Raw genomic sequence first — 72,089 nt, 5'->3', positions numbered from 1 at the left:
TAAATTGTTGGAATAAAATTTAGATTTAATAAGAATTACTTAAACAATACAATTGTAATCAGAACGAAATTTAAAAATGAAGTTTATAAGGAGAACGGTGTGTTGGTACAATTTATCCACAAATATGCATACGTACAGAGGAAAATATTTAAAATCCAAAAAACGTAACCTTTTTAATATAAAGATACATTACTTACACGCGAAAGAATCATCAATTGGGTTATTAATCTATCACTGTGTGATGTATGTGTTTCTAAATTAACCTAAATGAACATTATTTTTAACAACACAATCTACGCAGTCGGTAGGTAATTATGATTTTTTTTATTAATATGATCATTTAATACAGTGTAACTTCTGAAAACTGGACACCTGTGAGACGAGCCAAAAAGTTCGGAATTCGGAAGTTTCCGGAATTCAGAAGTTCGGAATTATCTTAAAGTACAATTATTATACATCAACTATTATATAGAAAGACATGATTAAAAATATATGAAGCTGATTTAATTAATAATTAAAAAATTGCTGATAAAATAGCAAAATGTTAATTATCACAATTTATCCTTTATTATATTTCATATACATGTAGTACCTGCTACTTAACAGTATTTTTTTCATTTCATAACATTATTTTTCTCAATTTCTTAATTTTCACACTTGAAACAAGTGTTTGATATGCTTGACAGGTTGTAATTCTAATATGTGTCAGGTACTGGTAATTGGAAGATACTGACATTTTGAAGGTTTTTCAATAACAAGTATAATATTCCTTCAAACCTTTTTAATTTCCGGATTTTGGAAGTAAATTTTAATTGATAAAACCCAAATTTTACCAGAAAATCGTTCGGAATTCAGAATTTAGAAGTTCCGTAATTCAGAGGTTTTGATTACATAGAAAACAGAAGGAGAAATTTCGGGACCCTGAAAAATGTTCGGATTTCAGAAGTTTCAGGATTTTAGAAGTTCCGGAATTCAGAAGTTACACTTATTGAACGTCATAAACTGAGAGTATCCGATAAGTTCGATGTTTTGGCTGTGTCTTTTTTCATATCATATTTCAGATGTATGAGTAAAGTTATAATACCGTGAATTATTGGTGGTATCGTTATTTGTACAAATTTTTTACCTCAGTAAGTTTTTGTGTAAAGTGAACTCATTAAGTTCTTGTGTTAAATAAACTGTTCGCAAGGAAATATAATGAGATCTAAACGCAATGTAAATGCTTTGAGGGAGGAAGTATGTTTTAACAGAAATAACTTAGATAATCAATAAAAAATCCATTTTACTAGAAACTTAAAGAACAATCCTAAACAATTTACTAAAGTTCTACCCTCTACATTTTATCTAATAATTGACAAAAATTTACATTTACATTTTATTTTAGATTGACAAGAACTATCCTCTACATTCTATTTAGAATTCCAGATTTTAGAATAGAATAATTATATATTTTTTTATTCAGTTTCAAAAGAAGTCAACCTTATTTAAGACGGCCTTAGGCCAAGAAGCGTCCACACACACACAAAACAATCTACATCACGGCGTAATAAATAATTTTTGCAATTGTTCGAGAGTATTTAAGCCGATTTATACCGTGTGTTTTTAAGATCAGTCTTTTGTACCGCGTTCTTTACAAACAGTATTTTACAGAGTAGGAGCCTCATTCACAAAAGAATTATGGCCGGGAATCAGAAACCATTCATGAAAATTTCTCTTCCCATTTAAAAACAATATTTACATATTATTATGATTATTATACACAATAAGATGGTATGCTAGGTCAACCTTTAGAAAGACTAGTCCAAAAGGTTGTTTTGTCTAAGAATGAAGATAATCTATTTATTAAATACAAGTCAATTATAGCAAAAATTAGTACGATTCAATAATTTGAACTTCAAAGTAAATGTCATAAATGAGCCTAAATAAGCCGAAGTCAATTTTAGGTTCGCATTCATGAAGGTCTGATCCTAAAGAATGTTGGTTCTTAACATTAAAACATAAATTCTTGAGTAATACGTTACAGCCGGTTTAAACAAAGAAAAATCAATATTTTGAATTTCTTGTTCAAGGTCAATGTGAAGCAAGCTGGTAGGCAAGATAGAGAGATGTACAGATAGATTTATTTCGGTATACAATATATATTCTCGGATATTTAAAACAACACGTAGGGTATAAATGTTTTACATACGCGAGACAAAATATGCCATGACATGCACATCAGCACCAAACTAGAGAGACTCCTATTTCTATTGTGGTCCACTGATTGGGTGGCATGATATAGAGAGCGTTATACTGTGCCAATAATTACCTTAGTTTGACTGGAATGACATCATTGTTACCAATTATTATTAACCAAGTTAAAACGGAAAAACATATTCTATGAAGAAACGATAAAATTAAAAGTATCAGGTACTTTACCTTACGACAAACTATATTTAAACAAATTATCATTATATCACAGACAGAAACTGAAATCTACTGCTGCAAGATACTAAGACGCGACTATAAAAACGTAAAAATGATTAAATATGTAAAATGATAAACAAAATATGTAAAAACCATTTATTTACAGAAACAACTTGATGTTTGTTAAAAATAAAAAGGTATTTAACATTACAAACTGTCTATTAGTTACTTCTTAACAGATACTTTTAAAGAAGGTAAACGCCAATGCTAGATAATTCAGTTGGCAAACTAATCGACATACCCACACAGCATAAGACTTGGAACTAAACCATTTGACATTTGGGATTGCAAATGTACCCTTGTTCCTTAACCTGGTCTTGTAAGAATGAACATTCCCCCATGTAATCTTTGGACAGGCCATTTTTTACTTTAAAAAACATGAAAGATGATGACCTGATCTACACGTGTTTTGACTGATAACCAGTTGAGTCAGTAAAATTATTTGGACCAGTAAATGACCTGGCATCATATCAGGGACAAAGATAATTAGCTTATTTTGAGTTACTTAAGAATTATTCTTAAGGAACTGGGATAGACTGGGATACCATATTGAAAAGCAATTATCAAAATGACATTGGATTAATACATAACTACAAGTTTCTTAGCATGTTGAGTCAGTTAATCCTTGTTGCGATATAAATATTTTAAACGTGCATCAGCCAGCCTTCTGTAACACTTGCCTAGCCAAAACATATAAAAACACTTCAGCTCTCTTTATTTTGAAAAAAAATTAAAACTTGTTCATATTCCTTATTCAACTTATGAAATGTTTTGCAACCATGATTGTTAAACAAATGTTTTGCTCTTGCTTCTTTTTTAAAAAAGATTTAAACATAACTATCATTAGAGAGCTTGTCTTCTTAGGTAAAATGAACTACATGACATATACCGTAAACAAACACAGTTTGAAAACATGAGCTTATATTCCTATCCATCAGGGCTGGGAATCAAAACTGCGTCGTATCATTTAAAATGTAAACAAACGCCGCCATCTTGGAACGAAAAACGTATGTTTTTGATTATAACTATTTTTGTTGGAAATGACTGAAAACCAGATATATGTAATAACACGCTATACTATTTTCCGCTTCGTTCGGTATATGTTGCTTGCACAACTATTTTGTAAAACAAAAGTTACAGCAAAATTGCAACTCGAAGCGGAGCATAATTTTCGTGAAATTGTGTGGATATGACGCAGTTCATATTGCTTTATCTATCGTTTTTTCCTTCAAATCAATTGTATACTCGTTACAGGGTTCACCATAAACTTCAAAATATGTTTTTGCATCATTTACTAAAATTTAAAAAAAGAGATGTTTATTTTCCAAGAAAATAATGATTTTTACGAAAGGATACGACGCCGTTGAAAATAAAATATGATATAACTCAGTTGTATTTTCATTGCAGGCTGCATATTGGTTCAGCTATTAAATCATGCGCTAGGTATGCTATAACGTCCAACAACATTTCTTGTTTACAACTTAAGTCAAAAGCAGAGGTCACTCATTGGTTCCACTATCATGGAAAATGTAATAAAAATTCTATTAAGGTTTTTTTTTCATTCGCGTTTTAGTTCCTGTCATAAGCATCTACAAATTCCGGAAAGCTGTATCAAATGCTATGTACATTGAAACACGTGATCGCACACCTAAATGGCAACGTGTTCTAGAGTTGCCTTAGCATGCTTATAAACTGTCTTGTTCCCGTGAGTTCGAAATTGGGGTGGTTACATTTGCATTTACAGAATTTTGATACAAAATTAAATATTCCAGGGTAACCTCTCCTGGACCTTGTATCAATCAGGAATGACCTTTGTTTTTTTATAAAAAATAAAGAATTACAAATTGTGTAAAGGTCTCTTACTATCTGAAGAGAAGTATGCACAAAATGCATGCCTACCTTATTTATATTTAGCAACAATTTTCGTCAATTCCGTTATCATGTCTTTTACGTGCCGAATTTATTGTATTCATTTTGTTAATTATCGGAGAGAACAGATGAGCTTTATTATTTTAAACTGAACATTAAATGTTTTTAAAATAAATTATATTATAAATGGTTAAGCTACGATATATGTTTACAAGTATGGTATGCGTTCCGTTCAGTCATTTTATGATCATCATTTTATGATCAGCGCCGCGGAACGTTATCGCCGATTTGTCGTCTTGCATTTCTTTATCGACGATGAGAACAGGTCTACGGAATGTATTTTCTATGTTTGCACTACAGTATCATTCTTCTCCATTTAAAAAACCTTAAATTTTCAAAATCGAGTTACAAATGATAAAACTACTAATTATTTTGTAAAGAATGTGTCCGTTTGGCAAAGGTATTTTACGCTTTGCACAGATAAATTTGATACAGATGTATGCACGACAGGATGTTTCAATAGTATTGAGGAAGTTTCTACTATATTGAAGAGAAAATTTAGGTCACATAATCGCATCGAATTTTCCACAGACTAGAGACATGGCATCTAAACATACTTTCAAACCAAAGTGTAATTGATATTGAAAATGAATTGCCTGAAAAATTAAACATTTTTTTTTTCAAAAAATGACTTCAAAGAGGATTACCCCCTGTTAACATTGAAAATTTCTCTGCTATTCGCACCGAAATATCAAAGCAAAAATAATCTTAGAGATTATAAAAAATATTTCATTTCAATAAGAAAATTTAAATTTATTATACCACCAAAACGAAGTTAGTCACTCGGTGGTCGGTCGGTCTGTCGGTCCAGCCGTCCGTTGCATTTTTCTTGTCCGGGGCATAACTTGAAGACTAATGGTTGGAATTCAATACAACTTCATACAATGGTCAAGCACATTGAGAGAAAGTGCAGTGCACAAGAACCATAACTCCATCTTGACAAATTACAGAGTCACTGTCTTTTGTTACTTTCCCTTGTCCGGAGACTAACTTAAAATCTACTGGTTGGAATTCAAAACAATTTCATACAATGGTCAAGTACAATAAGGGGAAGTGCAATACATAAGAACCAAAACTCTATCTAAAGAAATTACAGAGTTATTGCCTTTTGTTACTTTTCCATTAATTTCTTTTGTCCGGACCATAACTTGAAGACTTATGGTTGGAATTCAATATAACTTCATACACTGGCCAAGCACATTAAGAGAAAGTGCAGTGCACAAGAACCATAACTCCATCTTTACTAATTACAGAGTTATTGCCCTTTGTAACTTTTCCTTGTCCGGAGCCTAACTTGCAAACTACTGGTTGGAATTCAAAACAACTTCATACAATGGTCAAGCACAATAAGGGGAAGTGCAATACATAATAACCAAAACTCTATCTAAAGAAATTACAGAGTTATTGCCTTTGTTTCTTTTCCATTAATTTCTTTTGTCCAGACCATAACTTGAAGACGTATGGTTGGAATTCAATATAACTTCATACAATGGTCAAGCACATTAAGAAAATGTGCAGTGCACAAGAACCATAACTTCATCTTTACTAATTACAGAGTTATTGCCCTTTGTTACTTTTCCTTGTCCGGAGCATAACTTGAAAACTACTAAATGCAGATTCAATACAACTTCATGTAATCATCAAGCACATTTAGAGGAAGTGCAGTGCATAAGAACAATAACACCATTTTGACAAATTACAGAGTTATTGCCCTTTGATACTTTTTCTTGTCCGGAGCATAACTTGTAAAGTACTGGTTGGAATTCAAAACAACTTCATACAATGGTCAAGCACAATAAGAGGAAGTGCAGTGCACAAGAACCAAAACTTTGTCCAGTGTAATTGTAGAGTTATTGCCCTTGTTACTTTTCCATATCTTTTTTCTTGTCCAGAGCATAACTTGAAAACTACTAGTTGGAATTCAATACAAGTTCATACAATGGTCAAGTTTATTGAGAAAAAGCACAGTGCACAGAAACCATTACTATTTCTTGACTCATTTAAGAGTTGTTGCCCTTTGTAACTTTTTATCGTCCAGTGCATAACTTGAAAATTAATGGTTGGAATCCAAAGAAACTTCATTCAATGGTCAAGGGCAGTAAAATGAAGTGCAGTGCACAAGAACCATTACTCTATTTGGATTAATTACAGTTATTGCCCTTTGTTACTTTTCTTGTTCAGTGCATATCTTGAACGTAGTTGAAATTCAATACAACTTCATACATGGTCAAGGTATTCTGTTACTAGTAATTTCCTCATTTCCGGAGCAGTCTTGCAGTGGTATTAATCACATTTAGTGATAGTTCTAGTTGTCTTTATAAAAAAAATATAATTCAAATAATTATAATCTTAAATTTTCACGCCAGAAGTTAATAAAACAAACTAAGACTACTTATTTGTACAGCTGACGTTAACAAATTGTTGAAAAAATCAGACAGGTGTTCGACCGAAGCCGAGCTGTTAATGTTAAATTACTGAATAAAAATCAGTTGCTGCTATGAATTCGAAAACTACCAGGGACTTTTGATTCTTACGTAATGAAACCTATCAAGCAACATGAATTTTCAAAATTTCGATGGCTTTCTGCAGGTGCAATATTTTGTCTGAAATAATGCACAATGGCGAACCTGAGGTCTTCGACCCCAGTAAAGCTAATGTGTAGAGTGAAAAAAACAGTCATTTCTCAAGACATGCAGAACCACAGTTTACTTACAGCGTAGCTAGCCAAAATAAATTCAGGTTCAAAGACTTCTATATTTTTTGCCAAACAAAGGGGAAATGTTGAACATACAGGAATATATAAGAAATTATTTAAAAAATTATGATAGATTAAGTAAAATGTTCATGTTTAACTGTAAAGTAGCAATGTAAACTTTAAAATTAAATGTTAAATTGGACATGACACAATGTATTCTTAATAATCAAAAGCAACTGAACATTGCTTTACACTGCAAATAATCTGGGGTTTTTTATCTAGCGCAAGTGATTATTCCATAAAATAGACATATATTGCCAAAATTATCCCTGTTGAAAAGAAGTTCAGCTTCCCATTTGTTTTCTTGATGATTGTTTGCTGTTGTTTTCTTTTGAATAGTCATAGTATAAATAAATTGGCAGGTTTTAATTTGCGGTTTTAATGTATCAATTAAGTGGTTATTTGCTTTGTATTGAATCCCTTCAGATTTTAGTTTTATTTTTCATTCTTTTGGTATGTATTTTATGAGTTGGTGATAGTTTAAAAAGTTTGATTGGGCTATGCCATAAAGGTTTTGAATTTCTAAAAGTTAAAGCTATAAAATTGTTTTTTCCTATAATCGTATACATGTTCGACAAAGATTACGCCTTTTTCCATCCATTCACAGAATACAAATGGTTTGTTACTTAGTTTTACATTCGTGTTTCTTTACCAAGACCAGTTATTTCTTTATTAAAGTTTGCATACGACCAAGCACTGAGTACGTCTTTTAAAAATGTAGATCTTATATCTAAATTTTCAATATCTTTTATGTTAAGATTACATTTAAATATGAATTGTTTCCATATCTATTTAACATATTTTCATAAACTTTAACCCATTTTGAATGTTGCTGCAATTTAATGCGTTTAACCCAGGAGCATTTTAAGGAATATATAAAACTTTCAATGTCTAACATGTTAAGCCCCCCCCCCCATGTTGGTAATCTTGAATAATCTTACCTCTTGATATGTTGTCTGGTTTGTTGTCCCACAGGAAGTTATCCATGAGCTTTTTTTTATCTTATTTATGATTTCTTGGTCTGTAAAACTGTGAGAGGATTAATAAGTTTGGGCATTGCAAATGTTTTAAGAACGGTTATTTTTCCAAAAAGACTTAGTTTCCATCGTTTCCATTTATGCAAACATTGATCGAATTCTTTCAGTTTAGGTGTTAAATTAGTACGGGTATTATGCATTTCGTCTATGTTATATTTGAAAGTTATACCGATCGTGCTAGCTTTTTCAGATGTCCAGTTAAAATTATTGTCATTGCAGAAATTGATTTGAGTATTTCTTAAACTTCCACGTTTTTAAATAGTACATTTGTCTTTATTCAATTTAAGGCCTGATATATTTGAAAAAGGTTTTAGTGTTAGAAACGATCTTTTTTCTCCATCAGTTATAAAACATGCATCATCGGCAAAAGTGTTTGTTTTTGTTCAATGTTTCCTATCTTAATGCCTTTAATATATCTTTATTTTTGGTAACTTCAATTGAGAGTATTTCTATACAAATAATAAATAGGTAAGAGGATAAAGGACACCCTTCTCTAACGTCTTTTTCTATTTTAAAGAAATTGGATAGATGACCATTATTATGTATACACGATTTAGCATCTTTGTAAAAACGTTCAACCCAATTTATAATATGATCAGGAAATTAAAATTTCAATAAGCATTTTTTTCATAAAGTTATGGTCAAGACTATCAAAAGTTTTATTAAAATCAGAAAAAAATATTGATAATATTTGGCAGTTTGGTTTTTATTTTATTTGTAATTGCTTTTGTCGCATTTTTCGTAATCATATTCATCATTTGTTCTAAAGTATTTATTTCATTGGCGAAAAAGATAGAATCTTGCAATCTTCTATGTGTAAGTCCTTTTATATAAACGTTCATAAAAATCTTTAATCTAAGTCAGAATTTTGTTTTGATTTGTTTAAATGTTATTTCTATTATCTTTTAGTTGGCTTAATTTTTTTATTCAGCTTTTTTCTTTTCAAGGTTTGCAAACTATTTTGTGTTTTTCTCTGACCCTTCCACCCATTTAGCTTTGCTTCTTAGCAGGATACCTTAAATTCTTTTGTCAATAAGATCATTAACTTTTTTTCTTTTTCAGATTTAAGATTTCCTATCAAAATATTATTACTTGTATTTAACTCAGTTACTTTTTCTAGATCCCTTATGTTAAAATTAATTTCATGCTCATTTTTAAGATCATTTTTCTTTTTATTGCTAGCGTATTTGACAGTTTCATCTCTAATTCTGCCCTTAATTGTTTCCTATAATACGTATGGATTGGCTTGGTCATTAAATGGCACTATTTCTTGTATTGATGATTTTATTTTATTTTGATAATCAGTATCTAAAAGCAACGAATTGTTAAGTTTAAAGTAACCTTGGCCCTTTTTACATTGAATGAACTTTAGATGCATAATCACAACAGAATGATCTGATTTATAACCAGTTTTTATTTGGAAGTCTGTAACTGAATTGAAAGCACAAGTGGAAAAAAAGAAAATAGTCGAGTCTGCTGAATATTGGTGGCTTATTATGAGAGTGACAAGTAAAAAGGTTTTCGTTCTGGATTAATTAGTCATTAGAAATTAAAGACATCACAAAAATCAAATGTATCAATTAGTTCATGAAACTTTTAAGAAGTTCGTTTATTTGTATCATTTTTACCGTTTAGTTTGTCTAAAGAATGATTAATAGCAGTATTTAAAATCACCGCCAACAATTAGTATTTCGTCACTAAATTTATCAAGATTGGTTTCTATTATATTGAAAAAATTGATATCGTCGTTATTTGGAGCATAAGCATAAACGTTGAATATATTTATCACCTTTTCCTCAAATTCTAGTTTAATTCGTTGCATTCTGCCCACAGTAATTTCTTGATATTCTAAAATTTTACAATTGCAAGACGTGTTAATAAAGATACAGACGCCTAAGCTGTTTGTACTATTTCTGCTTAAGTAAGATTTTCCATTCCATTTTCTGTATCATCAGTGTTTGAGTTATAATGAATTTCTTGCAATAACGCTATTGAAATCTTTTGTTGGTTAAGCCAACACAAAACTCGGTCACGTGTGTTTGTCGATGATAAACCTTTTACATTAAAAGTACATATTTTAGTTGAAGACATATTATATTGACTAAAGATTCATTTGTAATTTAGTGTTTACCGACTGGAGTCTATAATGTTCATTTTTTAATGATTTTATCATCAACATTTTATATATCATGCTTAGATGTATAAACAGCGGATAGAAATACATAAGTAAAGAGATTATATTGAAATACCGTTTGTTCTTTTACATGAATGGCATTAAAATCGACCTATGACTGAAATACATTTTTAGGTAAACAGTACCTGAACATCATGTCCTAAATTTAGCATACTCATGTATTATTGCCTATCATCGTATAAATTTAATTTCAATTCTACAACTAGCTATTGTGATCAACCCGTGAACCAGAAATAATTTATATGTGATGACATAGAATAATTCATATACAATTAAAATCTATTTTTTTTAAATGATATTTAAATCAATCGTATAACGATTGACAGACAGACACAATTTGCTAAGATTATTAAAATTAACGGCTTTTATAAAACGTATTATTTTTGATACCATTTGTGAATTAAAATTAAGAATTAAAAAAAAATCAAAAAAACCTTTCCATTTGAATGTCCATCGTCCTATCACAATTGCAGGGATACAAAATATTGACATGCGCGACCCTTTTATAGGCAATATCGAAAAGCGACTGGTATTTCCAGATATGTTTTTTAAGGTGGTTAACCCACTAGAATAATCAATCAAACTTTCAGTAACCGCTCTTAATTGTATAATGCAACTAAAAACATTTAAGAGGACCCCCTTGTCTAGAATTTTGTTATCTTACTATTGTAGCTATAGTATTTCACGCGCTATAATTTAAGTACCAAAAAGGCAGATTACGTTTTGTTTATTTCCAAACATGTACATGTTGTATTTTTTGTCGAAATTCGACAGAAATAACATATTGGCAAAGCTGCGTATAGTTAATTCGCATAGGTGTACGGTCTCAATAGTTTATTTATCAAAACTATCTCAAGCTATTTTATAAGTACATGTACTCAGCACTTTTGACATGCAAGACCCTAGTTGGTTCGAACCCGATATAAATGACCAACGACGTAAATGACACAAAACCAACAAAGTTTAATCCTGATAACCATACATTTTCGTCCTGTGGTACTCTACCTTAAATTGAATTAAAAATGACTCAACATTTATGGGGGGTATTAGAAACCTTCCCTGTGAAAAAGGAATGTAATATTATATATTGATATATTGATTTATATATATGACATTTTAGCCGCAAATTTTCAGATACCCGATTTTAACTTTTCCCTATAAAGTGTCAACATGCGGAGGTGTTAAATGCTTTATGTCTTCTTTAAAGTAAAAGCGAATTGTATCACTCAAATTGCAACAAAAGTATAAGAGAAGAAGTCCGAACAAAACGTTAATAAAAGATAGAAAATATCTAAGGGCATACTTTTCAGAGAAAATAATTAAACTGGAAAATGCTGACAATATTCAAAACTTAACTTGATACTGGTTATACCTGTAACATTTTTAACACAATATTTTTGAGGTGTAATTAGATCAGGTTTTGTTACGGACGGGCAAACATTCAGGCAAAAGGATAGACAAATAAGACCAATCAAGGACCATAACTCAGTCAAAATGTATTCAGCAAAAAAATCCGTGTAATATACGCAAGTGCTTCAAGTGTCATTTAAATTGCATTAGTGGTATACGAAATAGTCTGGACAAGCTTTAAAAATAAAATCATTACAGCCAATAGCTCTGACAGTTATCATTGAACCGGTAAATGCCAACGATATGCGGAAAAACGGACAAACAGACAGACGACAGAGAAATTATCCATCTTATGCTGCCTGTTACAGAGAAGCGCATAATATGTACTATCAATGGTTGCTTCTGATCAATTTTATTAGCACAGTATTAAAGCAGCACGCCTCCCTCCAGATTCTATATTATTTTAAAAACAAAATGAAATGAGGTAAAGGACGGTAACCAAAAAGGAAGCAATTTCAAAGATATGAATAATAATTAAAAGTCACGTTTGTAACCAAAATTAATTCAAAATATTAAAAGATAGCCTTTACTACGTTAGTAATACAGGAGAAATATGGTTATACTACAATCATCAGTTGCACATAATATGTTAATTATTAACTTGTATTTTAAATCGTTTTACTTTTCCTTAACTTTTTTTCAGTTTAAACCATATGCAACTTTGTTAAATGCTAGTCTAACTGTTTTTTTAAATTAATATAAATTCTGACTTAAATTAAATATTCTAAAGCCCTTACATAGTGAAATCCTTTTTAGAAATTAATATTGATTTAAATCAATTTTAATCAGTACAAATTACATAAAGTAGATCAAAAGTAAGAGCTTTTTCAAACCACTGTAGATGTTGCCATTCAAAACGCCTGACACTTTCTATGATTTGTTCATCTACATCTTATTCAAGGGGCTACTTATAATTCACAGAAAGTCCGCTATGGGCACATTTCTTAGCATCATTTAAGGTTAGAATATGAACTTTGTCTACACACGTTAGCGTAGGGATTTAAAGTAGCTTCATGAACCCGAGTATAACAAATTACAGAAAACTGCCTCACGGCGGGCAGCGTTGTATCAAAAGAGTTCGAGGCTCTAATTTACAAGGCTTTTGTGTCTTTCATTCGTTCAATACCATATATGACTGTACGTTTGGTTAGCAATCATAAATGCTTGTTTATTTTGTTAAAACGATTGATTTGTTGGCAACTGTTAATTTCATGAAAAATTTGCAACCTACTTATTCAAATACTTTTTTGTGTTCGAAGACATTGGATTTCTTAAATATTTAGTAAAAGTCATAATTGTTTGATTTAGATCGCGAAGGGCTATATGTCATTGAACAGATATTGTAGTCTTTCGTCCCATTTTTCCTTCTGTAATAGTCCTTCTAACAATGTTATAACACTTAACAAATTGTTTATATGAGTTCATGCACATTTCAAAACTTACCATTCCCTTCAGTTCGATAACGGGTCCCCTTCAACATGATTTTGAATAGTTTAAGTCTGTTGAATGACTTTATAAACGAATCTTATTATGATCAAAACAAGGTCTTATCGACTGTCTCTTGAAAAAAATTTTTATCTTAATCCTTGTCAATCAAAATGATATATTTATAGATAAATAATTTCGTAGTTTAACAGCAAAGTAAACATGATGTTCAGATTTATCTTTTTCATAAAATATTCAGGCATGGGGTAAATCCTACCTGACAGAATAAAAACAAAAATAACGTTACTATCATGCATCAAATAACAGTGGCAATCTTTAGGTAAAAGTTAGTTGGTCCTTTCGAAATGTAAATTTATTTAAAACAAGACTAGAACATTTATAGTTTACTTTCAGCAATTAAAATGTAGTTTGCAGAACTTTCACTTTTTAACTTTTGTTTTCATTGCTCTCGATAGTTCTTCTCTTTCATCATTACATTTATATTTCAAATTCAATTAAAAATCTTAATCTGAAAGCCATAACTTGAAATATTACGAGGAACACTAGAAATTTAAAATTTGTTCAAAGACATTAAGGTTATATATCATTAATCAATTCGGGCCATTGCCATTAGAGACCCAATAATGTTATCTATAACATTAAGAAAAGCAAAAATTTCAAGATATCGTTTTCAATTTCTATGCTATGTGCCTTTGAAGCAAGGCATGAATGATCAAAGTATATAAGCTAGGCAATGTTCATATTTGGGAAAAGAATATGTATGTGCTTTCTTGAATAGGTCTACGTAAAATAAGTTACTAGGGCAATATCGAGAAACATAAATTAAATGTTTAACTTTTGTATAAACCCGCTGGATATGCTACTTTGTCATACTTTAGGTCTACATACGGCTAATTTTCCGTGAGCACGCGCCGTTATCTTGTGTTTTTAACATGCCAGACTCAGAGCGCTATGACAAATGATTTACTGTTAAGAAAGTCCGGTGTCTTCTTATTGCAGTTTTATCAAAACGCCATCATATGGCAGTAATAGCACAATAATTCATAACAGGAACAGATAATAAAACGAGGCATTAGAGAGTTACCGAAGCGTAAATGCACCTTGTTCTTACATAAACATCTGAAGGACCCCTCTGAAAAATAAAATCGCTGGCCCTATTGGCTCGGGATTTAATTACATGTACGTGCACTAATATTGATCTAACTTGGAATTCATCATTTTCATATTTTGTAAAGTTTTTTATTTCGTTCGGTGTCCGACAGGATAATATATACACCTGGAAATAAGTTAAGCACCCCCTCCCCTGTTTTGTACCAAATGTTAAAGTAAGTACTTATCCATGATAGCATATGTTTAAATACAGCCTTAAAAAGATGTGTTTTTAAATTTCAATTCTGTGTCGAACATATGAAGTATGAATTGATCAAAAATTTAATATTATGTGTTAAACAGGGCGTTTGTTTTCCATTCGTTTGAACATCCCCGCTTCCTGTAGCCGATTCCGCAGGTATTTAGTAATATTCGTCTATGTGGCAGCCATTAAGGCTTCAAGCTAGTACTCGAAGAAAACAGTTGTCCCTGACCAACCTCAATAATACTCTATCCTCTCGCTAAGAAGTAACTCGGGTTCTTCCATCATTCCTTAACATTATTCATGCTGTCTTATGTGTCTGCTTATTACAGAGTAATGGCGGCTTACCTTACGGCCTATTTCCTTGAAAGACAGTTCCGTCGAATGCATGACAATAATAAATTGTGCCATCTTTCAGTTTCTGAAAACCTTTGTCTATCAATTTGTACGTTTTTTCAATCGTCAATAGATTTTTTGTCGGTGTAGAAATATGGATAATACGCACCCAGTAATGAGATATTATCAAACTGCTATTTCGAAACACACGGGCGCCGACATCACCACGTTAAGGGATTGCTTATGTGTACCAAATCTTAAATACCGTCTTTGGAATACCATTCCGGTCTTTGGAATACCATTCCGAACAACATAATTGTCAAAAACGTAAACTTTAACAGTTTTTATGTTAGAAAGTATAAGGGGGTGTTTAACATTTTTCGGGGTGTGTATTATGCAAAATATTGAACATTTGTTATTCCTTATCATCATCAACATTTTATCTATTTGTTTCTATCACTGGGTAGTTCAGTTACTATCAAAACTAACATATAAGGTAGTTTGAGTTAAATACATATTTTTAAGATAAAATTATGTGAAGGATGTATGTTCGTAGAAACAAGAGTAAATGTAAGAGGCAAGTGAAAATTCACACTTGCGAACTCTTTTAAAAATTGTATAACAAGAAAACTATTTTAAATATGACAAACAATAAGAAAAACGATATGAAACTAAAGCAAATGAGCTAAGGATTCAGATATACAAAAATGTCAAGCCTTCTTAACAAGGTGCACGTGTTGTATTAGATAATAACATTAACTATACAACATTTTTGAAAACTTTACTTTTGAAAACGTGTCAAAGATAAATCTTATACAAATCCATGCACAGTGCGTTATCTGGAGTGCAGGTATAAGTTACCCTCACTGAATGTTTGTCTAGAGCATGCTCGTTGATTGGCTCATTTTTTCGGGGGGTTGCTTATCGTGATAACGGGGAAAGAGATAACGATAGGACAGTCCTATGCAGATGCTTATACATTTGTTACTTTTTTCCTTGACATTTAATATTGTGACGACAGGGAACTTGTACTTATTTTCGCCAATGCTACAAAAGAGTAAAAAGAGAAAAAACATCAAAACGCTTGGCAATCTGATTTAAATTCGGGGGCAACCGTTTAACATCGTGTTCTGATGTTCTTTTTATTACTTGGATATGTATTCAACTGCATAAAGATTCATATATTCTATGGTCCATACAATATTTACAATTTGCTTTACAATGTCATAAAATTCAATACCTAAAATGTATAACAGTAAATGTATCATGTGTAAATCATTGATTTTATGTTTTTAGCTGAACACTTTGATTGTGAAAATAGTTTCAACGAAAATTGGTAACAATTAAATATTGAATGCAGATTAATTGTAAATACAATACTGACTGTCGTAAATTACGAGGATTTAATGGTATGACTATATACTATTTTTTCTTTCTCTAATAACTTAAGACAAAGTACACGTTTGCAAATTTCTCTTGTAATTTTAAATGTATACATCTGGTAACTGCTAGATTATTGCATAGCAGATAGAAACAATTATGTTGAGAGATCTTTTGTGTTATGATGTGTTGACAAAATAGATGTTTGAAAGAAAAATGTTTGTGTATTTTCGTATAGTTTGGTGCATCAATTTCATAAGTAAATCTTTGTGTTGTAAACATAGACTGCATGTATCTTTATAACCTTTATCAATGCTAATTATGTTGAAATTGATATAATAGTACGTAAATAACTGAAATGATTTTACGTACACCTATCAATTACAATTTGAAAGATATTAGGGTGATAATCCTGACAATCCCGGACACATATAATTTTTACGGGTGAAATAAACGGGAGTGCCCCATGGCCTAAACATCCTATTTGCCTTCGTCATCAAATAATTTTTGTTGTGTTACTGAACCATTTTTTTTTCCAAAGAATATCTGGTGCATTGTATCTTTCGATTGGGCTCATAAAAGTGAACCGGCGTCTAATCGCCAGTGATGATATTTGCGAGACATCGTTTAAAGCGAGATACTGGCCTAGTTGCATTTATATTTGGACACCTCTCGTATCACTGTGAGTGTTGAATCAATGTGATTGTTAAAAATTGCGAAATCAGGTGGATGTGATAAGTTTGCTGTCCGGGAATTACTATGTCATTTCATTGATATCTGTTGATTAAGGGCCTACCTGATAAATGTATATTTTTATAAACAACCCAGGTCTATGAGACTTTAAATTATGTTCAATGTCGTTTTTTTTAACTAAAAATCTTTTAATCCCGCTCCCTGTTGTCATTAAATTATTTTGAGAAGATTGCGAGACAGTGAATTACCCCCACTGTAAAGCACATTGATAGTAACTATGTTGATTGACGTAAGCATGACATAAGCGGGAAAAGATTGCTATCAGCGTGAGCTTTCCTATACTCAACACGAATATCCTGAAAAAAATATAACGACAATAGTTGTGTCCCTTAAGAATTTTACAATTTTAGTGAAAAACTATTGGTTTTAGTTGGATTTTCTATTTAAAAAAAGGATTTGATTTTAATAAGTCATTTTAACCCTTTTCCATGTAAGAACCAATATTCAAATTATATACTGTAACAGATGAAGTTTTATCTCGGTCAGAATTTTTTAACAAGACATTTTAGTGTCGGTCGGTAGCATATAACAAAAATACAAGCACCGCAATGACACGAAAATCTGGTTTTCAACAACTTAGTATTGATTTGATACTGAATTTTGTTTTCATTGACTTCAGTAGCAATGACGAGTTGCGTCTTGATACAAGCTATCCACACACAAAATCCGCTGCCAATACATGTAGCTCACATTATTAGATGGAAATTGAATTTCTCTTTTTAGCAACAGTAACCTTGACCTGAACCATAGTAGCCTGGTTAGTAATCCCGATTAGCGTCTTGATATAAGCTATCCACATACTTAGTTTGCTGTAAAATAGGTCAAAGCAAACTGGAGTAATTCGGCGCAACCAAATTTCTATTTTTAGCAACAGTGAACTTGACGTTGATTAATAGCAATCCCAAGATGCGTTTCAATATAAGCTACCCTAAATCTTAACACAACACTGCAGCTGAAAGGACTTACTTGTATATGAGTTTTTTGACTGAAAAGTGACATTCCAGTACCTTTTTATGAATCTTAACTAAAAGCCTAACAATCAAAGTCATAGCTTAAAAATATTAAAGAGGTCAGTTGAGTGAAATGTATTCAACCAAAATGATATTTTATTGTGATAGCCACATCTTGATAAACTTATTGAACGTAAAATAGACATTGCTGCTATTGAGCTTTGGCTTATTATAATATGTAGCAATATGTGCCTTGTTCCTTCTCTACCGCATGCACGTACAGAGAAAGAAAGAAGATGTCAATTTTGACCAAAGAAGATTCACTTATATATAATTTGTAGATGTCATCTGAACAAATACAATACATTTAAACTCAATGCAAGATAGTTCCAGACAAACCTATAACTCATCTTTATATATCAGTTTTAAAAAAAAACATTTTCAACTTGTAAACTCAAGGTGCTAGTTTGAAAAAAGTCTGATTAAGAAAATGAACCTATGGAAAAGTGTAAATACCTGTCCAATTTTCAGAAATCTTTGCTTTTCACAAAAATACAATAGATATACCAGCAATCTGTATTGCTATTCAGAAATTAAAGGGGTCATGAATTATGAGTCATAAGTCAAAACGCTTTCTTTCAAACGTAAATTTGTCTTATTTTTTGTCTTAAGACTGAAAACAGATTTTGGACTTTCTATAAAATGCAGCCCAAATATTTACATGCGCGATTCATAAAAAATTCTACATGTATAATCAAGTACTACATATTTTGATACCCTTCAAAATGGTCTTTTTTGTTGGGAAACAAAAAAAGACTGATATATCAGTCATTGTGGAAAAAAGTGTCATATTATAATTTTTTCCAATTATTTTATTTCTGTGGTTACTTTTTACAGACGAAAGAGGCTCAGTGTACCTAATTGTAGATAGTCATATTGAATATTACTATATTCAGGGATTTGTATTTTAAAGGTAAAAAAGTACTATTCCATGGTGAATTAAAAATATATATGTTATCGTGTAAGATTTTGTTTTTGTTAACGAACAATTCCTATGGTAACATCATATGCAAACTGTCAAAATGATCATGCTTTTCTTTAGAAATAATAGTGTTGTACCAAATGCATTGTTATATATACAAGGAACGCAAAATGAATTTATTTTTCTTTTGATGTTATGTGAAGTAAATAATGCTGAAATTTTTTTGAAATAAGTATCCCTTATTATTTCTTCACTCGACAAACAAGCGAGTGCAATAAGTAAATATTCCGGAATTCACAAATAAATGGAATTGGAACATTTCTTTCGTAATTTCTTCGTCTGTTTGTCTACCATTTCATTCGAGTGGCGATGCACTGCCACTAGTGGATGGGGTATAGCGCGCATACTTATCCTAAGAGGAATCCTGTGTCTGATGGTATCTAAAAACCTCTCTTATTCTTCGCATCCCTTATTTGTCTGCCCTGAAAAGGTCAGTTTTTTCACTCATTATTTGTTTTGTAGCCGAACTTTAAAACAAGAGTTAGTATATAATTATTATTCATTTTACTTATTTATGAAGAGTTACTACCCACGATTAGCTTTCTCGGAAACGAATTCGATTCTCACAACAAAATACCTGAAACGTCTCTTAAAAGCTTTGTTTTGTCACGTCGTCTTCCACAAACGTTAAAAAATTAAAAATTGGCATGCGCAATTTATAATAACTATTTTAACTACACACTGCGGGTATTTGCAAATGGCCTCTTTTTAGATGATTTACCATATTTTTTTATCATTTTTAAATATGATAAGAAGGCTCAAAAATATCAGTTGAACTCTGACTTTATTTTCAATTAATCACAGTAAATATTCAATAGGCCGCACAATAAATTCCAATTCCTTGTCGTTTATACAAAGTTCGAAAATGATAATTTGATAAAAAAAAATGTTATACGTAGGCCCAAAATATCAGTTGAACTCTGACTTTGTTTGCTATTAATCACAGTTTTTAATCAATAGACCGCACAATAAATTCCAATTCATCATCGTTTATACAAAGTTCGAAAATGATTAACAGATATTAAAGTCTTTTTTTCTAATTGAGATTCTTCTGCCCGAGGCCATTAAATAATTTTCATTATTAATAGCTATAAAGTTTTATTATTACGTTTGATATATTATTGTTCGATACCATTCAACTTAATAAATACGTGATTTGGGTTGTTATAAATGTGATACAAAATCCAATTTTACATGCACTTTCACAATGCATGAAAATTCTTTAACATTATTGTGAGTTATATTTTTTGTTATATTTTCTGCTGAAATGATAACCGATATATTCTTACGATGAGTTTGAGTTCCTCTATATAGAAGGGCTCAATTTAAGTTATATACTGAAATATGGGCACAAGGGTAGGGAAAAGAGGGAAGGGACATGTCAATAATTATTTCACTAATTACTAGTAACAAGAGAAATGATGAAAAATAAAAATGCTGAAAAGGGAATTTAAGGGATAAGGGTTGAATGTTAGGTAAAACGGATGTAGGCAGAAAATTGGAAATGAAGGAAATGGAAAGGATATACCAATAATGACAATTTTACCTATTGTTTTAACTTTTTTAACACCCAAGCAATACACATTTATAGGTTCATAAAATAATTCTTAAATTGATATGTACGCATGACTTAAAGGAATGCGTAGCATAAACATCTACTTCATAAACATTAACATTACCAATATAAGAAATTAAGATATTGAATAAGTTCATGTTTTCGTCCTCTATCGGTTTTACAATGTTAAACCATATATATGAACATTACATGATCGTACAGTTTTTACCAATATCTTAAAAGATTTGGTTATCTTTAATCTTTCTGTTTCTGAAGTTTTGCAAATCTTAAATATTTTTGTTACCAATTGATGACACCAAAAAAGAAGTAGATATTTCTCATTGAGATTTAATTTTTCTGGTTGTATGGTAAAGATATGCAGACATTTTCTTAAAAACTAATTTTTTAATTGATGATTCATAACCTTTATTTAGTCAATTGGTAATTCTAATTTCTGAATGATGCTACGATGATAAAGCATGGTTTTCAGTCAATTAGGAAAGTGAAATGATTTTTAAGACAAAGGCGTTCTTGAAAAGATATATTTAAATCCATACAGATTTTAACATTAAGTTAATAGTTTGAACATCGAATTTTTGCTTTTTTATGTTTTACGTGGATTTCTTTCAAAAAATAACGTTCTACATTCACTTAAATTTTGAAATAACTACAATGGTGACAGCTGCTTGCTTACATCATGCCAATTTAGAGTACAACAATCTATTAGGCGTTGTCTAAACTGTTTACAAAAATAGTAACATCTTCTCCTTCCTAAGAAATACAAGTAAAAGGGAAATCCATCAACCTAACATTGACTTTTTCATATTTCAATGTGTTTAAATACTGCATTTTTCTTTCTTCAAATAAAAAGGCATAACTCCGATCATTTCTTAAAGAAACCATATAATAAAATCTGTCAGATAGAACTTAAGCAAATCGTTAACAATGATAGAAAATAAACACACAAACACAACTTATATTCAATTGAGGTCTTACTTACCACATTTTACATTTTTAATTATGTACCCTTAATAATGACTTAATTGAGAAAAAACTCGCATTCAAGAGCTAATAACTTCCCCTGCCCCAAAACTAATATTTTCCATTAATTTGTGCCAATCATGATTTATTTCTTTTTGCACAGTTTCAAGTGCCATATTTAATGTTTGATCATGTAGAACAAACTAAGGTAAGTTTATAGTTCACAAAGATCAATTAAGTTTTATATCCTCTTAAACACAGCGAGATAATAAAGAAAGATATATTTGTCCGTGTTAAAGTTTTAAAAAAGATGAATGATTTTAAAACTAGAACTGCCACTGTCATGGCGTGAATACCCCCCGCATACTGCTTTGTCAGAATCAACAGTCGTCATTTAGAGCTCAAGGACAACCTCACTGCCAAAATGAAGACTGTGGGTCAAAGGGTTCTTAAGTTATTGGACGGACAAGCTCTTTTAGTCAAGGCCCTTCTGACCTTTGACCTAGGGACCTCAAAATCAATAGGGGTCATCTACTAGTCATATCCATCCTCAATACTAAATATGAAGACTGTTGACCAAAGCATTCTAAAGCAATTGAGTGGACAAGCTTTATAAACTTAAGACCCTTATTACATTAACCTTTGACCATGTGGCTTCTTATTCAATAGGGGTCACCTAATGGTCACGATCAACCTCCATACAAAATATGAAGACTAAGGGTCAAAGGATTCTTAAGTTATTGGGTGGACAAGCTCTTTTAGTAAAAGTCCCTGTGACCTTGACCTTTGACCCAGTGTCCTCAAAATCAATATTCAATAATCATGACTAACCTCTATGCCAAATATAAAGACTGTGCGCCAAAAGATCATTAAGTTATCGGGCGGACAAGGAAAATCCGACGAACGGACGGACAGATGGCTGGCCGGACGGACAAGCTGATTACAGTATACCCCGCACAACAAAGTTGTAAGGGGGTATAATAAATTGGTAAATCAGTAAAATTAACTTTCACCTGGTTGTTGTTGTGTGTATTGTAGACTTCGAGCGAAGATATGAACAGCCATATGACCTTTCAACTAGATAATAGCATTGATTTTACGTCAAGTGACACAGAACATACAGAAGTGATAATTGCATAAAGATGATAGACGTTGTATGTTAAGAAAAATGTGACCTTAAAGAAAATAAAGTTTTAAAAGGTGTATATATTGAAAAGAATGTAATCATTACATGCATGTATTTAAGGAAAGCGTGTATTCCATTGTATGTAAAATATTTATTCAATTCTATATCTTGCAATTTGACTATAATGTGAGTACGTGTATATTTATTAGTGTTATTGTTTTTGTTTCTAATATACATAATACATAATTGATAAACGGCTGAATAGTTTTAATCTAGTTATTTCTTTGTGTGTGTGTTTTTTTTTTATTTAAACACGATCTGTCCTGATGTACATTAAAATAATAAAGGGGTCGAAATGTCCGATATATTTAAGGGGCCTAAGTGTCTAAAGGGGTCTAAGTGTCAGGGGTGGAGATGTCTAGGGGTCAATTTGTCAAGTGGTCTAGATGTCATAGATTCCAAATTACTATATCAAGAAATTTATCCGCAAACATACAGTACTTGTCAAACCTTGTTAAATGACACCTGGGAAATTATTTTATTTCATGGATCTACATGAACCTGTGAATCCGATGATAAGAATATTTTGAATCAGTCCAGAAGGCAATTTCATAAATATAAAAAACACAAAAATGGTTTAACTGATTTTTTCTCGTGTAACATAGGAACAAGATAAATCTAGTTCGACTATTTTTGTTATTTTTATCAATAGATTATCTATCTTACTTAGACAAAATTGTGGCACATGAATATTTATTACTAATGATATCCCTGATATATTATGTCTTATGTTTGCCGATGATGTAGCAAACTGTGCAGAGACTGTATCTAAATAACAACAACAATTAAATGTAATTGACACTTTTTGTTATAATACTGGCATGGAAATCAATCTTGATAAAACAGAAGTAATTGTTTTCCGTAATGGTGGTCCTTTACGTAATTATGAAACATGGTATTTCCGAGGTAAAAGCTTAAATATAACATCTGTGTACAAGTAAATGGGACTCATTTTCAACCTCAGTTATCATAGACTCTAACTAAGGAAAAAATTGGCATCTCAAGCCCAAAAGGCAATATTATTGTTAAAATATTATCAAAAACCTTTTGGTCATTTTCCAATTGTTTAAAATTTTTGATCATATGATTAAACCAATTTTATGCCATGGATCACAAATATGGGGTTTTGAATATAGCCGAACTATTGAATATGTCCATAACGATTTTTGTCAAAAACATTTATCCGTAAAAAAAATACAAATACAGCTATGGTTTTAGGAGAATGTGGTAAATTGCCCTTAAATATTTCGTACATGACAAGTTGCATACGATAATTTTGTAAACTTCTGACCATGCCTTCATCTAGATATCCTAAACAGTGTTATTTTATGTTGAAGTCACTAGACGATGTAGGTCGAATATGCTCGGTTACTAGTAAAACATGTACTGTTTAGATATGGTTTTGGTTTTTACTGTATATTTTTCAAGAAATTGGTGACACCAATATGTTCCTTAAACTTTTTTTAACAAAGACTTATTGATTGTTGTACTCAATAATGGTATGTAAATATAACGAATTCTAGTCGATGTTTACACTATAATGTATTTAAATCACTTTTAAATGTTGAACGATACTTATTAATAGAAATACCATTTAAACAGAAAAAGGCGTTTTGTAATTTTCGTTTCTCCAACCATAAATTAGGTTTAAAAATAGGCAGACATAATAATATCCCAAGTGAAGAACGTTTGTGTACAATTTGTAATGATAATATAGATTGGGAATTCCTTGTTTTCTTTATTTATATCTATTTATGTCGTTTTTTATTATTACTTCTGTTACGTATGTCATTTTGTTGTCATTTTACATCTGTAATACTATTAAGAAGATTGACGGATTTTTCGAGAGGCGGAAATCTTGTATACATGTATTACACATGTGTAGAATGTTTTTCATTCGACGGGCGTTACTGAAAGGGTAAACTTGTTTCCTTATTTCGCTTAATCGAACCTTATGTAATAATTTAATTATTTTTAGATATTTTTAATTATAAAACGTTGCATACGGACATATTTCTAAAACAAAAATGAGCCTGGGTTGTGTAATATGTATAAAACATTAATTTTCTGTGTTATATGTACCACGGATCAGAATATCCGTCATCCATATCCTGAGAGCAGCTTAGCACTTTGCTGCGGGTACAGATTTTTTTATCCATAAAAGTGGTTTTGTTTCCTGTTGCGGCTTTGGTGTTCTATGACGGAGATTTCATGTGTATTTTTCCTCAGCGTAAGGTAATATAAAATCAAATACATATTAAATGTATTCAGTGTTATCATAAAGTTCATAACATTATTTTCATATCATATATATATTATCATTATGTTTACATGTGTTGGTTCTGAAAGTTGTTCATTTATACATATATGTATAAGGATTTTCGATATTATATCAGTAACGTTCCGCATTCTGTAAACGTCAAACGTCTTGTTGTTCTTTTACAACTACTGAATTAAGAAATGCTTTTTTTCGGACGAGCGTAGCTAGGGAGAAAATAAATGTAAAAAATACAAAACAAATCCGTGATAAGTATTTAAGTTCAGCATTCGTATTTTGGTTGAAAAGAACGTAATGATTTTTTGTATAATAGTAAACGTTTTACAAACTTAGGAGTTTGTTTTTTTTATATAATTTTAAGTGAGCAACTTTACAGAAAATTGTTGTTTGTAAATATTATTATGTCTTATGGGCCTTAGACCGCTTAACACAAAGTTATTTAATCTCTTACATACGCCTAAAAGCGAGATTCGATTTAAGTTCAATCCCCATTTTAAAAGTCTACGCAAGTGTCGCCCCTCTTTGACCGTAATTTTGAAAGAAAAAGTGTCAATATTTAATTTTTGAAGAATATATTTCGATAATAAGAAATCTGAAAAAACATTGTCTGTGACAACCTAAAAAACACATTATCATACAAAAATGTTAAACTGGACTGGTAATAATAAAATTGAAGTCCGAAAAACTGTTTTGACAGTTTCAATTGAAAGAGTTCAAGACGTTTCTATTAATTGAATTTCAGGGATATGGAAATGCATGAGAATTGATTCAGTTGTTTTTCAAATTTAGGCGATTTTACGCCGTTATTTAGTATTTCTTTCGCCTTTAAGTTTTGTATATTTAGAAATTGTAGATGTTGTTTTTTTCAGCCTGTTTTAACTATTGTAAGCTGTAATTCTTAAATGACATCAATGACTCTCATTTTTATTTTCCGTTTACACAATTCTAGTAGACTATTCTTGGTATTGATTCAAACTCTTATCTTATGATTAAGTAACTATTTGAAGAGCAAAGGGGAAATATCAAGTTTTAGTATATATTCATTAAAGAACAGAGTAAGCTCCCCTATAATACAAATTATCGTCAACTTTCTACATTGTTAAAATAAGGTATATAATTAAAGTAAAAACGAAACAAATGAAATCTTGATGATATATAAAATAGTTTATTGTTTTTGTTTAAGAAGATATTATTTTCATCGTGTGCTACGATGGCAAAGTGTTGACATGTGTGTGTGTGTTTTTTTATTTATCTCGTTTATCACAGATACTATGTCGTGACCGCGTGTTACTTAGTCGTGGACACGAGATTAATTATTTGGTGAGCACGAGATACTATGTCGTGGCCACGAGTTACTAAGTGGTGGCTAAGAGATAATTAAGTCGTGAGCACATGAATCTTTGTCGATGCCAAGAGTAACTTAGTCGTGGCCACAAGATAATTAAGTCGTGCGCACGAGATACTATGTCATGGCAACGAGTTACTAAGTCGTGGGAACGAGATAATTAAGTCGTGCGCACGATAATTAACCAATCAGTTTACACTATTTATATGAATTTTACTAGTTCACTAGAAATGTACTATAAGACAAATATGCCCCTACTTTACCGACCTGACAAAGTGTCATTTATATTGACTTTTGACCAAATGACCTAAATTTTATTAAGTGTCATCTACTGATCAAACCATGGCTTATTCCTTCTAAATTATTCACCAGAAAAGGATTTTTACATGAAATGTCATGGTTTCTTGACCCTTAATCTCAAACATCCTTATAGGCTATCTACTGGTCATGGATGATGCTTATACCAAATAAAATAAACCAGGACGTATTCCTTCTCAAATTATCGAATAAACAAGGTTAACAGGCAATTGAACGTACATACTGACCAATTCTACAAAAGAATTGTCCCTACAAGGGGCCAGTCAAAATAAATGTCTGATTTATAACCCTTGAAAGTGGACTTCAAATATAATCCTAAAGACATTTAGTGTTATCTCTCTGGTTAATTATCTCGTGCGCACGACCTAATTATCTAATGGCATCCACGTAATAACTCGTGGTCGCGACATAGTATTTTGTGCGCACGACTTAATTATCTCGTGACCACGACTAAGAAACTCGTGGCCACGACTTAGTAACTCGTTGCCACGGCATAGTATCTCGTGCGCACGACTTAGTTATCTCGTGCGCACGAGTTAGTTATCTCGTGGCCACGACAAATTATCTCGTGTGCACCACTTAATTACCCTGTGGCCACGACTTAGTACCTCGTGGTCAGGACCTTGAAACTCGTGCGCACGAGATAAATAAAAACGCACTCATTTCACCTCTTTGCCACCGTAGTGTGCTTATAAATCAGTATTCTCGGTATTATTTTTAGTGTCTGCTTAATACCGAGTTCTCAAGATTTGTTCAATATTTTCTTGAAAGGTAAGCTATATTTTCCCCACTGGTATCGTCACTTATTAAGGATTATTTCTTAAGATAAATTATAATCAATTATTTTTCCCTAATTTTCAATGTCATTCGAATAATGGCTTTTTATGGTGGCTGATTTCTGCCATTTTGTGTTTTCGTGTCTTCGCCCCGAAAGGCGAAATAACGACAAATAGGTATGTTTTCGTGTCTTCGCCTTTCAAAAGACACGAACACACGAAATGGCAGAAATCAGCCACCATAGTTATTTGATGTCTGTAAAACTATACGATAGCGCAATATTTTGTTATTTGATGTTGTTAAAATCGTTAAATTAGGCGGTGGCCGTTTTAATTTTGACCTAAGCATAACAATTGTTTACAGTTATTTTCCCACAATATATTCATCGCCAGCGGGTGAAATTTATTTGAATAAATATGAATATATAGATAGTCTTCTGGTGCACATATTGTCTATTTAGTGAACGGTTTATATAAAACAACTACGTTATTAAATAAACAACAAAGTGTGCCGGGCTGACGACCATCTTGTTTTGTAAGTAGTTTTTCAATGAATGTTGTTATTTTATAATATTTTGTAAGAATATGTTGGATATATTCCAATTTATGATGATGATTTTGTGTATGCGTTAGGTCACGGATTTATATTAGAGTTAAGATCAGTTGTTAAGTTAAACATTATAACATGTACGGCAAAAGTTATTTTGGATGTGCATCCTTGTCAGCATGTTCATATTGATTGTAATGATCTTCCATGTTATGTCTTTTCAACAGTCATATTTATATCGCAATATTTCTTAGGAATCACTGACTTATTCATCGAAATCGGTAAAGTCAACTACCAACATGAGCTCTGCATATTAGTGGCATGTTCTTTGTCAGTGAATTTCACTCTTTATTATGATCTTGTGTTGTTTCTTTATTGATTGAAATGTAACTTGGGTAATATTTCGTCAGTTTTGTTTTTACAATACAGCAATGTATTCTTTATTAGCTCACCTGAGCAGCAATGCTTTTGTTATCACTGTGCATCCTTTGTGCGTCGGTGATTATCCAGTGCATCTCTTCAATGTGAGTTCAAATTACGACCGTAGACATAGGGTCTAAATTGGCTCCACCCAGGGGATCATAGATTTTCCTCTAAATATATAGTAAACACCTTTTTAAAAACTACTTCTTATAAACCATGAAGGTGAATCAGATGTTTTTGGCATTTAACTTTGTTAGTGGACCTCTGCAATGTTGGTTTAAATTAAAGCATGGGGATCTACAAAGGTCTAACCAGGGTGGTGGGGGTCATGGAATTATCTCAGTGACTTTCAAGTGACCTCCAATGCATCGATCGACTTTAAATAGCAACTAGTGAATTCCATAGCAACAATGATTGTCAATAACGATCCATGACTTACATAGTAACAATCCATGACTTCATAGTAACCATCTACCTACCATAGGACCAATTGTATTTCATTAAACCATTGACTTTCCATAGACACAATGTATTTCATAGCAGTTATTGACTTTCCCTAGTAAACCGTAAATGTTCGTAGCATCTAGTGACTTCCATTGCTAACATTAAATTCTTATATGGCTTAGCAAACATTGACTTTCAATAGCATCGAGTGAAACTGTCATTGACTTTCATAGAAACCAGTGACTTCCACAATAACCATTGATTTTTTAGAACAATCAGTGACTATTTTAGTAACAATTGATTTTCAATAGAAATAGAAACAAATTACGTTTTACATTTCTGATGCAGATATGAATTTTGTGATTTAAGTTTAAGACTTCATACAGTTAACAATTGTTTTAAAGTGCCTTTACAATTAGGTGCGCGATATTAGGGACATCATAACCCTCTGGTTTATATAAGTTTTTATAATAAAAAGTTTCAGAAATTTAACTGACAAATTTGCGCTCAAAGATTCATTATATTGAATAAGAACTTGAAACAAAAAATATATATGGTTCTCCGTACATATCTTGAATTGATCAATCAGGTGAATTCAACTCCTTCGTTGCTCTACATAGTGGATACTGCGCAAGGTTAAGTTCAATACTACATTAATTGAACGAGTTGAATAAAATCATATTATGAAATTTTCTATTTATCATTGAGCCGATCTTAGATCTTGTGCTACGTTTAAGTAAGCTTGATTGTGAAATAAGTTCTTGAAATTAGTGACTTAGTAACAATTTTCTTCCTGGTGCTTACAAGTACTTTTACCTTTATACGTATATGGCGATACTATGATCTACTTAGGGCTCAAACCAACGACCCTTTGGATGAGAGATCGGCATCTCAAGCACAAAGCCACTCTTTACTTTTAAACAATCATAACTACCGTGCTTTTTCTCTTTCTCTATAAGATTTCATAAGAATTCATTGCTGATGTGCATAAAATTACGCCCATATTGGGGAAATTTTGTAATTTTATCTGTGACTAAATGTAGACTATTTATTTTTATTTTCTTTTAATAACTGTAACGGTTTTGGTATTTTCATTATATATTCATGCAATTTAAGTAACAACGGCCGGAATAAAATGAAGCAAAATAGTCATAAGAATTTCATAAAATGAAAGAACAAGAGATATATTTTTCTATATGTCTTTTATTTATTATTACATAATGCACATAAAACTAGCCAACATACTGTTATTTAAACAATATACAATTCATAATTTTATAAATCGTCCATATATATGAGCAATGTTTGGCGATTTTGATTTTTGTGTTCTTCTTTTCCTTTTTTTTAGAAATGTTTTTTTTAATAAATTCATTAGCTAAACAATAGTACTCAGCGTTATTTACATATACTGATATGATTAACTTTCAGCTTGGGAACTTGAAAAGCATTGTAATTCACCACATGGAGCAAAATCGCTCAACATGACTAGATAATAAGTCCTTATTGTCAAATTTATAGAAATTTTATAGAAAATTCAACAGACAAAACACATAATATATACACATATTTGATGAATGCAATGTAAATATAAGTACATAGATCATTTATTGCCTCATAGTATGATTAATTTACTATATTTTCACATAAATAAACAGTTTTGTGTCATACAGCGGCCAGAATGACTTCTATACTTATCAAACAATAAAATTAAAAATAATTTTTTAACATGCAGCTGATTGTTTCTTTTTTCCCAATTTATAGATTCCGTATGTCATTATGAAAACTTTCTGATATGGACATAAAATTAGAAAATAAATTTAAAACTTAAACTAAAGGGAAAACAATATAGTTTCGTATATAAATGTCCTACATTTTGAGGAATGCCTACATAGTCACAATTCAGTGAAATGATATCCATTATCCAATAGTATACACTTATTGACTAGTGTGACATTGAATATAATGTGATACTCACCAGCAGATAACATATTGAGTCCGGTGAATTTCACATCATATTCAATGGCACACTAGACAATAATTGCTTTATTATATGAATAGACTATAAGAATTTAACATAAATCACAGAAAATACAACCTTATACGCGTACAACGTTTGCCTGTTTCGGGAAAAAAGACTGCAAAATCTAAGGAACGCTGCGCATACAAAAGTAACTTAAGTTTATACTCATCATTGTGGTGTAACCTTTAATAATAAAAGAAAAGTAATGATATTTTAATAAAAAATATGCCATAAACAACAAAACGCAACCAATATTGTTTTAATAAGCACGCGTATTTAACAGTCTACGATATATGGTCATTGTATATGAGTCTCATCTATTTTTAGACATGGAAAATCCAATTCAGTCAGTGAATATAATACTACACCCGATGAATATGATTTTATTAAAAATTATTTTGACTACTATTTGGACCCCTAGATTGCAGCTTTATTTAGATCATATAATAAATCAATTTGATATTGATAAAATTCTATTCTGTTACTAACAAAGTAAAGGGAATTATTGTATATTTTATATAATATATATATATATATATATATATATATATATATATATATATATATATATATATATATATATATATATATATATATATATATATATATATATATTATGTGTTTCTTTAAATAAGACGTATCGTGACTAGGTTAAATAACTTAATTTGTACAAAAGGACTAATACATTTACTTATTATAGCAATTTTTCAAATATTCATAAAAAATATAACAAATCTCGAGCCATGTTGCTCTAAATACCATATAAATATACAAATAATACACAATTTATTATAAAATAAAATGCGTTTCATGAAGTGTATTATGAATTAAGTTTGTATTCTGACATACAATAAAGCATAAAATAACATTATTTGAAAACATGTTCTAATAATTCGCTTTCTATATGAATGTCATACACAGTGTTTATGCAACATGTTTACGAAGAATCATAAACTTTACACAATTTCAAAAACTATATTAATAGAGAATTTTCCAAATTCCTATAGAATTATCATAAACCTTTATATAGTTACTGAAAACAATGTGCTGTGACATGAGTATAAAAGTTCATCTATGATAATTATGATATGAAATACTAAAAAAAATGTTTTAAACATTAAGCTTAGTAATTTGTGTTCTAAAAGTACATAATACACATCAACACAACTGTTCTTGGGGACAATTATTTAACGCATGATCACAGATTCTATTATATTAGAAAGCTATAAATCTGCAGCAAACATTATTTTGAAAAACTTTTTAAAAAAACAACAACAATACACTCAAAATGCCTGTATCTAACAAATATGTAAGTATATTTCATTAAAAGCACTAAATCGTTGTTAAATTGTTAAATTTCTACATGGAACATTTTATTCTACTTTCGTACACTATTCGTGTTTGTTTAATAATAGAGACATTTTATTTTGTTAATCTACCATAAGATTATGCAAACCTATAAAGTTTTAATGTAAATAAATTTTACAAACATATTTCTTAGATATAGCTTCAAACCCTTTAAACAAAATTTTAAAAACGAATGACATATCAGTCAAATACTGTATTAATAGAAAAAAAATCAAATTCTTTTGGAATTTTCATACACTATTAATATAATTCGATAAATCCTTTTTTTGTCAAATAATTTTTAAGGACAAATAAACAGGGTTTTTTTTAATTTTTGCAGTAGTAGATTTTTATAACAATCCGCAAAAGACTAAATAGCAGAAACATTTGTCAAAGTGTCCCATAATTTTCTGCTGTTATAATTATACCAGCGATGCGTTATTGCAGGTTCATTTTTCAAAGTGAATTACATTGATTTTGCTGGTGTTAGATAAAAAATTGAACTCAACTGACAGTACAATAGAAAAAAAATCAAGATTGCTCCAATGAATGTTAACTTGTTCAAGTTTTTTAGTGTTAATGTTGTGGTTTTCATCAAAGTGTAAAATTGCAAGGTACACGAACTGGTTATGCTTAGAAAGGTGCATAAGGGATTTATTTTCGGATATAATCGTAATAAAATCTTCATCAACGGACTGATATTACCGTCATTAACAGACAAATTATCCGATACCTCTCTAATATGACTTTTATCAAGAGACTGCTCACCAGGTTGATCTATCACATTACCTTCAACAATGGAGTGATTGACCTTCAACAATAAATTGAGCACCAGACACAACGTTAGAAAAAACTATAATTCTTATTCAATACTGATAATTTGACTGTTAATATATAATTTCTATCATATGATCAGTTGTGTTTTTCTATTCTATATAAGGATCATAGTTCAAGATTACGTGATAACGTTATACCCTAGATCCAGTTTCAAAATTAAAAGTCCAACGCGTTGTTTCCTTCACTTTAAACTTTGGATTAATTAGAACATAGTTACGTGCACTGTCTATTAAATCTATTAAACTAACCGCTTCGACTTCAACAGGCTTATGAAGAGTGAGAAGACTTTCAACGAATGTTCGCCATGTTTCCAAACTCATGTTGGTATTTTTTAGTTTAATAAATGCTAAATTTGTCATATCTGGTGTAACAGTTAAAGCATTGTCATCTATATCTACATTCTGTAACATGAGACACCTAAGCTGATGTAATGTGTGCACTACTTTATCAACTTTTTTGTTGTAATGAAATTCTTCACCGTCTGGGTTATTTTTCAAGGAAAGGTTAGTCAATCTGCCAGCATTTAATAAATTGTCTAAGTCAAATATTCCTGGACTACTTGATATATCAACCAGTTTTAATTTTTCAGTGTTTAGGTGAGAAATTTTAAAATTCTTACAGTCGGACAACTTAAGAAACGGGAACTTGAAAAAATGTTCAACATAAGATTCATCATCAGATTTATCTGTCAAATGACCATTCTCATCAGATTCATTATCAGACCCATGACATTCATCAGCAAATGGACCATCAGTTTCAGCTCTGATACGGTCAACAAACTGCTCTTCTGTCATATTACCTTCAACAACAGAGTGATCGTTAGAAACACCTCTGATTTGACCTTCAACAATAGATTGAGCACCAGACACCCGTATCATAGTCAGCTCTTGCAATGGTGCTTGTCGTAATAATTGTTCAGTTGATGTTTTATCAACAGTTAGGTTTTCCAGGTAAAGTTTCTTCAGACGACACCCGTATTGTAAATGATAAAATTTTAATGCATGTATATTATAGTTACTATAATCAATGTAATCGTATTCATCTTCAGAATCATCTTCGTATTGTAAATAAAAATCAGTATGATATATCTTATAATCAATATATACTTTTTCAAGTTGTTCAGTGTTCAATCCAGTAATTACTAGACCTGGACTGTTTGATAGTGTAAGATCTTTCAGATGATTGTGTCTAGACAGATCAATATCAGTAACATCATTATACGAGTACAATTCTCCACATTTTGATAATATCAATATTTTTAATGGTGCTTGTTGTATCAATGAGGCTATAAATTGAGATGAACACCAAGTGTTTATAATGTGAAGGTCAGTCAGTCTGCCAGCTTTGAATGGACAATTTACATCTGATCCGATCCGAGAATGTAATATTTCTACTCGTTTAAGCTGTTCAAAGTTGAGGCCAGAAACCGTTAATTCACACTCGTTTAGCAGAAGTGTCTGAAGATGGTTTTGCATTGAGAGATCGAGATCTCTATCACAACGTTTCACTGCTTGTAGGGTCAGTTGTCTTAAAAATACCTTTTCGGAAAATGAAAATTTAAATACAAATTTGTGGTACATGTCCATACACACAGAAATGTACTGCACTTGTTTTAATTGTGTGGTAAATTCTATTATATCGTTGAAGTAATCCGAGTCGTTGTCTCCTTCACGTATTCCAAGAAAACTGCACTGCAAAGAAATCACTTCATCTGGCTTGATTCTTTGTAGAGGTAAACACCTATGTATGCGAAGATCACTTATGCTGATCATAGTACTGTCATCAGGGTCACATTCTTTGAGACAATTTAGCATAAGGTCTTGTATACTTAGTAACTGGTGGTCCATGGACATTGTAAAAACCCAATTTTCATAATACTTACTTCTTGAATTTGAAATGTCTTCATCCTTATTTACAATACTTGAAACCCGTTGTGACAAATCACTGATAAGAGCGGGGCACAAACCACAAACAATTTTAATCATATTAGAGAACTGTAATACGTCACTAGCAGATTTACATTTACATAAAAACTTATCTAAAATCTTCTGTTTTTTATCATCTACTTTCATGTTATCAAACATTGAGACAAACATAGCGGCAAAGAACTCGAGATAAGACATGTGGATAAAACCATATTGTGTATCTTCCTCTGTTCTGTCGAAGCGATTGCTTTTACTCAAGATACCAACTTGTGTAAGCGCAGTGATGTCACCTTTTGATAATCCAATCTTTAAAAGATTTCGTTGCCCAAATATGTTATGAATTGAACCTGAAGTTAAAGCTTCAAAAGCAGTTTGACTACATAGAAATAAAACACGTTCTTTGCCTTCAAACCTCGGATATTTTTGCAACATTTCAGGCAAACGAAAACTCATGCATTCAGTTGCATCACTATGACTTTCATTTCTATCAATCATGGTATCTTTGTGGTCTGCCCAACCTAACATGGTATTTAAAACCAGACAGTAAGTTTCGCTTACGGATTCACCTAGGTCTTTTCCATTTGTGTATAACCAAAGCAGTTGTTGCAAAAGCAATGGTGTTTGTTCTACGTGTTCAATTCGTTTTCTTTCCATAATTTCAATGAAATCATAATAAGACTTTTCAATAACATTTGCTTTAAAAATATATCGTTCGATAAATGATTTCAATGATTCACTAGATACGCCTAAAAGTTCTAACTTGAGATCCACTTCTGAGATTTTTAAATTAAGTATTCCTTTTGCAGATGGTCTAGATAATGTTATGACTGTTGCATCTTTTGCCAGGTCTCCGTTTGGTATCCCATAGCTTACATGAGGTTTGCGTACAATTTCTTTATGAGGCTTCCATTCATCTAAGCTATCAGCAATGATAAGACAACGCTCTGAGTCTTCCTGAAATATTCTGTCTATCAACTCCGCATTAGAAGTGAGATGTTTTAAAAGTTCTTTAATCATATCAACAGTTGCGTCAGATTTATAATCTAGCATAAACTGCAATGGTATAAAAAAAAGAAAATCAAAATGTTCCATCTGAGAGACGTCATCATCACGCTTGTAGACCATATAAGGATCAAATGATTCAGTGTTTGTCTTTTCATGATCATTTTCAGGGCAAGTTGATTCTCTGGCCTCATCAATTACCATATGATATTTACACCAATTTTCAATCATCATTTTGCAGAAAGTACTTTTTCCTGTGCCGACATTACCCAAAACATAAATCTTCTTATTTCGTTGCTCCTTTGTTTTAAAGATTTCATGATAACCCTGTAGATATTTCTTCTCTGGCATACTAGTTTGCGCAGATTGGTTTACCGCAATGACTTTTATCTCGGACGGAACATATATATCTTTAATATTGATGCTATCTTGTTCTTGCGCCAAAGGAGACATCGAGGTCTTCACGCAATGCCTCTGGTAATATTCAATTAGCTTACCTTGTAGCTCTGTGATATAAAGATAATTCATGGGTTATATCCTTGCGAAAAATTAGCAAAAGTAAAACACTGTGATGATCAAATTATTTAAGGGAGAAAACAAGAAAAATTGCAAAGCCATGAAACACGGTTTTCGATTGAAAGAAAGTTTTGTTGTAATCAAAATATCAATACAAGCAACATTCAATGGGACTTTGTGTACTATGAATGATAAATAATTAAGAAAGAAATGATAAAAGCAAACATCTTGTTATAACAGCCATCCAAATTGTGGCTTCCAAATAATAATAATATAAGTTTAATCAAAATCGCATTCCTAAATTTTGTAATAGATCGGAAACGGTTTTTCTAATTTTAGAAACAGTGGGGTTGACCTTGACACAGAAGGCCCAAAAAAACAACAGTAAGCAAAATATTTTCATTAAAATTTCTTATTCCTAACTGTTATTTTTAACCGAAAACCAATTTTCTAAAAAGACATTTCGTAACTGTGACCTTAACCCTGTTCCCAGTTGGTCCAAAAGCAATTCAAGCAAAGTCGTCATATAAGTTTTCTTAACACCAAGTTAAAATTGAAATATCTGATTCGTTTTTTTTCTTGTTATTGTCTGAGAACATATTTTTAGTTACAGATAATAGTAATAGATGGTTTCGGTTCAAAAGCTACATGAAGCTATATTTTACATTATAATTTATATCACATATATGGATAAAACCACTTGTTGACAATGCTTCTGTGGAAGTTTGGTAAAAATCCTTATAAATGTCGGACGAGTTGTCCACAATTTTTTTTCATATAAGGAAAAACAAAAGGCCATAACAAGGTAAACAAGAGTCCGTTTGAACCGGTTGATGCTCCCTGAAAAAGTTTTAGAAACAGAAAAGTACACCTCTTGTAGTTTCAGAGTTATGTCCCTGGACAAAGGTCAAAGTGCAATAATTCCAAAATAAGGCAAGGCAAATTTACTGTTCTTTGCACTGGACTACTTATCCAAGAGATCTATCTAACGACTTAGTTCTTGTTGATACATTTTGTAGTTCTACAGTTATTTCTCGGACAAATTAAAGAGTATTAAATTAAAAGGGCAATATCCCCAAAATATGCAAGGCAGAGTTTCGGATTCTTAAGCACTTCACTTCTATCTATTGAGCTCTATCCACCTGCAGATCGTCTTCTTTATACATCGCACGGTTGCCGCAGTGTTAAATTGAAAAAGGACCAGAACTTTAAAAATATGCAAGGCAGAGTTACGGTTCTTTTGTACTATACTTCTATCAAATGAGATCTATCTACTTACGAAGTTTATTGTTGATACCTCTTACGGTTTCCGAGTTATTCCCATACAAAGTTTAAAGTGTAAAAATGAACAAAGGTTAATAACTCCAAAATGAGGCAAAGAAAAGTAATAGCTCTTGTGCATTGCATATCATCCTATAAAGATCTATCTACCCTCAAGGCTTGTTTATATTTTTAATATAGTTTTATAGCTATGTTCAAAACAAGATTTTTCGGAAGGGGAGCTAATTCAAAATCCGGACAATGCAGAGTATTGGTTCTTTGACACAGCTTCCCGCCTCAATAACGTCTATCACTGTATGAAGTTTAAATGAATAATTTATCTCCAAGGGTTTTCAAGTTATGATCCGGACAAGCGAACAGACAGACAGACGGACAGAAAAGCCGGCGACTATACGCTCTCCCTTCAGAAAGCATAAAAATCAAATAACAAAACCTAGATAATATGTACCAGAACATTTGTTAACAAGGCTTCTGTGAACATTTGGACAAATCCATTGAGACATGAAGGAGTTGTTGTGCACAGAAGAAATTGCTCACTTTATATTATGTATAAGAAACAAAACAAAGAACAATAATTATGTAAACAAATTATCAAATCCCAAAACACGAAAATGCGCCAAACATTTAATGACTAAGCTTCCGTTAAAGTTTGGTCTAAACCCTTTGATAAATATAGGAGTTGCATACAGATGAAATTGTTCGCTAATATTTTCAATCTGAAAAATCAAAGGGCTACCTTATCAAATCACTTAACCTAGAAAATATTCACCAACCACATATTGTAAACGCATTTGCTAATGTTTGGTAAAAATCCCTTGGGAATGTATGAGGAGTTGCACAGACGTTCAGTGAAGGAAAAAAGACAAAGGGCCATAATTAGGTCAAAAATTATGAAATCATAAAACATAGACAATATGCGCTATGCCATTTATGACACAGCATCTATGAACTTGAGACAATGTTATGCACAGAACAAATTGTTCACTTGATATAATCTATAAAGTAAAGGGCCAAAATTTGGTAAAAAACACCAAATCACAAAACACCGATAATATGCATCACGGTACTTGATAACTAAGCTTCTGTGGAACATTTGACAAAATCCATTGATATATGTAGTGTTGCGCAGAGTAGAAATTGTTCACTATATATTCTATATCAAGAAAAGAAACAAAGGGCTGTAATAAGGTCAAACATTATCAAATTACAAAAAGACTGACAGTATGCGCCACAAAAAATCTTTTTAGAAAGTTTGGTCAAAATCCCTTGAGGCATAAAGGAAGAATTTCTCACAAAAGAAAGTATAAACTATTTATAATCTAGGAAAACGGGTCATAAATAGGTAAAAAGAATTATCAAATCACAAAACACCGACAATATGCATCAGAGCACTTGAAATAACCGTTTTGAAAAAGTTTGGTCAATGTTCCTAGAGAAATGAAGGTGGACTCAGCCTGTCCGTTAGTCCACTGAGGTAAATGAAACTAATATCCAGTTTTACAGATAAAATTTTGACTACTATTTTTTTATTGATGAATTATCTAAAATACTAAACTTGGATTAATAAAAGTTCATATTTCATTTATAAACATTTTTTTCTCACATTCGTGTGTTTATAAGTATACTTACATCAGAAATAATTAGTAAACTACTGTAGGACAACATATGAGCCAGTATATTAGCAAATTATTCGCTACCACGCCCTTCTTGTTAGAATTTTGTAAAACATGATTTTCTAAAAACATTTGGTCTGGGGGCATTATCCTGTTTTGTGCCATCTTGGACTATAAGGAGAAAATGACTCGCCTGTCTTTGAAAGATCTTTTAAAATAGCTTGGCGTCACTGGCTATATCTCTTCAGGTATTGCAGTTAATCCTGCAATTCCTATAAAAAATTAACAAGAACCATGTCAACATGGCCATCCCCCGCCAAATGTGTTTGCTCAATGGAAGAATGTATATGTAGTAGAGCAGAATAATACAATTTTTAAGAGGTATTTTGGTAATAAAAACTGATGGATGAAGTTTCAAGTTGATACCTCAAATACTTTTTGAGATAAGCTCCGAACAAAATAGTAATAACAAGAACAAAGGGCAGTAACTCAAAAATTATGAAAGGTGGAGTTATTATTCTTATACACTGCACACCTCCTGAGTGAGATCTATGCACCTATGACGTTTTATGTTGACATCTCAAAGGTTTTTTTGAGTTATGCTCTGGACAAAAAATAATTTTGAAAAATATTAAAGGGCAATAACTGAAAAAGTATGCAGGGTACAGTTATCATTCTTGTGCACTGCACTCCACTTTAATGAGATTTATCCACCTATGAAGTTTCAAGTTGATACCTCGAATACTTTTTGAGATAAGCTCCGAACAAAATAGTATGAAAAAGAACAAAAGGCAATAACTCAAACAATACATAGCGAAGAGTTATCATTCTTGCACACAGCTTTCCTCCTCAATAAGATCTATCTACCTATGATGTTTCATGTTGACACCTCAAACACTTTTTGAGTTATGCATCACTTAGGTGAAAAATTAGGTATGAAAAATAACAAAGTGCAAGAACTCAAATTATGAAAGGTAGAGTTATCAATCTTGTGCATTGCACACCTCATGAGTAAGATCTATCAACCTATGAAGTTTCATGTTGATATCTCAAAGACTTTTTGAGTTATGCTCTGGACAAAATTAATTTTGAACAAGATTGCATATGTGAAAAGTTCTATGCCACCGCATTAATACAACACTAAATAGTAATGTAGGAACATATTTTTTTGTTTCTATACAATTGAAGACTGCCATAATGTATAGATCACTGACCAATCTGATTCTTTTTATCAGATAAGTGGTTATATCTATAGTTAGTCAATTAAAAGATCAGAGTAGGAATCTATCAATGCAGTTGAGTCTACAGAATGTGACGGTGAAAGTCATATTTCACATGGCCAAAATTCCATGACTGTAAGATACTTTGTCAAAATCTTGGCCAGCTGATATCAAAGTTCATTTGACATCTTAATCTATGCACATGGTTCAAATTTAATTGCTGCACATCAAAGGACAAGAAAGTACATGTAGGTCACATCATCAAAATCTAGGTCACCTGATATCAAAGTTTAATTTTACAACTAAAACTGTGTACATAATCCAAAGTTCAAGACTGTACATCAAAGGACAAGAAAGTAGGTCACTGTCCCCTTCGGCTAGGCAAAATTTTGACGCAAGGGTTTGATTCAAACAATCTCGATACAGGTCCACCAAACAATATTTCATGTCAAATATCTTAGTTGTAGCTTTCTCGAGCTCCAATTCAGAAAACATTTGTTTTAGTTTCTGTTTTTACTATGTGTACATAATGAAAATCAATGCCCCCAGGCAGGGCCAATTTGGATACCAGGGGCAAAATTTGAACAACTTTGGTAGAGTACCTATGGCTGATATTATAAAGCAAACATCAACACTCTTGTACCTTCAGACAATAATTTTTTACTTTTTTACTATATGTACATAGTGACTCAAAACCAATGGCCCCCGGGGCGGGGCCAATTTTGACCATAGCGCTAAATTTAAACAATCTTGCTAGAGGTTCACTACACAATGTTTCATGCAAAATATCTAACCTCTAGCATTTGTCAATTTCGAGAAGATGATTTTTTAAAGATTTTACTATATACATAAAAGGAAAACCTATGACCTCGGGCGGGGCTAATTTTGAGGCTAGAGGCAAAATTTGAACAACTTTGGTAGAGTTTCTATAGGTGTTATCATATATTAAATATCAAAGCTATAAGCCTTGTATCTTCAGACAAGAAGGTATGTTAAGGTTTTTACTATATTTACATATAGTAAAAATCAAAGAGCCCCGGGGCGGAGCCAATTTTGACCCCAGGGCTATAATTTGAACAATCTCGGTAGAAGTCTTCCAGACATTGCCTTATGTAAAATATCTATGCTCTAGGCCTTGTGGGTCTTTACAAGAATATTTTTAAAATTTATTCTTATTATTCCTTTAGGTTGCCATGTCAAACAGATTTGTGCATGGAATGAAATTCTTTGAACATTTTTTGAAGCCCTTTACCCAAGGATCAATCCTGCCAAGTTTGGTTGAAAGTGAACCAGTGGTTTTTCTCAAGAAGACTTTTTAAGTTCACTTTGTCATCTATAGAACACACGCACACACACACACACACACACACGCACGCACGCACGCACGCACGCACGCACGCACGCACACACACACACACACACACAATTACACATACACACAGGTGAATCGCTATATGCCACCACATCGCAGATGCTGCGGTGGCATAAAATAACAAAGGGCAATAACTCAAAAACTATGCACGGTAGAGTTATCATTCTTGTGCACAGCACTCTTCCTCAATGAGGTCTATCCACCTATGAAGTTACGAGTTGATACCTCAAATACTTTTTGAGATATGCTCCGGACAAAAATGTCGGACGAAAGGACGAACGGATGGATGGACGGACGAAGACTATTTCTATATCCCCCTCCGCCTTTCGGCGTGGGATAAAAAGGAACAGGTTTAAACCAATTGCTGATTTTCTATTATTTTGATACATCAATTATTTATCTCTCCTCATTTGGTTAGTTTTCCTGTTTACAACTCAAATATTGTTTTCAGTATTAACTGCATATAACCAGTTTATATTATACAAAATCTTGTCTGTCTGTTTTAAGAAGGGCAAACATATTTCAATAAAATAAACCCTGAGAAAAAAATTACATGTACTGAGATTGTAAGAAAAGATATATATGTTCTATTCAATTAATGTTAAATTGTGCGATATCTATCTCATTTAATATTTCTTCTGCTTGCCCAACGCAGTAAGGGCTGTAATACAACAGTATGAGAGTTGCATAAGAGACTGGAGCATAATTAGGTAATTATTTTCATGGTAACAAGAAACTCAAGTCAGTACAAGAACTGTGAATGACTCTAGACAGAATTGAATGAATATACGTAAGACCGGTAGGAACAGTTTAACTTCATAATTTCCCGATTGTATCTTTATGAAGTCACGATTTCAGCTTCACAAATTTATTATTTCAACTTCATGAAATCAAAATTTCAACATCATGCATTCACCTTTTCAGTTTCACGAATTTACGATTTTAATTCATGAGATATGATAAACAAGATCAATTAGGAAAGGCGGCGTTCAATGAAGTTGAAATCTTGAGTTCGTGAAGTGGAAATCGTGAATTCACGAAGTTGAATTCCTAAAGTAGAAATCGTGAATTCGTGAAGTTAAAATAGTGAATTCGTGAAGTTGAAATCATTACTTCATTCAGCTGCAACCGTACATTCCTAAATATTGTATGTTGAAATGAGACTTAACGAAATTAGAATTGTGAATTCACGAATATGAAATCAGGAGTTCATTTAGTTGAAATGTCCCAACCGTATGAAATGCATGATATGTTTCAGTTATAGTCAGAAGATATTTAAAAAAAAAATCATCAGTATTTACAATTTTTGTCGAAGGAAAGGCAATAAAAGATGTGCAAAACTACGAATAACTTAAAAACAGTCATTCAATCATGAGCAGGTGATTAATGAGATTTTTTACAAGGAAAGCATATGTTTTAATATCTTTGCAGAAAGATGGAGAAACTAATTTGTATATGCATGCACAGGAATATAGGATTAAGTTAATTATATGAGACTCTTGACTTAAAACGATGGGAATAGTTAAATAAAAAACCTTTTGATTATGACGGGTGTATCATTTATATATTATAATACATGTATATAATGTTCTTGAACATAATTTGAATATTCATATCCATCTAATTATTTATTACTTCAATATTACCACCATATTTTAAAGGAAAAGTAAAAACAAAAACACTGAGTTAAACGGCAACAGTGCATGACCAAACAACATGAATGTGTTGGGTTATCTTGTTCTGCACTGTATCAAAGTCAAAAAAGCAACAAAAGAACCGCTGCATAACTACATATTGAGAAGAGGAATATTTCCTTTCAGAATTCCCCCTTGCATCCACATCAGGGTTCTTCAAAAAGATAATCGATAATTAAAATCATTGTGATAATTGATGTAACGAATGGAATTTATTTTTAGCAAGAAAGGTGTCTACTTTTCAATAAAAAAAGATCTGACATTTTTTTACCTACACAATATAGCTCACTTTACAGTTTACCAAACATATTAAGAGGAAACACTTGCCACGCACTTCATTACAACTCTGTAAAGGTCTTGTGATAATGCATGTATATCATTCTGTTTCAGTTTACTTTGACTTGATTTTTTCTGTAATGTAAATTTCCCATAGGACACTGGGAGATTGTTTATACTTTAGATGCAAGTGTACCATGTGACTAAGATATTCGTACAGTTTAACATTTTCTATATGAAATAAAATAAATAATAGCCGCCTGTTTTCGATAAGCCTCAGATTGACTAAGTTGACAATATCAGATCATCACAGTTATTGTTCAGGGTAATAAGAGAAATAACACATGGGTTGTTAGTAACAGATAAAATATCGTCTCTCGTAAAAATATTGTTACCATCGGCTAACGCCCCGGTATGATATTTTTACTGTACTCACAAACCCATGTGTTTATTTATATTACAGCTGTAAACCAACCGGTCATGTGTCAATCTGTATGACACTTACAAGCTTGAAAAACATTAAAATCAAAGGAGTTGCGCGGTAAATATTAAGTAATATTACGTAATTAACCGGGTGTTCATTTTATAATATGAGGGCCATTGAAAAAAATTTAAATGAATAAAACCCTTTGGGTGTAGGGCAAATTTTGAATAAATTCCCCCTTTATGGGGAAATTTTTAATAAATCCCGTATATTTTTCTATATTATTTTTTGTGTTTTAAAAGTCAAATGATACCGCTATAAATTATTCCAAGCTGCTGTTTTTTGGATGACAAAACTTGAAAACACAAGCCTTTGAGTACGAGAGTAGAACCCGTTGTAAAAAGCTTCGTAATTCTAGCTTATCTTTATACACCTTTATCGTGTGTTTTGTAGGATGTTATATCCAGTTTTGACTTTAAAAGCACTCTTTAATACAAGACAGGGTAAATTTGATTATAAGGCTTATACAAAAGGTTTGTTTTAGCCTTACGCATAAGGCACGTGCGCGAAATTCTATTCCTGTTTCTAAAGAAAAACCGCATTGAAAAAAGTATATTTTATAAATTGCTTATTTCCATCCCAAAAGCCACATAGTAGGCAATAACCATTTGTTTTCTTTAATCATAGTGTAAAAAAGTCTTTCTGGATGAGAGGGTATGGTTTATTGGTGGCACAAAGTGTTATTAAACGCACCTCATAATATTCTAGAACCGTAGGTTGTGTGTTCGAAAATATATGTTATAGATATTTTGATAATGATGTTATATTTTACAAAAGTCATTCAAGGAGGTGCCAAATTGTAATTTAATATTCCTGCCAAATATATATGCGCCTAAAAGGAATGATACATACAACATGTTAATTTTTACACAATAAGCATCAGAATGTTCATATATGCAAGCCAAACAAATAAGCTGATAAAATACTCAGGTTATTTAAAGTCATTTTCTACTTCTCAACAAGCTTGAATGTTAAATCGTTAGTACATACTTCTCTTAGAAATTGTTAATTATTTTAAAAAAGTAAAGCTTCATTACCTTTTTTCTCTTCGACGTAATCTAAACGCCGCTCGTATATGTGACGTTCATTTTTAAGTTCCTCAAGTTTCTCCTCCCATGACTTCACTTGCTGAAAGCAACGTAAGATAAACATGACAAAATATTTTTTTAAAACTCGTAGAGACATTGTTTTCACAATTGATAACAAAAAAATAACATATAAAGCGTGTTTATATTTCTTGCGATACATGTATCTTAAAATGCAACCATTTATATTCATATTTATATTGTTAACATCATAAATTTAACTTTTCTGTATGTTAATTATGATAATACATGTATAATATAATGATATAATATAATCCCTAACAATTGTAAGCATACCTAACATACCCAACATAAAACTGACCAAGTATAAACAGGCTTTTTTGACCGCCGCCCTTCATGCCTCCTTGAGGGACCAAAACACACGAATTAATAATGAATTTAAGTTTGATAAGTAAATGAATAAGTAAATGATGGTTAAAATTAAATAAAACAAATTCGGAACACAGTGATTAATTTAAGGAAATATATTAATGCCTGTGGCCTCAATCAATGTGACAGTTAACCTTTCCTTAAGTTTGTGGTCGTGAAAATAAGGTTATTGAACAAAAGGTAAATAGAATAAATTTCAGTATCGGTGATCTTGTACCAGGTCATATAGCGACTTTTCAGGATTTCTGGAGGAGAAATACGTCACGTGACCCGCCGTTCACTGTTTCAGGAGTGAGCACCTGAGTACAACCACCAACGTTTCGTAAGTTTTTTCAGTTGAAAAAAATATCATTAAGGAATTTAACTTACAAGTAGTTCGAAGTCGATGGCCTTTACTAATCTAATTAGCAACATGGACCCATTTAGGATTTTTTTAACGCAAACAAAAACAATCTTAGAAGACAACCCACAGCTGATCACAAATAAACACTATGACAGTGGCCTGATCAGCTAACTATAACCGCAAAAGATAAGATCGAAATATATTCAAAAAGTAAAATCATGATATAATATGATACCTCCTTCACAAAAGAGACATCTGATTTCAAAACAGAAACGTCTGATTCCAGTTTTTCGACTCTTTCATATATAACTTCGCTGCGTTTGTCAAATTCTTTTATAGCATCATTTTGACATGTTTGTATGTTTTCTTTAGCTCTTGCTGTATCTTGATCAACGGCAAATTGAATTTCTTTTTTTCCAACTTCAATCACCTGCTTTAGCTCTTCTGATTTTTGGCTTACATAACTTATTGCTTCTTTATATGCATCGACCTCGTTGTTTGTTGTAATAATAAATTTGCTTTCCTTCAACTGGCAAAAAAATATTAAAAAATAAGAATAAAAATAATCTTAAACATAGATAATTATTGAAATATAGCTGCAATTTATATATACATGAAATTATAAATCTGTCTAAGAATATTTTTGGTCTTTCACCGCATGTGTATCTTTGTTTCTTGATATGTCCTTACTTTATGAATAAAAATAAATTTTCACATTTTTAACACATTTAATAAGAATTATTGAATGCTTAATTTAGTTGTTGAAAACAACATTTATTTAAGAATACGAGAAAAGGGTAATGGCTATACTTTTCACTAATTTTTTCACTTTAAAATGAAGTAAGCATTTTACAACTACACGATTTCCCTGTTTTAAAGAAAACATTTTATATAACAATCTAAAAGTTAAACTAGTTCTCACCTACTTTTCTATTTAAATGTTAAATACTTTTTCATTTAAATGAAAATAATGTTACACCTTTTGTACCCTTTGACTCAAGGTTTATATAAAGTCATATTTTATTCAACGGTGGAATACCGTCATGGTTTTAAAATTTCTACAGCCTGACACCATGGTAAAATATTAAACAACTTTTTACAAGTGATTAAAACAGAAACTTTTCCCGGTCAGATTATATTTATCTTCGACAGCACAGATGTTCTCGTAAGGCTAATTATACAAGCATTGCTCTAGGTGAAAAAAGATAAGACACTCTTGTAAAATTACTTAAGGAAAATATCCAACATTAGAATGGACATTAAATAGTTAATAAAGCCGACTTAAACAGTGCCATTAATAACAAATATTCTAAAATGTTTTGGTCTACAGTGGATATATACATCAAAATATTCATTATATCTACTTTTAAAAAGTCAACGATAAAATGACCTTTACCACGATTATTTGTTCTTTACAATTAAAAGAACACAACGAGGGGCACTTCGTAAATTCTTAAAACAACCTTACGAAATTTACTGTAAGTGTTAAAAATTCTTTTGTTTTCTTATGTCAGTCCCTCAAAATACCCCCACTTGTAGAAATTACCCGTCCGTCCATTTGCGAAAGTGTCTAGATAAATTGAAGCGGGTATATGTTGCATACTTTGATATACGCAATAGCCAATACATGTTATTGATTCATATTAACGACCTTCAAGCATTTCTTAAAACTTTGGAAACTACCAAAAGTAACAAGTGGCAAGGTCAGAACTCAAAGACTTTCACATTGATTGCCTGCAAATAGTAAGTTAAAATAGCTGATTTATGAGCGAGCGCATTGTTGTGCAGTGGATAATGGTCACGTGTGCCTATCGACAAACCTTGAAGAACTGGACCAAACGCATCAATGAAAATAGCGTACGTTGCCTTACTTATGCCTACGTCACATTTCAAGCGGGGACCGGCCGATATAGAGGGATCGATGGGACGCCGTTGATAATTTGAGATCGGAGAGAAACATTTCAATAATGTCCGGGAAGAAGTGGGCGGTCATTCTCATTCTCCCTCTGTGGTCAGTAAGATATTCGGACGGTTACCGAAGGGTACTCGCCCGGTCACCCGGTGAAAATCCTTGGCGTCATCCCGGGAATCGAACCCACAATGTACAAATTACAAGTCTAGCGATTTAACCGATTCAGCTCTGCACGCTGGCTAATGAGAGAATGATGGTGTTATTAATGATTTACCCTGAGGACTTTGGCGGTAAACCAACTTGAATATACATACCAGAGCACAGTTCAGCCACTGCATCGACAGTCTGTCAAGCAGTTAATCATTAATTATCTCTTTCACTTTCGCAAGGTTCTGATAACATCTGTACAACGAAAGTGACCTTCACCGTCGTCCGAGAATTGAACACGGGTCAAAGGCTTTACCTGCCGTAAGGTCTATTTAATAACCCCAACGCTATCCTTACGGACATTTTAGGACCATACGTGCGACGTACTGAGTCCATCCGGGTCCGGGTCAGTAACCTGCCGAGACGCCTTCGGTGACCGCTCAGATACCGCTCGGAAACTGGAGGAATATTTGGCGCCCAGGAGGTAAAAATTCTAACCGGTACGTAACCGATAACAAAAGGTGTCCGGCCGGGTATCGGAGGGTATTTTACAGTGTCTGCTACGTTACGGATGCCGGAAGAAAATAACTCTGCACTAAAATTCTCCGATTACCCGTACGGTGCCCAACCGGTCACTTGACACCGGAGGGTCACAAGCCGGAGACCTTTAAAAAATTTGCAATTTCAGCCCGTTCAGGCATCGGTACTCCATCGTAAACCTAATCGAGGTGTAATGTGACGCAGGCTTTACAGTCGTATTTCTGCGTCCCGTCCGATAACCTTCCGGATACCGTCTGAACCCATCCAAACATTTTTCTTTGCTTTCTGGCATAAAATGATAGAGTTTGGCACCAGTAACAATTTCAATTAAACGTCGATCGTCACATTGATACACGTTTTCAATGACTCGTATTTGGGACATTAACTAATACATAAAGTGTTGTTTTTATTGGTGTTCTTATCTTATCATTGCCATTGTAACTTGGACGTTTTTAACAGGAAAAAACATATTTTCACGAATTTAAATTCGTAAGCGGATCGGAATAAGTTTACATAGGATGAATAAAGTGTAATATATCGTCAGAAAGAATATGTTCGATCCTGTCCAGAGCAAAAAGAAAGGATGGATTTATCAACGCATGTCAAGTGACATTTACATCACGAGAAACATTTTTAAATCCCCCGTTTTGCGGGTGTTAACAAAATGATACTGGATGCCGCTGAAATGTCAAAGTAACATATCATGAAAATTAGGCAGGTCAACCTTCTATCACAACGTTTCTGGTATTTTCTTATTTCCAAAAAATCTGTTGCTAAGAATCATAATAATGAGAATATTATTGCATAAAAAATTAAATATGTTTCAATACGGCTGCTATGATCTTCAATTCTCCCAATGGTCACGTTACATGTCGAATTTTATTGTATGTTAAAGGTTCAGACTACTAAATTTACTTTCTTCTTCATTTTTTAGATAAAGACTCACATTCGTGGCAAGTATAGGTCCTACTCGGCGAGTGACCTGAATGAAGCTTACAGGACAGTAATAGAAGACGGATTGCCTGTAGAGAGAGTTACTAAAATGTTTATGGATGTTTCATACTTTGCACCGTTTGAGGTAGGCTGGAATGCAGCGTGTCATCAATACCTGAGAGAATATTGTGGTCGTATAGTTACCCGCTATAAAGTAGGTAAAATAACAAGCACAGCTTACACAGAAACAGTCACACCTTTCAATATACAGTCTGCCTGTGGTATTTACTCATTTAACTCTAATGTCGTTAGTGATGCTTCTATTAAACCGTCTTTAAGTTTTTAAACTGAAGTCTTAAATTCATCTGAAATTTTTGATAAAGTGTAACTTATGAAAACCGAACACCTGTGGGACTATCCAAATATTCCGGATTTTGGGGGTTTCCAAAATTCAGGAGTTCGGACTTATCTGAACAAATAGAAATATTAAACCACAGCAATTTTAGTAAGAAAAGATAGTCACCTATAACTTTCTTAGTCGATACGATAGCGTAAAGTTAAATATCACAATTTATTCTAAAGAATGTTAAATGTAATACGTAACTTTTCCACTTTTCAATTTCTTAATTTTCACAGTTTAATAAATGATCTAAAATGTCTGACAAATTGTGATTCTAATAGGTGTCAAAGTAAATGGTCAATACTAATTGGAAGAAAATGACACTTTGCTGGTTTTATAATCTCATGTATAATGACAATTACACCATTTTCAATTTCCGGATTTCAGAGGTAAAATTTAGTAGAAATATCCCATATTTCACCAGAAAATCGTTCGAAATTCAGAAAATAGAAGTTCTTGGATTCAGAGGTATAGAAAACATAAGAAAAGAATGAAAAAATCGGGACCCTTAAAATTGTTCGGATTTCAGAAGTTTCCGGATTTAAGAAGTTCTGGAATTCGGAAGTTACGCTGTTGTAGTAGTAAAAAAAGGCCAAGAAGAGGTACCAATTGCATCAGATGCTCGGTCCTTTCTATGTGTCACCTGCTGAGACAAAAAAGACTTTAAGTAAGATTGTTGGAGGGATAGCTGTAACTGAAAACCAAGTGTTTGATGCAGAAAAAACACATATTCAAGACCAAAAATCAAATAAGTCAAAGCGTATCAACACCTCTATTGCTGGTTCATCTGTTATTCCAAACAAAAAAGTCAAAATACTATGTTGTTGCTGACTCAGATGTTGACAATTTAGATTCAGAGTGCTAAGAAGGAATAATACTTTTTTGTGAGCTTCTTGCTCTAGTGAACAATAGACTTATATGGCAAGGTATTTTATATAAAACATTTTTAAAAAAACAGTTAGAGAAGAAAAGAAATCAGCAGTTAACGTTTGTTTCATCGTTCTACATTGTTTGGAGTAAGTTACTTTCTTCTTAAACTGAAAGTTGTTTTCTAATATACAGAGTGAAAAACTTTTGGACCATCCTTTACCTGAATTTTCTCGACCAATGAAAATCGTCGAAATTATAAGACGTTATTTTTTCAGGAACCAAAATGGCTGTCCCCTTAAAAGAAGTGTAAAATGTTTTCGTGTTGTCAATGAAATTATCAATTATATAGGAAAAAGATGATTTTAGTTGGCATTTATTTTATTTGTACATGTTTTCCCACACGTAATGTCCTTACACCGTCGAAAATATAAGAAGCCAGGATACCTGTTTAAGTTTGCTGACAGCTTGTTGAGCATCAGGTCTTCCTTTCAGTTCTTTTGGGTCTTCAAGAATTTTAACGATATCAGCTATACACTCAGTAAGTGCCCGTCCTTCCATTTCCATACTAGCTGAATGAAACAATTTGTTTCTTCTACCTCGTACCTGGAGTTTCCGTGAAGAAAGTTATATATGATAAAAACAATTTTTAATTTCCTTTATAACTTTTCTTGGATGTCATAAAAATGTAATTGTTTTTATGATCACAAAGAGCAATTATAAAACAATAATGTGTGAATGTGTTATTTTCTTTTTTTAAAAAATCAAATTTTGTTAGTTTTACTTTATTTTTGCTTTCAGCAGAAATTGACAATTTAACTGACCACCTGTGACTTATTTAACATGTTTTATTTTTTTCTAGATAAGTACCTAATCGGGTATGCTATGCAATAATCTAAAATGTTCCGAAGTTCCCCTCATTTAATTTGTCTTTTATCAAATACTTTATGCCATAATGAAAACACTTTATCTTGACCACATAAAAAAGATAATAACAAAGGCGCTAGATTTCATATAGTGACGAATATTCTTAAAAAATCCAAAGTTTTGGCTTCTTAAAACATTGGAGTTACACACGACAAGTCCGAAAGTTTTTCATGCTTTCGTCATTATTAATGCAAAAACAATTCTATAAATAACATGTATTTTTACTTCGGAATGAACTTTAAACATTTATCAACCAACCTTGATGAATATATTTTTTTCAGCCATGGAGCATGCTAAATGAGAATGAAGACTGGCGTTGTTAATGAAGACATGGAGTAATCCAGATATGTCCATATCTGCCTTTGTCTTGTAGAAATATCCAGGTGCATTTATAAAACATTTGGCGACCTCCCAAGGTTCTGTACACCATTTTTGTATGTCTGTATTTTCCCAATTTGGTGTTGGCGAGGTGGATCCGTGGCTTCCTAATATGTCGTTCATAATGTGTTCGCAAACTTGAAAACGACATTTTTCCTTCTTTGCATACAAACAAGTACATTTGATTCTACTCAAGAGGCATTCATTTTTACCAGCACAATGTGTGCTGCACTCATGTTTTGGTCGCAGTTTGCAAGTGGTACTAGATTTCTGATATATAGCACTAAGAATTCTCTTATGTTCTTGTTTAACAACATCATCAGCAAAACCTTCCAGTCCTTTTTTTAAATATTTATATGCCAAAACACCTCTCACCCAATTTCTGTATTTGATTTTCTCTATCTCAGATTGGTGACTCATCGTTTGGATGTTTCACTGGTTATAGTTTATGAGAACTACCGGTTGTCCAATTGTCGTTTTCGATGTTCTCTAAAGGATTATGGAGAAAACAATACACTTTATGTGTAAATATGATAAACAAGATCAAGAAGGAAAGGCGGTGTTCAAAAAGAAGATAAAGGCAATCAAATAATAAAAAAATACACAATTGAACTAATAAATTCCTAATGTTTCCATTTAATGGTTAAAACAACTTCTTTTAAATAAAAATTGTGTGAAGGTAAAACATCAGTCCGACTGATGCAGAAGCTCTTTGATGACAAGTTGTATAATTTACTATTATTTAAATGAAGGCTATAAATTATCAAATTATCTCGTTGACAAGTTTCTTGCATAGCAGACTGGCGTTTCCGTTAGTTTTACCCTTGCAGGCAGTTTCATCTGGCATGGAGGGTGCCGGATGAGTCGCGGACCATACAAAAACGTCATTTTAGCGCATTTATGAATGAACTTCGCAAAAAATGACGTGAATTCGATGCATTTTTAACAGGGAACTAGATCTGTGTGCTTAGGATGAAGCTATTTCGTCGTTATTATTAAGGTTGTAAATTCATACGCTAAATAAGAAAGTAGATATTTATGAAATAACATTAATTTCCATGAACAAATATCCAATTTCAATATGAAAGAATATGGCAGAATATGCAAGAAAAATTATCTGACATAGGTTTGCAGTTCAGATCGAAATGTCCGTCCCCTCGGGTACCCGCTTATGGGCGGTAGCTCGGCAAGCCACGATACTGCCAAATTGGCGGGTTACCCTAGGGACGGATATTCCGATCCGAACCGTCACAAATGACAGATATAATTATTCTTTATGAGTTTTTCTAATCTGAAATTTTTATCTGTAATATATACTGAATGCAACAAGTTTCAAAAGATCTTGAGCAAGCCGTGTGGCAAATCATATATTATGTTTATTGGAGAATTTAACATTACATTATATGACTGCTAATCACCAACAACAAAACAAATCTTGGAAATGATGAGTTTGATTGGCTTCACTAACTGTTGTATTTTTAGTTGCGTAGAACATTTTAAATTCTTCAACATGTTCCCTATAACTGGGTTGTCGGATTTAATTCGTAATCCAAGGCTTTGATAATATACGGAAAAAATATACTGAATACCGGGTAGCTGTTTATTCAAAGGTCCTACAAAAAAGAAGTACAACAATAAATAAAAAAAAACTCAATAAAATTACAGGTTTCTTTTTTCGTCAAAATACCTATCTTATATTAGTATTTGTTAAGCGATTTGCCGAAATATAAATCGGAGCGAAACAGTTTAATATCGCCTCAGTGTCTAAGCTTTCTGTAATTGTTATAACTATATCACGCTGACATTAATAAATTTATATTCGGGTAGCTTGTATGTCATACAATTAGGTCATCACATTATGTCAAAATATCCACCAAACAAGAGGTCAATAATAACCCTTATATCGCTCGCCTGATTCTTGAGGCTCTAAATTAATATTGTTAGCAATGAATGAAAGGCGGATAAAATGCCATAAACTTAATATCAAACTTGATATCATAATATTCATATCTTCACCTGAAATAGTGCAAATGATAATAAGGTTTTCCATATATGCATTTTATGTATTGTGACCCTTTTGTGACCTCAGATGAACTATATTCAAACCTGAACTAGGAATCATACAAACAACCTTTCTGTCCAATTTCAATGATATATGGGCGAAAAATGTAATCTCTACAGTGATAACAAAGTTTTTTTTTTCTTTTTGTGTATGCGACCAAGAATTTGACCATGGATGACTAATGTTCAAAGCTAAGCTAGAAATCATCAAAATAACCTTTCTGAAAATTATCATGATATTTAGGATGCAAATATTGCCTCTAGAATGTAAGTAATATTTTACCCAAAATTTTGGTTGTGTTACCTAGTTTTTGACTTCAGATAACCTTTCTGACATATTTCCAAAATATTTGGACCTAAACAGTATCCTGTACAGTATTAGCAAGATACTCAGATAAATGGGCTGTGTAATCTAGTTTTTGTCTATAGATGAACTTTATTTGAACTTGAGCTAGAAATCATACAATTAGGAAATTTGAACTAAAACAGTAGCCTCTAAAGTGTGAAAGAGGTTTTTTAATACTTGGGATGTATGACCTTCTTTTTGACCCAAGTTATTGTACTAGAAATCATCTTTATGACAACATTTGTAACCAATATCTAGGATAATATCTATGGATTGTCATCCGTTAAAGTAGGAATAAGCAAATAACACAAAAGTAACACCGGATCTGTGTTACGCTATGGCTAAAACAAGTAAACGGGCCAAAATAGTTTATCCTAAATTAATCGTAAAGAAATATTAAAGTGCATTCGTCTGTACTTTTTTTCTTTTTTTTATCATTTTTTTTTTATTTCTCTTTATTGTACAATGCAAACAATAGAAGTCATGAAATAATACAATAATACAATACCATGAAATTTGATGTAATAACAATGTTCTGAAATGATACACACAAATTCATACATTTGCAAAGTACTATATGTATTTTCTTAATATATTTTTTTTAAAAAAGGCAAAGTTTACTCTGCACAAACGTTCAATTATTTAAGAGTTAAGTTACAACAACAATAAGTGTCACAATTTTTTTTACAACTAATAATGTAAGGTACTTTCATTTTCATTGATTAAGTTTATTTATTCTTTCCATACATCCTGCATTGTTTCAAACCAAAGCATTTTTTTTGGCATTAATTATTTCTGTTTTAACCAAAAATAGTAATTGATTTTTAAAAGCCTCTGAGTATGGCAATACGGACTTCATTTTACATTTGTAAATATTATGTTTTAATAATAATAATATATTATTCTCTGGAACTGTGAATCGGGAACAGCCGAAAATGACAGATTGTTCAGAACAATGAAAAGATGAATTTGGAATTTTGTTTGTTAACCAACCCTGCACGACCCTTATAAAGATGTTGACTATGTCACATTCCCAAAATAAATCTTTTATGGTTTCTGGATTGACATTACAAAATGTACAGTTGTCGTTGTCCCTAACATTAATCTTTTTCAGTAAAACATTAGTACCTAAAATACGATGCGTTATTCTATATTGAAGCCATAAAAGTTTTGGATCCTTAGTTACTTTAAAGGGTAGAGAGTAGATACTTTTCCAGTTAAGATAAATATTAGAAAAATCATTTTGCCATTTTATTTCTGATTTTGTCTGACGATTATTATTGACCAGCACGTCGTATATTGCGCGACACCCTTTGCGACTTTTGTTAAGTTTTTGGATGGCAATTTGCAATATCGGGTTTTTTACTTTGATATCATTTTGATTTACATGAAAATCCGTCAAAGTTTTTCTGAAGGAACGTATTATACCTTCATATTCAAGAAAGTTTGATCTTACATCAAATAAACTTTGAAATTCTTGAAAACTATAAAACAACCCATTCTCATTAACAAAATCGTTGACAAACAAAACACATTTTCTTAAGTAGTGTTTAAATTCAAACGATTTTCCTGCAATTTTGAAATTAGGATTTAACTATACCGGATTGGACAAGAAATCTGCCCAATTACCTGAACGAATCTTACATTGAAATAAATAAAATGAATTCAAAACATCCTTCCAAAACAAATTGTTTACTCTACTTTTATGTTGTAACAAATAGTCACTACCATATTTGGTCGACTGGTAAAGAGCTGGACACAATTCTTGTACAAGAAAAGCATATTTAGTGTTTGAAGATAAAAGTCTTCTTATCCAAGTGATTTTCAAAGCACTGATGAAATGTATTAAGTCAACCGCTCTAAGCCCACCATTATATGTATCTTGAGTGAGTTATATTCTACTTATCTTATCCGGTCCATAATTCCAAATAATTTTGAAAAATACATTTTGTAGGTCTTTAATTACATCAGATTTAGGGTTTGGTAAAGTTAAAAACAGGTTAGTTAATTTAGACAAAGCAAGCGTCTTAATCACTGTGATCTTTCCTATAGGAGAAAGTAATCTTCTGGACCATACTTTTGAAAGAGTCTTAACTTCATTTATCTTGGAAGGATAGTTAAGATCACTTATAGATGTAATATTTGTTGATAAAGTTACTCCCAATAATTTAAATGGACCTTTGTCCCATTTAACACCGATTTCCGGACATAACTCTTAATCGCTATTTCTCATTGCACCTATCCATAACACCCTAGTTTTGTCAACATTTATTTTTAAACCAGAGATATCTGCATAAAATTTTAAAACTTTCATAGTATGAACGAGGGATTTTTCAGAACCGTCTAATATCAAAGAGGTGTCATCTGCGTATTGTGACATCAAAAACTCTATACCCTTAATTTTGATACCTTTGATATTACTATTTTTTTATAAGTAAAGCAAGAATCTCCGCGCACAGGACAAAAAATATACGGTGACAGGGGGTCCCCTTGTCTACAACCTCGAAATAAGGGGAACCAGTCGGAGAGGTGGCCATTAACAACAACATATGATTGTATATTTGTATAAAATAGTTTTTACCCATGAAACAATAGAGTCACCAAAGTTAAAAAATTCAGAACCGAAATCATAAAGTCCCAAGACACGGAATCAAATGCCGCAGCGAAGTCGACTAGTAATATCATTCCGGGAATATTATTTTGTTCAGTATAAAACATTAAGTCATAAATTAAACGAATATTATCTCCTATAAAATCTCCCCGTGATAAATCCACTTTGTCTTCACTTATCAATTTGTCTAATACAGATTTAATTCTATTGGCAATTCACGCGGATGCAATTTTATATGTAATATTAAGTAGGGAAATCGGACGCCAATTTTTTAAGAAACGTTTATCTTTGTCACCTTTCGGTATACATGTGATAACACCCAATTTATCGGATTGCGAGAGTTCTCCTGTGGTATATGAGTAATTAATTGAACGCAAAACAAAATCTCTTATATCAATCCAAAAGAATTTAAAAAACGCCGAAGTAAAACCATTTATCCCAGGCGAAGTATCATTTGCCATTCGTTTTAAACTTGCCAAAGCCTCTTCTCGAGAAATGAAACCCTCTAAACTATTTTTGTCGTCTCGGAAAGTTTTGTTACATTTATATCAAGAAACAGGTTATCTAAATTAACTGTGTTAGTAATCTTTGCAGAGTATAAGGACTTATAATGGCTCATGGGATTCCATTAAAATAGCTTTTTTTGATTATTTTATAATTTCACCCGTCTTGTTAAAAAGGGTTGCCATATTTTTTGAAACGAAATGCCTATTTTTCTAGGTTACAAAAGTATCTGGTCGGTTTTTCTCCCTCTAATACCCATTTTGCTCGCGATCTTATTAAGGAGCCCTCTAACCTTTTTTTCCTTATGTCTTGCAGTTCTTGTTGCTTATTTAACAAGGCATTTTCATTTTCTGTATTAGTGCATTGTTGTAAAATTTCAATGTCTTTAATAAGTGTTTTCTCATTGATATTGTCCTGTCGTTTTTTAAAAGTGGCATAAGAGATTGTGTGACCGCGAATTTGCATTAACAATGTCTCTAAAAATAACTTATCATCAATAGATAGCGAAATATTTTGATTAGTAACAGAGTCGTTTACTGATTGATTTTGATCATCTGAGGCATACTGTTGAATAATACGCTGTACTAATTGTTTAATTTGTTTAACATACTCGACATCTTTCAATAGCGAATTATTAAATTTCCAATAAGATTTACCTGCCTTAATTTCACCCAGTTTTAATGTTAATATAACAATTGAATGGTCCGAGCGATAACCCGGCAAAATACAAGTGTCCGCAATATCTAAAAATAAGTCGCTCGAGATCAAAAACATGTCTAAACGCGCTTTTTTTACTGGATTACGTTTAAACCATGTATATTGTCTAGATTCTAAATTCTGTTCACGCCAACAGTCTATTAAATTGTGTTCCAAAATAATACTTAATACTGTGTCTCTCGCCTTAGGATAATTTATGTTAACAAAATTAAAACAGTCAATATCTGGGTAAAGTACTAAGTTGAAATCACCCGCAATTATACATTTATTATTCAGACGACGGAGTATCTCATTTAAACTGTTATAAAATCCGGATCGTCTCTATTTGGGCCATAAAACACATATTCAAGACATATCTATATTTGCTATAGCGCAATGTACAACAATTGATAACAGAGGATATTGTACTTTATCCAGCATTACAATTTTTTTTTCAGAATGATTGTTCTCTTTTACAGATCATTTGTGACAACAATGACAACCTGACTACCGCGCTTTGAAGGCAATTTTTGTGTTTCGTCGAATTTAATAAGTACAATAACGAATTTTGATCTCAAAGCTTTAATTTGATAAACCTTTAAAAAGGTTGATTTAAAAATGTTTCGTGCTAAATATCTTAGCTCTTGCACGCAAGTAAATTCCGCTCTATGAAAAACGAAATGTCTAAACATGTCTTGTCTTGGCGTTGTTGCTGCATATCAACACGACTGATATTCAAAATTAACGATATAAATGCTATTTATTTTTGATGTACACCTTATGCGAGGGGGTCATACGATGCGCACGCATCCTCGAAATTCTGATACTGCGAACACTTTATCATGGGTATTTTGAACAAATACTCATATTTGACTCATTGAGCAGTTTGAGTCAAGTAAAACAATCAGAATAGATTGAAATTTAATTTCTTGTACAAAGAAGATGTTGTCATATTCCAAATGTCTTGACACAACTCTTCCCTTTCGCGTTAAATGCAATTTAGATTCTGGATACTGCATACACCCGACGTTGAAGTGTTACAAAAAATGAGAAATTGTCGATTAAACTGAAAGTTTTAGACGACTTTAAGTTAGTTCATTGTAGAATCTTTTTAATAAAAAAAAAACTATATTTTCAATCTTTGTGTTTTCCTTTGTACGAAAAAAGTCTTAAAATGCACTATTTACAGAAAATAGACATAGACATTATGATGCTGCGTACACTTTCTCCGAAGCAGTCTGTATATTATGATTGGCTAAACAGGTAGCGTGAGTAAAGTATTAAAATACATATTAGATCTTTTTTATCTTCTGGGAAATAATTGTTTGAAATGTATAGCCGCGAAAATTAGAAAAGGTATAGACCGGAATTTATAGTTTCAATTTGTTTACAATTTATGTAGTCAGGTGGCTTTTAAGCAAGTTTAAAAACAAACACAATACGAATAGGAAAGTGAAGGAAATTCAGGTAAATCATTCAGGTATTTGCTTATGTTTTTGTACATTATACAAACTGGGTGTTATTGTAAATAAAATTGAATTGAATCGTCATAGTTTTCTATTTAAATTAGGATGTTTTCAGCATGAGTTCTTGTCACCAAGATCACTCAAAATCAAGATATATTTCCTCATTTAACTACCCTGTTCTCACCTTACTTTATAAAAGATTCAAATCATACGACTTTGAACAAATTGGTTGCCTAAGAGCATAGAGACCTTTTTACGAAACGTATTTCCATAGAAACTGATGTTGTATTACGTGCATGCGCATACTGCGTAGGGTAAAAGGCAATAAAGAAATATTTTATCAGATTGGTATTCAACAACTTCATTAACAATTTTATGTAATGTAAAAGATTAATCATATGTTTAAATAGTTCATTTGATAAATTATAGGTGAACAAAGGTCTGTTTGTGCATTTTTAAAGCACTGCACTTTTAAAGTAGAGGTTGTAAGTACGAACTGTATGGGCAAAATTCACTGTCTTCTTTCATTTTCCACAAAAATGTTCAAAATTCCGTTTATTGGTATGACGCTTCGTATTTGTCAATTAAAGATACTCAAAGAAAAAGCCACATGTTAACAAAGGTCAATTATTTATGACCACCTTGCCGATGTCGTCCTTCATGTTAGAGAATTCGCCACATAATCGGCATACATTTATTTTCTAAAATGAGATATAAATTTGACTATAAAAAAGTTGTTTTTTAATACATTGTAAGAAAATCTTTCATCAGGATAGTGTGTTACATAAATGAGTAAACAAATTTTTAAAAAATATTTTGAGGATGTACAATCGATGACACATATAACTATGTACGCAGTCTCTTGATTTTCTTTGGAGTATTCGCAGTATCATAATGTCTATTTTCTGTAAAAAGCTATTTTTAAGAAATTGTTCGTACTAGGGAAAAATGAAAATATATTTTTGAAATAGATTCTACAATAAACTTCCAGTCGTCTAAAACTATCAGTTTAATCGACCAGTTCTCAATTTTCTCATTTCAACGTCGGGTGTACGCAGTCCAAATCGCATTCAACGCGAAATACTGACGAGAAAGGAAAGAGATGTGTCAATACATTAAGAATACTAAAGTTAGAAGTAAGGGGATCTTCTTTGAAAAACTCCGATCTATTCTGTTTGACATGACTCGTTTTTGTTCAAAATACCGGTTGATAAAGTGTTCGCGGTATCAGAATTTTGAGGATGCGCGCGCATCGTATGACCCCTTGTTATGGTCCTTTTAAAGAGAATTTTGGTTAAGTTTGTCTTCAAAGATGCTTTTAAACTGTCCGTTAACCTACCAAAAATTCACTCCCAATATATAAACTATATATTGTTCTAGGCAAGAATAATCATATATGTGTATGTAAAGTAAGTTATACCTTGACAGGACAATATTTTACTCAATATTTCTTATTCATGTCAAAATAAAGAATATATCAGATACCAATTATTCATAGTTATTCATATCTGAAAATAATTTCAATTCCAATTCTAGCTTGTATGTCCTACCCGCGCATCAGTTTTTTCATCATTGATATAGCTCAAATATGAGCAATTTATACACATTCAAAATCTTTATTATTGCTTTATCATGTATTAAAGCAACTTTAGATAGCGAAGGGCGAGGGACGACATATACTCAGATGATTGAAATACTGTTTAAGTGATATTTATGCGTCACAAAAAAAATGCGAATGTCAAAAAGGGGACATTTTGCGTGTGGAAATATTTGCGAAAATATGTTTTCTTGAATTAAATTCTGTTTTTCTGATATCTTTAATTAAGCGGGTACATGTTAGGAATATGCTGTAATTATTATCATTCTATTCAGTTGTTAAATACCTTTATTAGAGTCTATTTATATGATTGTTTGAAAAATACATTGTTAGTTTGATAAGGACCCAATCACACATTTTTTTTGTCATATTTTGAAACATTTTCTTTTGTTATATGAATAACCTATTGTGTTATAAACACATAAATTGTTTCATTAAATCATTTGCGATTTGTTAAGACCAAACTTAAACAATAAGAAAAATTAATTTCAGTGCCCGAACATTCAAACTTATTCATGTAAGATGCTGTATTTGTAAATGATATGCGTTTGCAAATGATAGAAGAAAGTTTGCCTAAAAGGGAGTATTTTGCGCGAATAAATATTTGCGAATAATTTCAATTCGCAAAAATCGCAAATATGCAGAAAACTTCACTTATAGCAAACACGGTTATAGCGAACTTCCGGTTATGAGGAACAATTGTTTTCGGCCCGAATTTTGCCCTTCTTTATATACAGTTATAGAGAACAGGATACAAGGACTTATCGCCTATATGGAACTCATTTCTTAGTCCCAATTTAGTTAAAAGTACAGAAAATTACACTTTTATAACGAACTCGAAAATATCGGCTATCCGTAAATAAATTCGAATTTTAACTTTCGTTTTAAAACCCGGCCGAATGTACCGTCTATTTTTGTCTCTACTTCAATACAGCTGTGAAAATGAATTTACAAGTATAGCAGTACGATGTGTCAATCAGTACGAAAGCTCATGTATTTGGGGCGGTAATAAAAATATACAAATCAAATAGAGTACTTAAACAAAATTCCCTTAACCACGTGATCTATATTAGTATAGGTCATCTGTCAGTAAAATTCCCCTCTGAAATGCTATTGAGCGCAGGCAATATCAATGGTACTAAACATTTTTTTAAATAATATTGAACGAAAACTGAGAAAAAGATTTTTAAATATGATATATCAGCTTACAAACATAAAACTATATTGTTGTCCTCTATGTTATATACCTATTTTGTGTTTTGTGACAGCATCACAGTGACCTGTTTCTTTTATATATTTACATTTTCTATTTGCTCATGTTTTTGTACATTATACAAACTGGGTGTTATTGTAAATAAAATTGAATTGAATCGTCATAGTTTTCTATTTAAATTAGGATGTTTTCAGCATGAGTTCTTGTCACCAAGATTAAACGGTTATGCCTTTAATTGTATTATTTCTTTTCTTTCATAGTTTTGAGAGATCATTTGTAATCGATTTTCATTATAATCACGCTAATCCATTTACAACTACAAAATACGCTTGATTGAAATGAAAGAAATCTATATATTTCATAAATAAAAGTCACCCTTAAAATTAATAGAAGATATTCAATATAAAAGGAAGGAAAAATCGAAAATCTTGTTTTTTTTTCTTAAACATGGAAAAAAACGAAAAGCACTGAGTTTAGAATCAAAATATGATATTTTTTGAGAAATTGAGAAAGGATGTAAACTACAACTTAAATAGCAAAGTATTTTCGAATTCAAAAAAGTACGATCTCGGGTATTGTGTCTGAAAATGAAATAATTGACTATTTTTTCTTCAACACAATTTTTAATACTTTTCAAAATGAAGGACGATGGTAAACAATCGTTATGTGTAATTATAATTATGCTATTTCAAAATGCCTGTATGAATAAATATTGATACATCTCTATGCACAAAAGCATTGTTGAATGATTTAACGGCAACTTTAAATAGCAGCATATTTTGTTCTTAAAACTTTAATTCTGTTTACGAACGAGTTGTATGTGTGTTTAACAATAGAATGATATTATGATAAATCGACTAAAAATCAACGAAAACAGCATAAAATTTTATTACAAAAAATTGTTAGATATAGTTTTAATACCCCTAAAGCTGGGTTTTCTTAACAAGCATGCAAAGTAAAGTCAACATACCTTTCCATTTTATTATCCCTCCGCCTTTCACAATCGCAGAAATCAAGATATTGACATGCGCGATTCTTTACGCCTTTTATAGGCAATATCGTAACGCTCCGGGTATTTCCATTTGGCATAAAGCCAGATCGGTTGTTAAAGGTGGGTAACCAGCTGTTTTTTATACCCGAACTTTCGGTTACCGCTATAGTTTTACAACGCAAATTACACTTGGGACACCTCTTTTTTCCTGAAGTTTGTAGCAAAAAACGGAAGCAAGGCTTGTTTTAGTTAATTCATTTAAGTGCTAGGCCCCTTTAAATTTGTGTAGGCCTTCAGAGCCTATATCAACCGCTCTCAGGTCACGTCCTGGAAGTACATGCACACAGTACTTTTGATAGATAATGACACATATGCAAGACCTTCGTTTGATCGTACCCAGACAACGTAAATGAAATAGAACCTTCCAAGTGGTGAATAAATGAATATTCGATATGATAAAGACATGGACATTGGGGTGCTTAAATTTGAAATAAAAAACTTGATCCCGCTCTAACAGGGTATCAAACCTGGGTATCTCATTCATGAAAAAATCAAATCCGCATTTTAAATGTTGGCATCTGGTATATGTTACATGACTGAACATTTTTTGAAATTTCAGATTTTTCTTCATTCATGTGAGAGCATTTTATCCAAGACTTATAAATTATGTGGACTCTTGAACTATGTGTCTTCACTGACCAGGGGTAAGAAATTTTAAAGCGTTTAATAATTCCAAGTGTTTTAAAGGTATGAAGGTTTTTTACTAGCTAAATTAAATGTACAATGATTTAGTGTCCTACATTATTTTTGTATATATTTTGCTATGCTACAGTCATAAACATGTCCATAGAAAACTACAAAAAATATGTATGCTTGCATATGAAAACGTTTATTTTTTAAAGCAAACATTAATTAGGAGACACGGGCCTAATTTTCAACTTCTCCGAGCTTGATATCTTTTAGTATTTCAGCCAATTTTAATGGCAGATACCTGTAACTCTTACATACATCTTACAAAACTGTGTTTAAAGTATAAATTTATGGTTTTCATTTTATCAATGGAAACAATATGAAATTTCATTTAATGTGTGTGTTTTATGTTTTAGTTTAATTACGTAACCTGGAAATGAAATATTGCACAATCACTCGGAAGAAAGTCAGCTACTCGAAGCAGACAAAAAGTCTGGCTGGCCTTGATAATTAATTATCGACCCTTGAAATAAGCAAAATTTTCAAATTCATGAGCAAATTATCGAAACCGAAGTTTGCTACCCCTCATCTTAACGTTGGAATAATGAATTCAGAACCGTCCGGCGATGGGTTTATACGGCAGTGGTAAACCTTTAGTGTGACACATTTGTACCATTCAATGAACTGCGACGTGGGGTATGGTTCCTTGAAAAACATCATGCGTCATGAACGAAACAAAATTGGTGAAAATTAAATAAACTTTTGGGATGGCTATGAAGCGTTCATATCTCAGACAGGCATCAAATCAAAAGACAAATCCTCATGGTGACTTTACAATATAAAATTTGGAATATTGGATACACCAAACAATAAGAAAGATTTTTTATAGAAGGAACTTAATATTCCACATATGCAACTGTAATGTCGTTCTTGACAATCTTCAAGGAATTGGAATATAACATTTGTGATGGCAACATTTTGATATATTAAACACGTATTTTGTCTAACAATGCAGTAAACGGGTATAATAAAATATCAATTTCGGTGTAAGTGTCTTTGTTAAGTGAAATGGTCTTAATTTACTTTTACAAATCCAGGGATTGAGCATACTTTATTCTTCTGTCAAATATCCGACCATAGATATCACCTACACGATGTATTAATCATATGCATGATTCGGCTTGTTTTGTCAAACATATAAAAACGTTTTATTTGGTAACTGTCCAGGATAATTTTGAATTTTTTTATTACTTTCACTACATATTTATATTACATCCACATCAATATACCATTGCGTCTCTCTTGAGGTATTTTTGGCGTACTTAAGCCTTACTTTTATAGGTTAATGTATTATTTAAGCAGCGTTAAGCAACATAATAAAATCGTTGTTCAGACTTTATGTCTTCTGTCAACAACTCTTGAAAAAGTCTAGAGTAAACCATCCATACATCATAAACGTTTTCAAGGACCACTTAAAAAATGGTCCACATAGGTTTCATATTTTCAAGTCCACCATAAATATTTGAGTACATCCTATCCGGGGTAGCAGAGAAAGAAATTTGAAAGTCATATATAATTGAGAATATTGCGAGTCAAGACAAGATTCACTCATACTTCGTTACCAAGTCGGCCCCTGACATTCAATCAGGGATGATATACAGTTGACTCTCTGTAAGACCGCCTCCGTGGTCGATGGGTTAGAGTCGATGACTTCTAATCCAGTTACCTCTCTGGCGTGGGTTCGATCCTCGGGAGATGCTTTGGTAGTTTAGCGCGGAGGAAGGTAATCTAGTACTGGTGTAACTCTCCAGGAACGATGGTTAGGAAACTGCCCGCCTATATGACTGAAATACTGTTGGAAAAAGGCGTAAAATGACACAACAAACAACAAACAAACAAGACTCTCTGTAACTCGAAATCCAAGGGACTGGGCATTTTGCTTCGAGAGAAACGGAATTCGAGTAACGTGGATCTGCCGCCATTATGTTGACATGTATATACAAATGTCTGATTGAATATGCAAAGAAGTAGGTTTGTTATTGTTGATAGCGGTAATGCTGCAATATTTAACCGTTGAAATGATGGTTAATCACTAACAACTACAAATTATAAATGAACACAAATATATTATTCAATAACACATTTATTCCAACAACAATTTATCTAATATTTAAAGAGAATTGATCATCAGTCATGGGACGAAAACGAAAGTAGCAACTATCGTGAATCGGAGGCACATATTAATGTATGCAACATGACGGAACATTAATTATACAAATGTAATTTACGTTGATTTACGATCTTTATTGGTCGTTCAGCACGACATTATTGTTGTGCTTGAGGAATTTTTAGTTCATTCTTCTCGACTTTTGTGGGATTTTTCCTGTATTCCCTAGTTGAATACTATTTAAACATCATTAGGATGTGTGGCTTGCTTTTAAAATGTGTCTTTTGACAACTTATCTGGGAAACACAGGTTTCATAACCTCTGATTCGCCCTTTCAAAATTTAATTTTATTTTGTTCCGCCAATTGTTTTCTCGATTAGTGCACACGCATGCTTTTTACTTTGGGGACCATACCCCGCTTAAGTGTCACATTGAAGGTTCCTTGAAAACCGCCGTATGAACACATCTGCGGATCTTTCAAAATTCCAGATTTTACCATTTCATGTTAAGTGTTGAATACTGCTTAAGCCGGTGCTTAAGAGCGTGGATGGTAGTTTGCACGTGACAGTACAGTCCATGAATAGGCTAAACCAAACCGAGCCTGCAATATTCGAATGTGCCGTTTTGTACGTTCTATAGGAAAGCTTTATTTATTTATTCCAATTTGAGTATATTCTTTATCTTCAATCAATGAAAGACGGGTAGATATATAGTTTATATTTAGCGTAAATCAATTGAGTCATGTCATTACTAACGAGCACTTGTCTCAGATAAGGAAATCGGCCATTATAGCAGTAGAGCTCTCTTGGAAAAAAGACAAAATCAACACCTTAAGATCTTAAAATCATCACTGCGAATATAGGACAAATCCTCCCCCCACGGAAGATGTTATAGTAGACTTAAGCCACCCATCAAATTACATTTTCTATGTTTCTAAATAAAATTTCTTAAAATTTCAATTTAGTTGACAGTCAGACCTTTAAACCATAAACATGTTTGTAGGTAATGGGGGCTTTTGTCTTGTCCTCCCATGAATTTAACAAGGTAAACAAAAGCCGTCCCATGAAATTTTAAAGGGAGGACAAAAGTTCTTACATCTGATCTTAGAGTGTCACATCTTATATCAGGTATTATTGTTGCAAACCTTTCACAACTGCAGACACTTATTGTGTCTGTCCTCTTTGTTTTTTGTTCGTATTTCCGGCCGTATAATTTCCATTGTTTGACTTGTTGAGCGATCACCCTCTCCCATTTTCGGACGTAGGGTATGTTTTACCTGTTTACAGCAATTTTTGTCGGCTTAACTATTATACCGAATCCTGGTTTGCAAGCATTTACATGTTTCTTTTAGTCAATGTAGTATCTAGATGGAGGTGGAACTACCGAGGATACATTGACATGTGCTCTGTTGAAATGACTCAATTATCAGGAAGTGTCCCCACTCATTAGATGCTTTCTGAGAAAACACATTGGGTGCAAGGTTAGAGTTGATGGTGGATGGCTAAGATACCGCAAGTTCTTCTTTTCAGTCTTCCTCTGCCTTCACCTTAAATATACGGCGTTCTCTGACTGCCTTCTACCATCCTGACATGTTTTCTTTTGGCTACTCCAACTAATCTGATTGGTCAAAGGTATCCCAACTGGATTTTGTCTGTAGCGGGCGGGTGCCTTGTTTGTTCTTTACACTTGGATCTGCCTCCTGTTTCTTAAAGTGTCGGGTTTTCGATCTTACGGTTGCTTGTTTATCTTTATTATTGATTCTTATTTTATATTTTCTCTCATATTAACATTAATTATTGCCGTCTTGCCCTTCTGTACCCTGAGCATTTAAGCTTACAGCACCGTTGTGTCTCAACGCGTAGACCGTGCGTCGCCAAAAAAATTATTTGGCAGCGTAGCCCATCTCGGTGTGATAATCTTCAAATCGCTAATTTGAAGTTTGAGAATAGTTTAAAACGTTAGCAAACACTTGTTGTCATCGTCCGCATTTAAGGCAGTAACAATTTCATTTTTTTCGCTTGTCAATCATCCTTTCGGAGAGGCATTTATCCATATATCCGTCAATTGCAACGTTGTATTTGTACTACCCAATCGAAAATTCACTCTGGTCCGCAAAGCATTATCCCAAATAGGTCACTGTTCTTACTCTGTTGTCTCTCTAGTTTTTCGTAATGGAAAATGAAGGTTATGCTTGCGAAATAACCTTTAATTTATTGACTTGTGTATAACTGGACTCCAATTACCAGTTGTTCTGACGACGAATTCCTGTGGTGCATCGAGGTAATCAGTCTCAGTCAGGAGCAAGCTGGCTCTTATATGATTTCATCCCCTTCTTTCTCAAAATCCATAAATGGACAACAGTAACTCCTGCTTCAACTCAACTCAGGCCATTCCTATTCTTTCCAAAGGTTTTTGGTACAAATCCTAAGTCTGTAGCTGGGTGTCATTTTATGTTTTCCTGAGATTTGGCGTCTTCTCCTGTGTTCTAAACTAGTGGATTCTCGGTATTGCATGATCATATCGGTAATAAAACTTTCCTCAATATCCCTTTGAACATCTTTATTTTACGATAAAATGAAACTATGGAATTTATGTTAATATAGATTACATGGAGACGATGTTATCACTATTTTACGTGTAAACGTAGTCTTTGTTATTATATGTCATAAACCGGTATATTGTCTCGCAAAATGGAATAACTTTTCATTATGTTTACATTTGTAACTATTTAGCTTAGTTTACTAATGGCCCCGCAAATGCTAATTAATAATGTGTTTCATAAATCTGAATTCTGAACACTAGATATCATATGTTTTGTCCAGTATCTAACATATGAATATTGGGGTACTGTGTGTAATGGACATAGAGTTTATGCATCAGCATTTACGAATCAAAAAAAAATTGCGAATCTATTATTTCTTCAACTTGAACATATGATAGAATATTATTATTTATACATATTTCTGTACAACTATTTCACTTATTACAAACGTTAAGTAAAAAAATGTTAAAATTACGATATCATCATATTCAAATCTTGTAAAGTTGTTCGCTCGATCTCCGACGTTCACAATCTAATATTATATATAATGCAATTTAATGAACATTTTATGGTATATGACTTTGGTTTCTACCATAGAAAACCCTTACCCTACTTTTAAAACATCTATGAAGTGTGCTTAACTTGAAAAGTCGTATGACTAATTTATGACTCCAAAAAGTAAATTTATACATTTCAGCGATATATTTCTGTTTGTTCTTCTCAGGTTGTTTACATTCTATCCTAGAAAAGTTCAAAACACTATAAATGATATATTAATATAAACTTTCTTTTCAGGTGCTCGTGACACGTAATGTTTACAAGCCATAAAAACCCTCTCATGTTTCATGACAGTACTTAGTCTCTTGTTAAACAAGTAGTTAAAATGTAATAATTTATAATACTTGAAGTTTAAAGTATTGGTTAAATCTAGCATCAAATATTTATTATCTCAGATAAGAGACCGTTAGCCTATCTTATTATATTAAACAAACATAACAATTTTAATATACTTTATTCCATTAAGTGTAGGTCTAAGGAATAAGTCCATTCTTATCATAAGCAGACACAATTGTACCGACTTTTCTTTCTTAGTTTAAATCTTCACTTTCAGGAACTTTTTCTAAATTCATTGAAGGGTATAAAATATGATAAACAAGATCAACAAGGAAAGGCGGCGTTCAATGAACGCAACCCCCATATGACCCAGCAACAAGAACCAATGGCAAGGAAAACTCATGAAATACTTTATGAAATGTATCAATCATTAAATTATATTGATTTGTTAATCTAATGGTCGATTCTTTAACACGTTGTAACATAACATTTCACTGCTATTTAACACTCGAGGCTTTTGTACGTAAATGGAATTAAATGTTCCGAAACAAAATATTAAAATAAGGTTTAAACTGTTCAGCATTGACTTCCTCCTTGAGTCAATTGATTTTTAAGGAATGTAGTACCATAATTCTTTCATTTAGGTATTTTGGAAGCATTATTCTTTCAAAAAAGCAAATATGAAGCTTTATACACTATAAAAATGTTCCTGTATATAAAGAAAATAAATTGACTAAAATAGACATCAACGGTGATAAAATTGAAATTCAAGTGCGTGTTTGTAAACTCTTACTCATTTTGCAAAGTACGGAAACATACGAAACACAAGCTCGTTCTGCATTTTTTTCATTATAATGACGTCATTGTTTACATACTTTCAGGCATGACGATGATTAAAAGTGAATTTAATAGAGTTTCATGTCTATGAAATTTTGACACCATAGACTTTGAAGTAAGGCATTGTGCTCATTACTATAGACTAAAGGCTTAAAACATGAGTAGACCTGGTTATAAAGCAAACAACCTTAATGTTTTCATTTTAGTTTTTTGAGCAGACCATTTTAGGCATGTCCACATTTAAAATGTAAAGGAATACAAATACCTACACACCTTAACGTTCACTGCTAAATGTGCACTATTTTTATAAGTAGATGACAGACTAAAATACAGGGTTAGCGCTCTGTGTAACTATTTGCTATATAGTAATCTTTGAAATTGATTAATTTTTACTAATTATAGCAAGCAAACATCATTGCCTATTGTGAAAGTGTTGTTAACACAAGTGACTGTAACTATAAACGTCAGTTAAGATAATAAGTCGCTTTTCATATAATTCAAATTACACATTCATATTGCATGTGTTCATAAGCCTTTGTGTATTTCAAAGTTAAGGGACTCTTAAGACCGAAAGTAAAAATCGAACATAGTTAGTGACATAAACTAAACGTAACGAAATAGCCGAAAATACATAAAAATCACATACAAAGTAATTTGAATCATATTTGATGTGAAAAAATATTTCTGGGGGCGAAAAAATATTTATATGCTTCGAAACAGCCCAGCAGCCTAGCACACTGAAGTTGACAGCTAAGCAGCCAAGCAGCTTAAAATAAGTGATGTGTTCTAGAGAAACGGAAACGGCTGAATATGCATTATAATTACTTTTAACATCCAGAAACATGTTCGATATGAAACACTTTATTTTTGGGCCCGAAAACAAAAAATAAGCTTCTTAGCATCTCATCAGCCAAGAGGCCTGAAGTTGGTCGTCTAGCAGCCAAACAATATAACAGCCTGAAGTAAGTTACATATACTAAACATACCATACGTAAACCAAAAATGCATTAACATAACGTTCACTAAAGATTCACAAATCTGACTAAAGTTCAGATCTAATTAATTTTTACATGTAATTTTTACCGTCTTTGTTTCGCCTTCATTGTTATTCGAAATTACCGTT

The 72,089-nt window shown here is 32.1% G+C and overlaps 1 protein-coding gene across 1 annotated transcript; it reads right to left on the bottom strand.

The window, feature by feature from the left end:
* Positions 1–33,237: 33,237 nt before the first annotated feature.
* Positions 33,238–63,912, bottom strand: LOC132718323 (uncharacterized). The gene is made up of 6 exons (XM_060702026.1): positions 63,876–63,912; positions 52,292–52,900; positions 51,554–51,712; positions 46,543–46,836; positions 45,527–45,617; positions 33,238–36,539 (listed from the first exon to the last, which is right to left on the bottom strand). The coding sequence occupies exons 2-6, from the start codon at positions 52,829–52,831 to the stop codon at positions 33,238–33,240; spliced, it is 4,386 nt and encodes a 1,461-aa protein (XP_060558009.1). The 5' UTR covers positions 52,832–52,900; positions 63,876–63,912.
* Positions 63,913–72,089: the final 8,177 nt, after the last annotated feature.

Source organism: Ruditapes philippinarum, unplaced genomic scaffold (assembly GCF_026571515.1).
Source record: "Ruditapes philippinarum isolate M1 unplaced genomic scaffold, ASM2657151v2 ctg2251_1_1_1_1, whole genome shotgun sequence".
Classification (NCBI taxonomy): Eukaryota; Metazoa; Mollusca; class Bivalvia; order Venerida; family Veneridae; genus Ruditapes; species Ruditapes philippinarum.
The sequence above is the reverse complement of the archived record's forward strand: the minus strand, read 5'-3'. Positions and strand labels throughout refer to the sequence as shown.

Excerpts from the sequence above, each read along its gene's own strand:
- LOC132718323 (XM_060702026.1), bottom strand. The coding sequence starts at position 52,831 with ATGAGTCACCAATCTGAGATAGAGAAAATCAAATACAGAAATTGGGTG. Across the intron at positions 51,713-52,291 it reads AAAAAAATATATTCATCAAG|GTACGAGGTAGAAGAAACAA; the intron begins GTTGGTTGATAA and ends CGGAAACTCCAG. Across the intron at positions 45,618-46,542 it reads ATGTCTCTTTTGTGAAGGAG|CAAGTGAAGTCATGGGAGGA; the intron begins GTATCATATTAT and ends CGTTGCTTTCAG.